The sequence below is a fragment of the Crotalus tigris genome, unplaced genomic scaffold (genome assembly GCF_016545835.1).
Source record: "Crotalus tigris isolate CLP2741 ecotype Arizona unplaced genomic scaffold, ASM1654583v1 scf7180000017576.4783729, whole genome shotgun sequence".
Lineage (NCBI taxonomy): Eukaryota > Metazoa > Chordata > Lepidosauria > Squamata > Viperidae > Crotalus > Crotalus tigris.
Genome location: NW_024096487.1, coordinates 3,162,386 through 3,234,474, shown reverse-complemented (window position 1 = coordinate 3,234,474; position 72,089 = coordinate 3,162,386). Strand labels below are relative to the sequence as shown.

Here is a 72,089-nt window from a genome sequence, read left to right as displayed (position 1 = left end):
TGGAGTGTTGCAGAAAAACTCTTGAGTTACCTCAGCTCTACAACATCTACCAGACTAAGAAACCAATACCATATAGGTCAGTACTATTTTTACCCTAACAGCTATTATAACAGAATCTTGCAAGTCTAAATAAGCTTCTCCCCACCTCTCTTTATTTTCATGTGAACTGTGGAAGGACTTGTCCAGGTCCCTTTCTCAAGTTACTTTCTTGCCCTGGATTCAGGTTCCTCTTATCTAATTGTTGCCCTGGCAGTGGCTCCTCCTCTTGTCCTTCAAGGCCATTTTCTTTTCCCTTTACAAGAGTATACAGAAACCCTTATGAGGAAATACAAAAGTGGTTTCATAAAAATCAACTGAAGCCTGAACAAGAGGAAGAACTGAGAAAGGAATTAAAGTTTTCCCCCTTCTGATTCTCTTTGGTACTGGGGAAGAGAGATCCCATCAGGCTTTCAAGTTCTTGTCATTATTATCTTATAATCATGTTTTGCGATTCCATACCATACAAAGCATAGAGGAGAAGATCAAAGAATATGAGGCAGACCCAGAAGAAGATTTAGATACAACATCAAAGATATACTACAACAGCATCAAATAACAATTGTTGAGGCCACCAGAAGAGCAAGAAGCAGATCTTTTTACTCCCTTGACGCCTGAAGCAGTAAAAGAGGAAGTAAAGAAGAAGAATCATGAAGTAAAGTTTCAGTGGTTCATGTGATGCTCCCTGACTTGGCCTACCGAGAAGATTATAGAGAGGTGAAGGGCTCTTTGGATATAAAAATATGGAAAAGCTCCAGAAGGTTCAAGACAAAGTGAATATCACTGTTCTGGACCCAGAACAAGGGGGAAAAGGCCAAAGAGGAAAGACCTGACACAGGTTCACCATTGCAGGTGCTGCTTCTGGGAAATAAAATGTTTAAAGCAGAAATTTCTGCTTTTGGGAATCTTATAGCTCAAATATCCAAGTATCCTCTATGTGTTTGAAGGTCTTTCCAAATAGGTCATTGGCATCTGCATTGCCACCGGCACTGCATTTTCATGAAATATTCATCTATGATAATTGTCAGTCATCTGTGTAAGGCTGAAGTCAGACATTAGGAATACAAGGATGGAGTGGCACATTCAAGAACAGGAAGACAGAATAAAGATTTGAGGCAGCAACTATGAAACTGCAATTGGAAGGGGAAGAATAAATCTACAGGTTGACAGCTGAGAGAGGAGGGAAATAATTAGGGCTGAAGCAGCTTGCTGTGCAGCAGAGAACTTCTGCTTTTGTGTCTTTGGAGGCTAACAGAGACAATCAATGCCAGAGTGCTGCAGATGAAGCAATTCTGCCTATTTAAAACATTTTGCTGACTGGCGTGGAACCAAATATGAGGGCAATTTGGAAATAAACCTCCATTTGGTTATCAATGACAGACACTCACAGATACAGAATTTTTATTATACACATTAGAAAACTACAACATTACATTACTTTTTGACATAATCGCCATTCAAATTGAGGCACTTGTCATAATGTCTTGCAAGGTTTGAAATTCCTTAGTAGTAGTCGCTTGGCGCCAAATCTGGGCTATAGGAGGGTGATAAAAAAACATCCCAACAGAACTGCTTCAAAAGTCCTTGGGTATGTCTAGTGGTGTGTGGGCAAGCATTATCATGAACCAACACCACATCGGAAATCAGCATGCCCCGATACTTGTTATGGATGGATCGTCTGAGTTTTCGTAGATTTCTGAATTGATGGTTGAACCACACTCCATGAACTTCACTAGCAGTACTTCTTTGACATCTTCACATTTGGTAGGATTTTCTATGGCACCACTTCTGGTGTGGTATTAGTTCACGATAATGCTCGTCCACACACCACTAAGAATTTTTGAAGCAGTTCCTTTGGGATGTTTTTGATCACCCCCCCCCCCACAGCCCAGATTTGGTGCCAAGCAACTACTACTAAGCAATTTCAAACCTTGTAAGACGTTATGACAAGTGCCTCAATTTGAATGGCAATTATGCTGAAAAGTAATGTAATGTTGTAGTTTTCTAATGTGTATAATAAAGTTTTGTATCTGCGAGTGTCTGTCATTGATAGCCAAACGGGGGTTTATTTCCAAATTGCCCTTATATATAACTTGCTGTATTTATAGAAACATTTATTTGCTACCTATTATGTTCCAAATGATCATTCATGCGGAAATGTGAGTGCTAATCCTTCCTTAGGTACAAGATCTGGTGACTTTGGAAAAGTCCTTCTCTCTCAGCCTTAGGAAAAAGCCACTACTGAAAATGTTGCCCCAAAAAACTTGCATCAACGTCTTTATTTAGTTGTCAAGGGTCAACACTGATTTGAAGACGTGCATACATACAAATGCACACACAAATGCACACACACACAAAGAGAGAGAGAGAGAGAGAGAGAGAGAGAGAGAGAGAGAGAGAGAGAGAGAGAGAGAGAGAGAGAGAGAGAGAGAGAGACCCACACCACATGCACAGCCAGGAACAGGAAAGGGAAAAGGAAAGAGAAAAGGAAAGGGAAGGAAAAGAGAAAGAGAAAGGGAAAGGGAGGAACATAAACATAAACACAGTCTTCCAGAAATGAGACAGAGTTTCTTTTCCTTTCCTGTAAATCCTTCATCCTTTGTTTCCATCAGTATTCCCCAGAAAGTTACCCATCTATCAGAATTACCCTTTTTTTACAGAGCATGCTTAAAATAATCGGAGAGCTTTTCTTTTCAATTCAGTTCCATTTTCCATCCCTATTTTCCATTATTTGCATTTTTTAAAAATGTCCAAATTCTACACACAAGATACCCAGAATTCAGGTTGAAGGTGTCCAGTGAGGTACTTTGGGTGCATGAGTCACAACAAGGAATCATGTTAGAATCTCTTGGGATCATTCCTTTCCTCACTCTTTAAGAAGAGTAAACTTTTTACCATTTAACTTTAGAACTATGGCAGAACTGTGAATCATGGAAACAGTGCAGAATCTTAATGCCCCAAAATGTTTTCTGCTAAAAATAGAGGAGAAGAAAAGCAGAAAAACCTCTTCTGAGCTTCCCAAGGTCAATGGGAAGAAGTCTGAATTCATCATACATCTTTGTTCTCTGCTTTCACATACCCATTACTGCCATCTGCCTGCTGTTCATCTACTTAATACTTGAAACCATGACAGATAATCACATCCCTCCTGTTGAGTCCCTCGCGGAAAGCAAGACACGAGAAGCAGTTGTAGTTCTCAGTTTTCTTTATTCTGTGTTCAGCTCACAAGTAGATGGCTTCAGCAGCTCCCAAAACCTCCCAGCTTCTTATATAGGCATTTCCTGGGTCAATGCGATACTTTTCCCGCGCCAGCACCCGCGCATGCGCACGGCGCTGGCGACAGCCTGTCTGGTCCCGGGCAGCTTTGCACCTGCCCGGGACTGCCTGCAAACGCCCGAGCCGTTTGCAAGGCTCGGGACATAACACCCCTTTCCCCCGGGCTAAAACTACTACCAACATATAATCATTTATTTTATGCAGTGTTCTGCTTCTCAGTGCTCCTATCGTTACCTGGCTTTTGTTTAGCCAGCAATGTTATGTAATCTTCTAAGTATTTAGGAGATTTCCTTGCTCTCTGTGACCTTCTCAGCTCTGGGTTTCTGACAGGTGTTCCCTGACTGAGGGGTGACAAGAGCCTGTTCCCCTTATCATGCCTTGGTGCCTTCCAAGGACTTTGCCCCGATGCCTGGCCTGCTTGCTCGCCCACCGGGCTCGTCAGGCCAGGGCTTCTGTCACTTTGTGACCTGGTTGACCTGCCTAGCTGTAGGCCCTCGGGCCCCTTGAAGTGATAGCCACTGCTGGGCGTCTCTATAGAACCTCCTAGGTCCGTCCAAGACCTGTCAGGAGGCTGTCCAATCCCTAAGCCCCGTTCTGTGTCCGGGCTCGTGTGGGTCTCTGTACCTTCCCAAAACTCAGTTACTCCCTGATTTGGGCTAGAGGTGTTGTGGTCGGGACTTGGTTCCTCGACCACCTCCCTGTAAGTTTGACCCCCTGTAGGATTAGGGGTAAGGTCAGGCCAACTCTGGGGATTGTGTGCCAGCTCTCTTGTGGGGAATGATTTGTTGGGATGCTCCCGGGTATCCTCCGTGACTGGAGTGCTGTGTGATGTGTGTGGAAAGTGAGTATGCCCCCGGGGCGACTCCCTGGCTGGAGTAGGCGTGAGTGCCTATTGTGTGGGTAAGCTCCATGAATTCCTTTTCGGAGCACTTGCGGAAGCTTGAAATGGGCCGTCAGTGGCTCCATCAGTGGAGATGGGCAGCAACTCGTGCCCTTCCCTTTGCTCCAAAGGGTCCCCCTCCCCCCCTGGAAAAGACCCAGGAGTCTCATCTGAAAGGTCCCGCCTAGGGCGGAGTTGGTCGATGTGCCGACGCAGGACACGACCGTTGTCCAGGGCTACCTCGTAGGAGAGAGGACCTGTGACCCTGGAAATAGAAGCGGGGACCCATGTATGACCAGGCCCGTAATTGCGAGTCCAAACCGGGGCACCCACAAGTAGTTGTCTAGGTGCCCTAGGTTGTGAGGTAGATGAAGGCAGTCTGTCCGGATGCAACCAGTCAAGTTTAGTAGTAAGTTGACGCCCCCAACAAAGTTCAGCTGGGCTTCTCCCTGTAGAAGTGGACGGTGTGGTGCGATAAGAAAGGAGAAAGTCAGCCAACCTGTGATGCCAGTCCCCGTAGGTGAGTCTTTTCAAGGCATCCTTTGTGATGTGCACCATACATTCAGCCATACCGTTGGTGGACGGGTGGAAGGGTGCAGACGTGGCATGATGAATCATGTTAGCCTGTAAGAAAGCTTGGAATTCGGAGGAAGTGAATTGAGGGCCGTTGTCAGACACAATGACATCTGGAAGCCCGTGTGCAGCAAAAATCCCCCTCAGTACCTGAATAGTCTTTGCAGTGGTGGTGGATGAGACAGGTACAACCTCAAGCCATTTTGAATGGCTGTCAACAAGGACCAAGAAGAACTGGCCCTGAAAGGGCCCAGCGTAGTCAATGTGCACCCTAGACCATGGGGACTGTGTTTCCTCCCATCTGTGCACGGGAGCTTGGGGCATCTCTGGGCGAGATCGTTGGCACAGGTGGCATGCATGCACCTTAGCCTCAATATTTTTATCTAAACCAGGCCACCATAAGTGGCTGCGTGCAAGAGCCTTCATACGAACAATGCCAGGATGACCCTCATGGAGGGATTCCAAGACCCTAGTCCTCATTGAGGTGGGAATGACAACTCTGTTTCCCCAAAGCAGACAACCCTGAGAAAGGGACAGCTCGTTCCTTTGGACCAGAAACTCTGAAACTCAGGACTAGGGCAGTGCTCAGGCCAACCAGACAAAACCCAGGAACGGACACGTGAAAGTGTGTGATCTGTACCTGTTTCAGCGGCAACATCCCTGGCACTAAGAGGGAGCTCAGGCAAGGCTTGGATTGATAGAATGTTGACAGCTGGTGCAGGGTCAGCTTCTACTACTGGCAGAGGCAATCTACTGAGGCCATCAGCATGGCCCATTTCTTTTCCAGGCTTGTGGAGTAAAGAAAAATCATATGCAGACAAAAAAATAGACCACCTAAGCATTCTAGGGAAAATGATTTGGGGAGTCTGCTTACGTGTGGTAAACAGTCCCAGCAGAGGCTTATGGTCAGTGAAGACCGTGAAATGCCTGCCATATAGAAAATCATGGAATTTTTTAATTCCAGCAACAAAAGCCAGAGCCTCCCTGTCTATCTGAGCGTAGTTGCGCTCAGCAGAAGACAATGTTCTGGAGTAATATGCAACAGGAACCTGAGTTCCATCAGACCTGAGGTGGCTCAGGACAGCTCCTACCCCATAAGGGGACGCATCACAAGCGATGCACACAGGAAGGGACTCGTTGAAATGTGCAAGTACACTGTTAGAAGTGAGCAAGGCCTTGACTTTGTTAAAACAAGCCTCATGTGTGTGTGACCAGTGCCACACTGCTTGCTTGTCTAGTAGCCTGTGAAGAGGCTCAGCCACACTGGCTTTATGTGGAAGGAAGGAATTGTAGAAATTCAGGAGGCCCAGGAAGGCCTGAAGTTCGGCCTTAGACTTTGGCCTAGTTGCTTCTAAAATAGCAGTTAGTTTGGATTCAGCAGGGTGAATCCCAGCAGCATCAATTTTGAACCCCAGAAAGTCAGTAGAAGGCACCCCAATTTTGCATTTGTCTCTTTTGAGCTTGAGGCCTGTTTTCCTGAATCTTAACAGAACAGCCCTTAGCCTTTCAGCTAGAATGTGTGTGGAGTCTCCTGCAATTAAGACATCATCAAAGTAGGGGCAAACCCCTGGTATACCCCGTAGTGTGTTTTCCATTACGCTTTGGAAAATCCCAGGAGCGACATTCACTCCAAACTGTAGCCTTTTTACCTTAAAGGCTCCCCTGTGGGTCACAATAGTCTGAGCTATAGCAGCATCATCAACAGGCAGCTGTTGATACGCTTGAGCTAGGTCAAGCTTTGCAAAAACGCGCCCCCCCCTTGAGGGAGGCCAGGATATGACTGACCACAGAACAGGATAGGCATGTTGCTGCAATGCCTTATTAAGAGTGCATTTGTAATCAGCACAAATGCGAATGTCCCCATTTGCCTTTAGAGGCGTGACAATGGGGGTCTCCCAAGGACTGGAATCAAAAGGTTCTAGAATTCCCTGTTGGATCAGTTTGTCTAACTCAGTGTCAATTTTACTCTTTAAAGCAAAAGGGACCCTTCTTGCTTTAATTCTAATGGGAGTGACAGTGGGGTCTAGCTTTAAGGACACAGGGGGGTCCTTTGAATGTGCCCAGCTGGGGGCTGAAAACATCTGCAAATTCTTTGCAGACTTCCTGTAGGTCGAGTGTTTGTAAGCTGTTGAGTCCTGTGACGTGTATCCCCAGGGCCTCAAACCAATCGAGTCCTATGAGACTCGTTCGTTCACCCCCTACTACTAATAAGTCTAGTGGACCTTCAAAATTCTTGTATTGCACGTTAAGGGTGGCCTCCCCCTTAACACACACTCTTGAATTTTGAAAATCTGTTAACACAATGTCAGAAGGCCTTAACTTGGCCTGAGTTCCACTACCGGAACAAATCTTCCTAAATGTATGCAAGGAGATGATTGAAAGGGCAGACCCTGTGTCTAGTTCCATAGTTAATGGAACCCCTTGTAGCTTCACCTTGAGTGACAGCTTTTTCTTGATGGGCTTGTGTGTGCCTGTCCTGAAGATGCTTCTTCGCGAAGCGCAAAACCCTACCCTATTCTGGCTGGGAACCCTGGTACCTTTCAGGCGCAGTTCTTCCTGAGGTTGTACCTTTCGTCGGCCCAGACACACAGCTGCAATGTGTCCTTGTTTGCCGCATGCCCGGCAGGTAGCGGAGCGGAACTTGCAGTCGGTTCTCCTGTGGCGACCTCCACAGCCGATGCACTTGAGTGGAGCTGAAGAGCTTCCCTTCTGATTTCCTTCCTTCGTGGGGTGGAGACGGTCGACTTCCTCGTCCGGATCCTCCTCGGAGTTTCCTTGGACGTCTTCCTGGTGCACGGATGCAACATCTGGACTGTTCCTGATCGGCCGCATGTTTTTGATGGCGCCGCCTGCTGCTTCTTCTGCGGTGACCTCTCTTAAGGCATCTTGGAAGGACAGTTCTTCTTTGGCGAAAAGCCTCTGTTGTAGATCTCGATGCCTTAAGCCGCACACGAATCGGTCCCTCAGTCGTTCTTCAAGGTCCTTGAACTCGCAGTGCTTGGCGGCCTTCCTCAATGCGGCGATGTATTCTTTGGCCGACTCTCTGGATCGTTGATCCCTCTGCTCGAAGGTGTGGCGCCATGCAATGACGGACATCTTGGGCTGGAAGTGCTCCTTCAATAGCTTCTTTAGATCTGTGTAGCTGACAGACTCTAATGGGACAGGTGCTGCAAGGTTTTCTGCGATTTCGAAGGCGTCTTGACCGCAGACACAAAGCAGGGTGGCAGCCTTCAAGCTCTCTTCCCTCACTTGGTTTGCCTTGAAGTAGTTCTCCACCCTGGCTACGTAGGACTCCCACCGCTCTGGATGTGAGACGTCGAACTCCGAAAGCCTTCCAACCTTTGCCATCTTCAGGAGACGTGTCTATCAGCCAGCCTACCCCCGAATGCGCACTGGATTGGCGAGTAGCTGCCGAGTCAACGCCGTTCCGCCGCTCAGGACTCACTTGGGTAAGCTTACACTTCTTCCTTTCCAGGTGATGTAAGGCATCCCACCTTCGTCGCCAGTGTTGAGTCCCTCGCGGAAAGCAAGACAAGAGAAGCAGTTGTAGTTCTCAGTTTTCTTTATTCTGTGTTCAGCTCACAAGTAGATGGCTTCAGCAGCTCCCAAAACCTCCCAGCTTCTTATATAGGCATTTCCCGGGTCAATGCGATACTTTTCCCGCGCCAGCACCCGCGCATGCGCACGGCGCTGGCGACAGCCTGTCTGGTCCTGGGCAGCTTTGCACCTGCCCGGGACTGCCTGCAAACGCCCCGAGCCGTTTGCAAGGCTCGGGACATAACACCTCCTATCACTTCATGGTTCATGAAAGGCTGAATTGCAACATGAATTAAATCCAAACGTGGTTTGAGTGGTTTGCTTCTTGCTGTGAACCTGGAATCTGAAGATGGCGGCCACAGACGAAGCATGGTTACATCGTGGGAAGAGAAGTTGCTATTAAACTAAGTTATCTTAAAGTAAGAGGTAGGAAAAGAGGTAAAGAGGAAAAGATAAGTCAGAAAAATAAAAAAGACTGGAGAAGAGAAAAGGAGAAGAAAGATCTCCAGAGCAAAGAGGAGAAACAGCTGTGGGGCAGAGAGGAAAGCCAAGAGAGGGCAGTGCAATGACCGGCAGAGAGGAGAAACAGGAGAGCCGATGAGATAGTGGAGAAGGAAGGAGAGCCAGCCAGGGACATAAGAGGAGAGCTTACTGTGAACCATCCAGGCAGCCCTGTTTGCTGAAGGAAGCAGAGCACTGGCGCGATAGACCAGCAAACAGAAGCCATGTGGCCATGGAGCTGTTGATGGGGGTGGTGGAACACTGCAGCACAGTAGATCAGGGCTACAGAGGGCAGCAGACCAAGTGCTATGGATATTGTAGACCAGGGCCTATAGATGGCAGCAAACCAGGTGGTATGACAGCAGTAGACCAGGGCTTACAGATGGCAGCAGACCAGGTCCTATGGGGACTTGACCAGGAGTCCTGCAGGCAGCAATGAGGCAGCATGACATAGGCAGTGGAGCAGCAGAGAACCCAACCAGCAGCTCGAGAGAACCTGGCTGAACATTGGAGATGGAGCAACAGCTGGAGATGGAGCGGTGGATGAAGGCAGTTGGTAGGAAGACCCAGCAAAGAAAACCCGGCTATTAAACCTGCTCAGCAGAGAAAAACCAACTAGCAAACCTGCCCAGCTCAGAAAGACCAGCTATTAGACCCGCTCAGCACAGAAAAATTAGCTGAACATAGAAGAGAGCTCAGAGGAGCAATGGCTGGAGGCAACTGGGGGCAATGAGAAAGACCAGCTGAGCACAGGAAGGCAGTCAAAAAAGCAAGGCAGAGAGGATAGAGATAAATAAGGAGCAAATTAAGAAAAGGAAAGATAGGGATGAATTTTTAGGCAGAGAGCAGAAAACAAAAAGCAAATTCCTTGTTGAGGAGAAAGCAGCCCTTCCCTTTGTTAAATAGCCCTATCCTAATATTAACTTTTAACTTCAATATAAACTGCATTTTTTCCCATTAAACCAAAGGGCATACTGCCACATACTTTTATCTATACCTAAATAACAAGGCAAAAAACAGGCACAAATAGGCAGAAAAAAGGATAGGAAAAAAATAATTATCTAGAACAGAGAAGCTAGAAACAAGGCTAAGAGCAAAGCACATCCACCAACCAAAAAGAAGGATTTTCAAACCACAAACTCATGGAACAGGTGATTGATACTATTGTGGTATGCAATACATGTTCCATGTATGTGCTTATGCCCAAAGAACACCCAAACTATACATGCATTAGATGTAAACTATATAAACTGCTGAGAAAAAAGTAAAGAGCTTAGAGGCAACTTTAACCAAACCCCAACATACGAAAGAAAGCTCCACCCAAACCAAACCAAATAATGAACAAATAACTCCCAGAGGATCTAACCCTACTGATAAGGAGGAAGACAAATGGAGGTATGTCACACATAGAAGGAAACACAATACTCAAAGAAAGTTAGCATAAAACTAACAAACACCTTCTGCCCAATCCAACCCATCCAGAAACAGTCCCACTAAAACTGAGCAATCAATTTCTCCCCTTTGATAGAAACACGCAGACCCACAACTTCCCCCTCAAAGAAAACATGCAGATACCTAGCAAAGAAACAAATTCAAATATCCCTAAAAAAGTCACTTCAAATATCCCTAAAAAGTCACATCAACAAAAATACCAGAGATAAATAGAAAAGCACCCCAGGCTGCAGCCCCCCCAAAAGAAAGGCAAATGTTGGTAATAAGAGATTCTATCCTCAAAGGAACAGAATCATCCATCTGCAGACCAGACACACAATCCAGGGAGGTATGTTGTCTCCCTGAAGTAAAAATCAAAGATGTGGCTGAGAACCTAACCAAAATAATTAGGCCTACTGATTGCTACCGTACTCTTTCCTCCTCCACCACATTGGGATGAATGACACAACAAAGAACCTGAGTACAATAGTAAAGATTACAAACAACTAGGCAATAAAGTTAAGACCCGAGGAGTATAAGTAGGGTTCTCATCCGTACTCCCAATGAAAGGCCAACACCCATTCAGGGAAAAAAGAATTATAGAAATAAACCATTGGCTAAAGAGTTGGTGTTACCAAGAAAACTTTGGTTTCCTGGATCATGGACTGCATTTCCTATACAAAGGACTCTTGACCTCAAGAAAACAGGGGAAAATGTACTTGGAAAAAGACTGGCCCAACTCATCAGGAGGGTTTTAAATTAAAATTGAAGGGAGAGGGTGACCAATCTTTAGAATCTCAAGAACTAAAAACCAATCATAATTCCCAAGAAAATAAATAAAACAATGAGGTAGGCAAAGAAGAGAAAAAAGAAAAACCCAAACAATAATCAGGAGATGCAGGAAACATACCCATGGATAGGCATAAAAGTCTTAAATGCTTATATACAAATGCTCAAAGCTTGGGAAACAAACAGGGCAATAGTACACAAGGGAAGTTATGACATAGTTGGCATTACAGTTGGTGGGACAAAACCCATGAATGGAATAGACTAATGGATGGATACAAATTGTTCAAAAGAAACAGATCTACCAAAAGAGAAGGGGGAGTTGCACTATATGTAAGATAACACTACATATCTATAGAAATCACATGATCCAAGATAAAATCTCTCAGAATGTATATGGATCAATATAAAAGAGAAAAAAATGACATTACCATAGGTGTGTATTACAGGCCATCCAACCAATCAGAAGAAATAGATGAACTCTTTGCCAACCACTTAACAAATATATGTAGGAAGCATACCACAGTAGTAATGGGAGACTTCAACTATCCAGATATCAACTGGGAGACAAACTCTGCAGCGAGCGGGAGATCAAGCAAATTCCTAACCAACTTAGCCAACAACTTTGTCATCCAAAAGTTGGAGGATGGAACTAGATAGCCATTCTGGACTTAATTCTAACTAATAGAGAAGAAGTGCTAGAAGGAGTTGAATGGGTGAAAGTGACCATGTCATACTGGAATTTAACATAACACAAACACTAGCAACAGAAAAAAAAAATCAAACCAGTGTCTTAAACTTCAAAAGAGCTGACTTTAACAAACTCAGAGAGAACCTAGGGAAGATCCCATGGATGAAAATCCTAAAGGGGAAAACAACCCAACTAGTGTGGGAAACTCTGAAAAATGAGACCATAAAAGCCCAGACCAGAACAATACTACTGAAAAAGAAAAACAAGAAATTCAAGAAGAAATTAGCATGGCTGCCCAAAGATCTCACTGACAAACTGAAAGACAAAAAGAACAAATACAAAAAATGGAAAGAGGGACACATAACTAAGGTCAATTATCAGCAGACAGCCAGAACATGCAAAGATGAAGTCAGGAAAGCAAAGGCTCAGAACAAACAAAGACTTGCAACAGAAGTCATGGATAATAAAAAAAAGTTTCTTGCAACATATTAACAACAAGAAAAAAGTCAAGGAAACTGTAGGTCCAATAAAGAGAGAAGATGGCACGGAAACAACAGGAAACAGGGAGAAACTCATATTTTGCATCAGTCTTCACACAAAAAGAAACTACAGCCCAACATACCAAAATTAAAATAAGCAAGAAAATGGTAAGAGAACACCTATCTGATCTTTTTTTTTTTTTATTAAAAGTTTTATAAATTTTACAAAAGAACAAAAACAATACAAAACAAAAGACAACATATACAAAAAAAGGAAACTAAACAATACATATATAAAGAAAACCCCATCCCCCACCCCTCCCAAAAACCCTCCCTTCCCCCCCCTGAGCTTCCCAGAGCAGAATATAGGCTTAAGAAATAAAAATAAAAATTAAATTAAAAACTTTATATTTATATATATAAAAAATATCTATAATATATATGAAAATAAAACTTATGAAAAAGCTATATAATATTTTTGTATACCCAATCTAAATTGTATAAATTTTATCCATTTGTCCCAAACAGCCAAAAACTTCTCTTGCGATTGTTGCTTTAAGAAAGCCGAAATCTTTGCCATTTCCGCCAGATAAGCTACTTTAAGAAACCATTCCTGCAATGTAGGCAAAGATTCCTTCTTCCAATATTGTCCTACTAACAGCCTAGCGGCTGTAATCAAATTTAACATCAATACAACCTCCTTTGTATCAACACCTATCTGATCTTGACAAATATAAATCACTGGGGCTTGACAGATTCCATCCCAAAGTTCTGAAGGAGCTGGCAGTTGTTATTTCAGAACCATTGCACCACATCTTTCAAAAATCTTGGAATACTGGGGAAGTGCCTGAGAATTGGAAAAGGGCTGATGTAGTTCCCATCTTCAAGAAAGAAAAAAACAAACCCAGGAAACTACAGGCCAATCAGTTTAACATCAATACCTGGGAAGATCCTAGAAAAGATAATCAAAAACCAGATCTGCGAACAACTATAAGCAAACAAAGTTATTACTAGTAGCCAGCATGGGCTTGTTAAAAACAGATCATGCCAAACAAATCTTATTTCATTCTTCGACAAAGTGACTAAACTAATAGACCAGTGAAATATTGTGGACGTAATATACTTAGATTTCAGTAAGGCATTTGATAAAGTAGACCACAACCTAATCCTTGGTAAGCTAGAAAAAGGTGGAATAGACAACATCACCACCAGATGGATCTGTAGCTACCTGTCAAACCATACTCAATGAGTAGTCCTCATTGGCACTACATCCACATGGAGAGAAGTAAGCAGCGGGATACCATAAGGTTCCGTCTTAGGTCCAGTACTCTTCAATACCTTCATCAATGATTTAGATGAGGGAATTGAAGGGGAACTCATCAAATTTACAGATGACACCAAACTGGCAGGAGTAGCCAACACCAAAGAAGACAAATTCAGGATCCAAAAAGATCTTGATAAACTTGAACAATGGGCCTTATCCAGCAAAATGAATTTCAATGTGGAGAAAAGCAAAGTTTTACATTTAGGCAGGAAAAATCAAAGATATAAGAACAGATTGGGCAAGACCTGGCTTAAAAACAGAAACTGGGAGAGGGACCTTGGTGTCCTAGTGGATGATCATTTAACCATGAACCAGCAGCGTGCAGCCACCACCAAAAAAGCTAATACAATCCTGAGTTGTATAAACAGAGGCATAAAATCAAGATCACATGAGGTATTAGTACCGCTTTATAAAACCCTAGTAAAACCACACCTGGAATACTGAGCCAATTTTGGTCACCATATCACAAAAAAGATGTTGAGAGTTTAGAAAAAATTCAGAGAAGAGCAACTAAGATGATCAAAGGCCTGGAGGCTAAAACATACGAAGAATGGCTGCAGGACTTGGGTTTGGCTAGTCTAAAGAAAATAAGAAATAGGGGATACATGATAGCAGTATTCCAATATCTGAGGGCTGCCACAAAGAAGAGGAGGTCTCGTTATTCACCAAAGCACCAGAGGGCAGGACAAGAATCAATGGTTGGAAACTGATCAAAGAGAGAAGCAATCTGGAATTAAGGAGAAACTTCCTGACAGTGAGGACAATTAACCAGTGGAATAGCTTGCCCCTCATAGGAGCTCCATCACTGGAGATTTTTAAAAAGAGGCTGGACAGTCACTTGTCTGGGATGGCACAGGTTCTCCTACTTGAGCAAGGGGCTGACTGGGGGACCTCCAAGGTCCCTTCCAGCTCTATTCTATTGTACTTCAACCCAGATAATGTTAGTTTAGTCAATAAATTGTGAATCAGCCAGTCTGTGAAGCCAACAGTGATAACATAGAGAAACTGGGCAGGGAAAGCATCTATATTCAATTGAAATAACTTAGTTATTTAAGCATCTAAAGTGGCTGCAACTCAATGATTCTCAAGTGGGATTGTGCAAAAGATTTCTTTGAACTATTAATCTTCTAGACATGGTGTTAGATTAAATCCCTCCCCAGTCCCCCTATGGGTCAGTTTGTAGCTCCCATCATTCACAGCCAGCATAGCTCTGTGGTGATGGGGGAATTGCAATCTGAAACATTTGTAGGATATATGGTTGGGGAAAGGCTGGACTGAGACATACTATGAGACATGACAAGGGATTCAACAAAGATGATTAGGGGACTGGAGACTAAAACATATAAAGAACAGTTGTTGGAATTAGGTATGCTAGTTTAATGAAGAGAAGGACGAGGGGGGACATGATAGCAGTGTTCCAATATCTCAGGGGTTGCCACAAAGAAGAGGGAGTCAAGCTATTCTCCAAAGCACCTGAAGGCAAGACAAGAAGCAATGGATGGAAACTAATCAAGGAGAGAAGCAACCTAGAACTAAGGGGAAATTTCCTGACAGAACGAATAATCAGTGGAACAACCTGTCCCCAGAAGTTGTGAATGTTTCAACACTGGAAATTTTTTAGAAGAGATTGGACAACCATTTGTCTGAAATAGTATAGGGTTTCCTGCCTGAGCAGGGGGTTGGACTAGAAGACCTCCAAGGTCCCTTCCAACTCTGTTATTCTATTCTATTCTGTTCTGTTCTGTTCTGTTTAGCTGATGGCAAAATTATACCCTCCCTATAAATGTATAGGTAGTTCTTGACTTATGACCACAACTGGGACCAGCTTCCACATTGACTTTGCTTATTAAAAGTTGGTTGGGAAGGTCACAAATGGTACTCACATGATACCAGGATGCTGCAAATGTTGTAAATACATGCCAGTTACCAGGTGCCCACATTTTGATCATGGATGCTACAATGGCTATAAATGCAAAGATTGGTTTTAAGTCATTGTTTTCAACACTGCTATAACAGCATCCCAAAACAGATGTAAGTCGAGGACTACCTGTATATGCTGTAAATGCCATTTTTGTAGTTACTATTTAGCATTTGCCCAGTGATTCACAGTCTTTCTCAGCTGGTCTGTTTTTTCCCCCCCAAACTCACATTTCTCCTTGAAGATCCTCCCAAATCTTAGCATCTGTGCAGGTTTACATTCAAGGAATACCTTGAGTTCAATATTTGAATTAAGCAAAATATATCCCAATTTCTGCTAAATGGGTGTTTAAAAAATCGGTTAAAAGAGAATATATCTAAACGATATTCAAGATAGTATGATTAAATAATTAGTTTAAAGGCTGTTGCTGCTCTGAGAATATTAACAAGTTATTGTGATGCCTCTAAAAAATGTTGGAGTTGCTTTGCCCTGAAAAGGACTTATTTCAATTTCAATCACAAGTCTGAGCAAAAGGGCTCATGCATATATATAACTCCAGGTGGTATTGGAATTTAAAATAGATGGGATAAATACAAATGCTCCTTTAGAATGACAACGCTAAATCAAAGCCACCATGAAGTTTTATTCCATAAACATGAAATTCTAAAGATTATGGTGAATGAACATAATAACTATAAATTCCATCATCTCTGGCATTCAAAATAATAATTTTGAAAAGTTCTAAATATGCATGTGGTGACTGAGCATTCTGTCATAGGGGAAATATCTGAAAAATCTTCTGACTATAATAATAATAACAGGCATCTCAGTCAATGAAGGCCGCAATTCAGAAGGTGGGGTGCAAGGAGAGAGGCTTTAGATTAAATCCTCTTGCGGGAGCTTCTCTTTTCAGTGACTCTTCTCCTTGCAATTTTTGCCCTATCCTATTTTAGGGTAGCCTCTTAAATAGAGGCCAAAATATGATAATGATATAAAGATTGGTTTCTGCAGTTCTATTGTGCAAATAGAACATCAATCATGCTAAATGTCTATGGAAGTTCTCAGTCATCCAGGTATGGTTGTCCCAAAGATGCTTTTTTTTTTTCTTTCAGGAGGCAACTGGACTTTCTTGTGTTTCTTTTGAAGACGTTTCGCTTCTCATCCAAGAAGCTTCTTCCTTCCACTACCTACCATCTAGTCAGAATTGAAGAAGCTTCTTTGATTAGAAGTGAAATGTCTTCAAAAGAAACACAAGAAAGTCCAGTTGCCTCGTGAAAAAAAAAGCACCTTTGGATCAGTCGTATTGTAGTCAGACTCCTGTCACTGCCCTGGTAGCTTTCACTAGGCAGGTAGAACAGCGATATAATACTGAGTTGGCAAATCTAACAGCAAAGAAAATTCCTATCCAGTTCCTTAAGATGTCAAGCTCATTACAAATAACCTTGTAAAAAGCTTCTTCTGCCATCTCTGCAAGCCAATATCCACCTCTGGGTGAATGTTGAACAATTTTAACCTTTAGATCAGTGGTGGTGAACCTATGGCATGTGTACCAGAGGTGGCACTCAGAGCCCTCTCTGTGGGCACGCGTGCTGTTGCCCCAGATAGAGGGACGTGGGGCCGGGCTGTTCCCCTCCTCCTCTCCACACGCACAGAGTCCGGGAACAGCTGCAAGAGCTGGGCGGGGAGAAGGGAACCTATAAAAGAAGCAGGTTTTGGCAGCAGAGTGAGTGAGCAGCTTTTGGAAGTGACGGTGAGCAGCGAGCAAGCGAGCCCATGGCCTTTGGAAGCGACCAGTGGTGGGTTTAAAATAATTTAACAATGGGTTCTCCTGGCTGCTCCACCTGCCAGAAACCCCCTGAAACTCCCCCAACCCTACCCGGCCCCCACCACGAGTAGCACTGCAGTGGCCACGCCCACACCCGCCCACACCCACCCAGTCTGCCATGAGCACCACAGCCATGTCCACCCAGTGGCCATGCCCACCCAGCCCCCGGCGATAAATAATTTGGGTTTTGGTTGCAGTTTGGGGACTTGGTCTCTAAAAGGTTCGCCATCACTTCTCTAGATGCTGTGGTTTGGTTTTCCTAATAGGATCCAAGTGACTTTAAACAATACTGCTGGATGACTGTTTGTAGATGTGATAAGGCTAAAACCTCTTTGCCATTCTTACTGCTATGGTAGCGGTTGTATAAATATTGTCAATTGTATTTGTTCTTCATTTTTCACCAGTGTCAATCCAGATGCTTTTATATCATTTCCTTTTCCAGGATACCCAAGTAAACAGCATAACACTGACACCCCCTAAACTCTGCTGAAGATCTTACCTCCACAAGCTCGGAGAAGTAAACCTTCACCCTCATATCCAAGTAAATCAAGAATTTCTTTTGGGAAGCTTGGCAATGAGAGAACAATCTCTGCAGAGTGTGGCAGCACACTTAAATTCCAATGCTTGATCAAGGACCAGGCATTCAAGAAAACTGCCTGCCAGGTCTTCTAGAAAATCCTCAAGGAAACTGTGGAAATCCAGAGAATCCATTAGGTACCTGGGGTAAACCATTCAAATAGGTCTGAACTACCTATGGAGGTCCATATGGTTAATCGCTTCCATGCGATCTAGAGAATAATAGGATGACAAAGACTTGAGAGAAATGTCCTCCATCTTCAGATCAAATCTCAGTGCTTTCAAACATGTAGCCCTCTATACTGTTCAGACCAATGATCACCCGCACAAAACTGTGATGGTCAGGAACTCATTAGCCATCTCCCCCCCCCCCACGTAAGCAAACAAATTGTTGTCTCCCAAACCCATCAGCCCAATATTAATCATGTAGTGAGGTCCAGCAGTTCAGGCAGGACTGAAGCTTAGCAGTATGATAACAAGCCCAGTGGCAATATCTCCAGCTGGTATTTTGAGCCCAGTCACACAAATAAAGTCTTACATCTGGTTACCTGTGGAAAGTGTCTCTGCTCATCTTCAGAGTTTTTCAAGCAATAACTTACATTCATTCTCCATTTCTGTACAATCAAAGGCATCACTGATTTAGATGCTGGGAAAGATTGAAGGCAAAAGGAGAAGGGAGAGGATGAGATAGTTAGACTGTGTCATTGATGTACTGGGCATAGTTTTAGTTGGAATCTGGGAAGACTTGGAGGACAGAGGGGCCTGCTGTGTGCAGTGGTCCATGGGGTCACGGGGAATCAGGCACAATTTAGCAACTGAACAACAACAACAACCACAACAATTTATTTGAAATCCAGATGGGCCTCTGATCTCTAATCTTTCTCTGTCTATCATTTCTCTCCTGTCCTCTCTTCAACCCTGCCCACCCTTCAGGGCAATTCATAGAGACACCAGTCTCATCCAACCTCTTTTATTATTCATCACCAACCTCTCATGCTAATAGTAAGGCCCAGTTTGCAACCAAAATTTTACGCTACTCTTTCTGTTACCAAAACATGGGAAAATTACATGCATCAGCATGTCTACAGAGAGATAAAAACAGATGATTTTAAGGAGAGGCTGGTTCTGACAACCCAATGTCAGAGGATTTGGTGTTTCCTGACTCCATGCAAATACCTATGTACTGCTATCTTTGGGACATGAGAATTTTTAGAAATAATTCTGTTTTTCATTTTCAAAATTTCTGCCTGTCCTCAGGCTAAAAGGCAAGCAATTTTAGTGATCTCCTCATTATTATATATTTGGACAGAAAACCCGTCTAAAACTGAATTGCAAAGATGTGCAGAAACAGGAAAAGTTCAAATACAACAATTGTTCCTGCTAAGAACATTTGCTTTTGGGTATCATTTGTCTTCTGCTGCCACCAAGAGGTAATAAATGGTTATAAACCATCTAGCATTTACTTATTAGTAAGCAAATACTGAGTGGCTAAAATGACACAAAATCTTGTGGCACTTTGAAAATTAATACATGTATCATAGCATAGTTTTGGGTTGTACTTCATCAGTACAACCTTGATCTCTTCTGGAGCTGAAGTGAGTTTATCCATCAAGAATGTGCCATTTAAAATCAAAGAAATATTACACACTAACACTATATAAAATTCCTGGTATAAAATTCCTCTAAAATCTATTGAGGCAAATGTGTGTGTGTGTGTGTGTGTGTGTGTGTGTGTGTGTGTGTGCAATACAAGTTTGGGTATAGATTTTAGATGGCTTACACTATAAAAAACACAATGACAAATGATTAAAAACATAATAAAGCTCACAATACCTGACTGAGGTTCTCCACTACAAAACCCAGTGGAAGAGCATTATTTTCATAGCTTCCCCTAATGCCAAGCTGTTTTACAGTGAGAAATTTCCACCAAAGAAGCTACTCTTAATCCCACGTTACCCCGAACTCCCAAATTTGGGCACCCACCTTGCTGTTCCCCACTAGCACACACTGAGTAAACAGATGCCATAAGAAAGAGATAGGCTAAAGATAGATGCAGATTAATAACTTTATAGATAACAATTGGAACTTGGAATTGGGCCAGGAAATCTTGGAACAATCATCCAAACTCCCCAAAGATAGGTGTTGTTCTGAGAAAGCTATTAGCATCAATCAGCAGATGTGCAGTTACATTTTGCTCCAGCTGTGGCTTCAAGAGCTGAACCATTTAATGGCAAATTGCTATGGTCATTTTACTTTGAATGATTCACAGACAACGCCAAATCTCCTTAAATGGCATGCTATTAATCAAAATCTTTCTAAACTGTATTGAACAGCTTGTAATCAAATTACTTCCATCTATACAAGTGTCCATTTGTATTGGACAGGTAAAAGTATTGGATATGAATATTTAAAATTGCTTATCTTTTGAATTACAGATGTATTTATAGGTAATCCCAAAGTTTGTGTTTGTGTGTGTGCTACGTGTGTGTTTGTGTGTGTGCTTGCTTTTGTGTGGTTTCTGTTTTTAGAGATTTTTCCTCTCCAGTTCTGTTAAACTTCGTAAATTTAAATGAAATTTAAAAATTAAAAAAGATGAAGGCACTTTTATATTATTGCAGTTAATGGGATTAATAATGCCCTGCTGATTATGAATATTGTTGAGCAATGAATAAATTTTTCTTTCTTAGCTGGAAATAAATATTCATAAATGTATTTCTGACTATGGTTAGTATTTAATTGGGTAGCTATTACATTCATTAGAATGCTAATAATTAAACCTTGCTGAAGAAACACCCATCAAACCATTCTAAAGACAAAACCAGAAAATAAAAATATCTGGCAAATGATTAAAAGACAATTTCTATTTCTACTGAAAAGATTCACATATTATTTGCAGCTACTTCCACTTGTAAATCATCTATTTCTCCATTTCCCTGGTGTTAATTTTCCAAGCTGAACTCATGCCACCAATAGTTAATGAGATTTAACTTCACGTGTTGCTTTAAAAAAATTGGATTTCTGTAATCCTCAGGGTTTTTTTTCTTTTTTTTTGGCCTTAGGTGCACCTTCCTCTTACCAACAAGCAATGTGCATATAATGAGGTCATGGGGCCATGACCCCTAAACACTTCAAGCCAACCAATAATAACACAAAAACACCACCCCAGCCACTTATCAAACCCCAAACCAACACAATAGATATCCTTTCTACAACACAATCCTTTTCATCAAACCTAACTAAAGAATATAATTCTAACACAACCATGACAACTCACACAACCAACACACCATGTTCTGATATTCTCACACACAGAAACAACAACCCCCCTGACCACAACATCCAGGACACAAACATCCAAAACATAAATCCTGCAACCTCACAAGATACTCACACACAACAAAACATACACACACAACACCTAAGTAACAACAGAATATTAAGACCAAGACCAAAACTCCCCCCTACAATGAAATATGACTTATCACATTCAATGGAACAAAATATTACAGCCCAATTCCCAAACACCACAAAACCACCCACAACTAATAAGCATAACAAACGAACACACACAAACATTCCAAATAACCGTAACCAACAAAACACACACACACAACAACCCTACACCAAACAAATTATACAATCCAAGAGGCTGGCTAAAAGGCATGCTGGATCTACGCGCCAAACAGCTGACAAGCGCGACTTTTAAAATGGTCTTGAGACTGACTGCTCTATGCCTTTAAGAGCTTCTTGGGCACAATGTGTGCACATGCCTTACTTCAACTGTTTTTTAACTGTTATGTAAATTTATGCACATGCTCCCCCTTCTCATTTAGCTCTTTGCTCTGATGATGTTAACAGGTTGTTAACGAAAGCTCAGCAGTTAATAAAAAAAGCCTTTTATCTTACATCCCAGAGCTCTTTATTTTTATCTGATTGACTTTATATATATATATATATATGTTTTCTGAGGTTTTTGCGGGTGTTTGTATGTAGGTCTTTGGTTGTTCGGGTTTTCTCCCGCATAAAATTGGAAGTGTCTTGGCGATGTTTCGACGAAGTCCCATTCGTCATCTTCAGGCTGGTGTTTTCAGCTTCGTGCTTCGAGCAGCAAACCCGAACAACCAAACCGAACAACCAAAGACCTACACACACACACACACACACACACACACCTATATATAAATCTTAGACTTGGAACTTGTTAATACATGATGAATTATGGATTTATTGAAAAGGGGAGAGGCATTTTAAAAAGATTACTCTTCAGTGTTGGAAAGAAAGTGCAACCCCAGATTTGCAACTTTACACTTCTGGTAATTCTGCAAAGGGGTCAAAACTTGGCTGTGTGGGAGTGGTGATGGGAAGTCCCTCTCTAATCCTATTTCTTTTCTGTCTCCTGTACTTCTTAGTGCCTAAAAATGACAGGAAACCACACCTAATATTCCTTTCTGAAGGACCTCACCTGGAACATCAGAGATCCACAGGAGCAATACTCCAAGATGAGACAAATACTTTCCAAGAGGAAATGTATGCCATGCTACAACAGATTCAAATGACAATGGTTTCAAACCACAATGAAATTAAAAACTATTTTGATGACATAAATAAGCATATCTTCAGTTTAAAATCACAAATAAAAAACTCTCAGAAAATGATGATAAAGAATGAACAAACAAACCAGAAAACAGAACACAAACTAGAAGAAAGTGACTTAAATAGGGAAGCTACGAATCAAGAGAACTATAACTTAATACAAACAGAAAAAAATCTACAAACTTTTGCCACAACAATGAAAATGGAAAAGCTATCTTATCTATCAGGACTTCAAAACAAACTTGAGGATAAGAAAAAAAGATTTAATAAAATGGATTATAGATCTACCAGGAGAATCATTAGAGCAGGCGGTCTGCAAACATGGCACTTTTGTGACTTGTGGTCTTCAACTCCCAGAATTCCTCAGCCAGCATGCCTGGCTGAGGAATTCTGGGAGTTGAAGTCCACAAGTCACAAAAGGGTCAAGTTTGAAGACCCCTGCATTAGAGTCTGGAAGACAAAAAGTATACATCATATACAATGTGTCTTTCTCACTCCCAACAATATTTATAAAAACACAGGAATCGCCTGGCAAGAGGAATATACTAACTTGGAAAGCTACTTGGCAAAAGAAGAAGGCTAGAGTTAGATTCAAGAGACCTGATTCGACTTACTGGATGGAGTACTACATGATTAAACACTTGTTTGAATATGGTCAAAAGAACAGATAATTTTTGATATAAAGGAGCTATGGTAAGAGGGATAAGAGACATAAGTAGAATAGTATTTTTTATAATATATGAAATGTAAAAATATTGGGATGGTATAAGCAAATGAAAAGTTTGCATATTTAAAGGTAATAAATTTTGAGAAAATTATGACTGATAACGGTCTGAATATTGAGGAGAAATTAAGTATTAATAAGAATTCTGAAAACAGAATGTATAGTGATTTAATAAGATGACTTTTACAAATACAATTGAAAAATACGTCAATCAGAAGAGATGTTATATATGGATGTCATTGTTACTTGAACAAATAAAAAAATGTCTATATCCACCTTTGTATGCATTGAAAATATTAAGAATTATATCTGTCTAATGCTGATAAAGGAGAATATTATTGGAAGAAGGGAAGATCAAGGAAACAAACTATTAATTAATATATTGATTATGGAATTATAGAAATTATTATTTATTGTTTTTAAATATATGAACCTAGACAATATGCTGTTTACTAAGCACTAAAGTTTGTCATTGTAAAAAAATCAATAAAATATATTTTTTAAAAAAGAATAGGGTTAGAGAGGGTAAGGAGAAAAGTTAGTTCTCTCTCTCTCTCTCTCTCTCTCTCTCTCTCTCTCTCTCTCTCTCTCTCTCTCTCGGCAATCTTTTCTATCCTTCTAGTGGTTGACAGCTTCTGCTTTTTAGGATCAACTGTCAACAGTAAAGGAATAGGCAATCTAGAAATGTGTCATAGATTATCACTTGGTACAGTAGCCATGGAGGTAGTCAAATGTCACCTTGGGTCTATACCTACAAACATCAGAACTGTGCAAGCCATAATATTTTTTGTGCCTTTCTATGGAAGTGAAAATTGGACTTTGAAGAAGGATAGGAAGAATGTTGATGCCTTGAACACTGGTGTTCAAGAAGACTCCTGAGAAAATCATTTTGTTTTCTACAGTGACCAACCAGATCACTCCAGGAGGCCTACCAGAATAAGATGAAGACATGCTCTCTTGCCACTTCCCGCCTGAAAATGGTTTTACAGACATGCAGTCTTCAGTCTAGGAGCAATACTGAATCTCAAGATAAATTGCACTTGAAAGATTTGTCCTCCATGACTTTATCCACTTACATTTTTAAGCTATTCAACTTAGGAGCTACTGTGTTAATCAGTTTTACAAGTTAAATATAATAAAATGTGTGGTCTTTCTTTTAATAAGCTTTGCATAAATAAACTCTTGAAATTCTTTTGAATTAATGTTATCTATCCAGCCATTTAATCTCTAATGTTTTGCGAGCACAGAATAGAATAAAACTTTTGATTACATAAGTAATTCAATTATTTATTAAGTTAACTACTGTACATTGCATATAGTGTTTGATAATTTTTCACAATACACCCCACAAACTGATGTTCAGAAATTCTAGAAGTTTTATTTAACTGATTGAGTAGTTCATCTTGAATCCAGAAAGTTGAAAAGCAAAGTCGGTGTAAAACTCTATACGAAGAAAGTTTCCAGTAGAAGTATAAGGAGGAACTTTCATTTTTCCACAGAAAGTGCCAATAAATGGAGAACTGCTTTGACTGCCATCATAAAACACAAGTCTGTCGTATCTGCATCCATCAATGTCTTCCAGTTCAAAAGAGGTCATGGTCAAAGATATCTGAGGAATCCATAAAAAAATAAACTTTTGTGTGTGTTGTGCATACTATAACATTTAATCTAAATTCAGCATCACAGTAAATATTTAAACAACGAGAATCAGGATTTGGATTCAATTTTTTATAAGTCACTTATGTGAAATGAGCTACCATATTTTTTAAAAAATATGGCTTATGATTTAGCATACTGTACAAACCTATAAATTGTTTATTTGGGAATGACCTGTTGCTTTACATTCTGTTCCTGGTTATGTGCACATGTGCATGCATGCTTGAGTGATATTTCCCCTGTGACTATCAAAGACACAAAGCATGTGCATGTACCAATATATACAGAAGCCCGGGTACATCAATGCTTCAAATAATTTATTTGTGCTAAGATACACTGCAAAGTGACTGTTTCAAATACTTTTCAAGTTTTCATACCCAGTGTATTTTGTTGATCTCCTTGTAATATTACTACTGACTGTTTGGAGAAGAAATGAGATTCAAGGTCTTGATATAAAAATAGAATATTATTTAATAACCTGCAGTTTATACGATACTGTCTTTTCAGAACCCTACTAGAGATGTAGGATTTCTCCGGTGGTGGGATTCAAATAATTTAACAATTTATTTGGTTCACTGCAGGGGAAAGGTGAAGGGCACTGTCATGAGGAAGGTGGGAGAAGAGGGGAGCTGCCCAATGTATCCTGCAACTGCTTACTGTGCTGAAAGTCCCCGCAGCCAGGCCTACCATGCCCCGACACCTGTCATGCCTCACCTGTTCAGTAGTGACTTCTCCCACATTCTCCTTCTTTCTCCTCCTTTGAATGGCCCTTTGCTCCCATTGCTGTTTTTTCAGTCCTGGAGTTCTTACCAGAGCCTGTGCAGAGGGTCTGGAAATGAAGCCCCACAGCGATAGGGTGGGATGGGAACCATTCCCTTCGCTTTTGGGCCAGCTGCAAAATGGGCTGGAAGGAGCAGCCTGAGGACTCCAATCTGGCTTTGCAGCAAGCAAGGGGTTTGGAGGCATGTGAATGCACACTAGTCTGGCGTCTCAAAAAACCAGGGTTTTTTTCCCCAGTGCTGGATTTTTGCTGCCATACTGTATAACTTTCTTTAAAATTTACTTGGTGCAGACTGAAAAAGCAGCAATGGAAGCGAAGGGCTGTTTAAAGGAGGAGGAAGTAGGAGAAAGTGGGAGAAGCCCAAGGGAGACCTCCTCCATCACCCTGCAAGTGGAGGCAAAGGGGGGGGGGAGGCAGGCAATCTGGACGTGCTGCATGGCGACAGCAAGCAGAGGAGGCTTGCTGCTGCTATGCAGCATGTCCGGATCATCTGCCTTCCCTCCCTGCCTCCGTTGCAGGTTGACAGAGGAGGTATCCCTTGGGCATGGAAAGGACGTCAGCTTCAGTCGGTGCTTTGGAGAACCTTGTCTGTCACCTGGAGGAGTGTGAGAGCAGCAAGACCCCAACGGCTGAAGGGAGGAGGCAAGAGAGAAAACGTCAGCATCGGATTGATAAAACTTGGAAAAACCGGAGACGGGAAGGCCAGGAGTGGAGACTCAGATTTATCATAACCAGTTTGTCGAACTCAACAAAAGAATTAGATATCGGTTCTGTTGAACCGGTGTGAACTGGCTGAATCCCACCATTGGATTTCTCTAATGGGAATATAATAAAGGTCATGCAACAGCAAGACTAAGATCGATTTTGACAAATCATTGGCTATTTTTATCACTATTAGTAAATAATCACAAAAACGCTATCAAGAATCTTCTGGCTTTACACTAGAATGATAGAGTTAGATAGTTAAGAGCAAAAGACTGGCATCAATTAAAAATGCAATTATGATTCTCTTTCAAAACATTAAGACAGAATTGAAGTCATGACAACATGATTTCTTATCTGTGCTTGGCAGAATAGCTGCAATTAAAATGACAGCTTTTCCTAATTTTTATATCTGCTTCAAATGCTTCAAATCCCCTTATCTCTTACTTGGGTGTACATATTGGAAAAATGCTTTTTAATGTATAATTATGGTGACTGAGATTACACAAACTATATAAGAAAATGTATGATGTCAGTTAATCTGAAATGTTATTTTGATGTTTTTCAATTTAAACAGTTAATTCACACTATTTGGAGCTTAAAATATGGTCAGATGCTACAAACTGAGTTAATATTGCACTCTCAATATCTCAGAGTAAAAGTGCTATTTACTATCATAAATCCATATTTACAAAGATTTATAAAAATGAACTCAGATTCTGGCCTTTAATCCTTCCCATTTTCTCTCATAATTTATCTTTTGTCATGGTTAAATAGGATCAGTTACAAGAAATGGCAAGATCAAGTGCTTTCTACTATTATTGACTTGAGTATTAATAAAAAACCTTATTTATGTTGAGTATATACTGGAAAAGAATTGATTGAAAATTCTAACTTGTTTTTAAATGAAATAATTATAATACATTCTTCTTAAATTCATGATAACTTACCACTGAAGAATATCAACAGTGTTTAAAAAATGCTTCAAATCTACTTCATTTAATGTAAAAGGAATATATATTGAACATTATTCAGTATTTCTAAATCAAATACAATAGGCTCTTTTGAAAGACTAAAAAATATTGAAGAGGTCTTAAAATGGGAACATGATTGTAATATGGAAAATTTTATGATATTTTTTTCTTTTCATTAAACTAGACATACCTAATTCCAGCAACTGTTCTTTAAATGTTTTAGCCTCCAGTCCCCTAATCATTCCTGTTGCTCTTCTCTGTACTCTTTCCAGAATCTCAATATCTTTTCTACATTGTGGGGACCAAAAATGGATGCAGGTATGGTCTTATACCAAGGCATTGTAAAGTGGTATTAACGCTTCACATGATCTTGATTCTATCCCTCTGTTAATGCACAGTGTTGGCTTTTTTCGCAGCTGCAGCACACTGCTGGCTCATATTTAAGTGATTGTCCACTAGGACTCCGAGATCCCTCTCACAGTTACCACTATTGAGCAAGGTACCCCCTATACTATATCTGTACATTTTGTTTTTCTTGCCTAAATGTAGAACCTTACTTTTTGAATTTCATTTTGTTAAATAGGGCCCAGTGTTCAAGTCTGTCAAGATCCTTCTATATCTTAAGCCTGTCCTCTGAAATGTTGGGTATTCCTGCCAGCTTGGTGTTGTCTGCAAATTTGATGAGTTTCCCATCTATCCCCTCATCCAAATCATTGATGAAGATGTTGAAGAGTATTGGGCCTAAAACAGAGTCTTGGGGTACTCCACTGCATACTTCCCTCCATATAGATGCAGTTCCATTGAGGACTACACATTGAGTGCAATTATTATCATCTTAATACCATACTTATTACCATCTCTAATGGCAATACCACTCAATTTTCCACCCACCCATTTATGATTCCTTTTTTAAAAAAAACCCTTCATAGTCCAAACCCACTTAATGGTCTCTCTTGCATGTAAGTAATATTCTTTTGGCCTCAAGAGCCCAACTTGCCCAGGTAGACTACCTGCAGCCTTTCAGATAGTGTCCTACTGCAACTGCTATCAACCTTACACTGGGAAGTGATGGTGGAAGTGATGGAGAATGACTGTTGCTTTCAAGGATATGTTGAGCAAATTATGAATCATTCCCTTGTTATTGCTGTGCTTTGAATCAGGGGGTCATTTCACAAATTCATAACACTACATATTTCTGAAAAAAGTTGCAAGCTGCACCCAATTCACTTTCTCTAAATGTAATCTCTGTTCAGGGGCTCATGCAGGAGGGCCCCCCCAAAAAGTCAAAATAGGGGTAACAACCACATAATTGAAGACCTGGGGTTTTTTGGGGGGGCATACATTTAAACACATATAAAACAGGGTAGGGTTTCAATCACACTGTATAATGGTATGTGGGAATCACCTTGGGAGACGGAAGGAAAACCCACAGACTGGGCAACCAGCCGTACTGATTGTGCTTCTTGTCTGTAATATTTCACAGGGCTAACCTACAGTCACAGTTAGAGCCACCATCTTCACATTTTTGACCTTCCATCGTCTTTTGTACCACTGCGTCTTACCTTATTTTCTGGAGGAGCACTGATAATCCATAGGCAAGCTTGATTTGGAGGGTATTTTTTAGGAAAGTTTGGAGTAGTAATGACTCCCGAAGTATTAGTGAATGTTCCTCCACACTTTACTATGGTTAAGAAAAAGAAAACTTCATGTAAATAATAAGTAAAATAAAATAAATAAAATAATGAAATAAAATAAAACATAGAATGTAAAATAAAGTAAAATAATAAAATAAAATAATAAACATAAAATAAAATATAAAATAAAGTAAAGTAAAATAAAATAATAATGTAAAATAAAATGGGTTACTTCATTACGTACACATTTTAAAAAGGGTTTCTTTTTGTTTTTAGTTGTGTGGTTGTTGAGACTCTAAGCAGGAGTGCAAGACTTTGCAAAATAATCATTGTACAGCAGGCATGTCAAACTGCCGGCCCACGGGCTGAATGTGTCATGCCGAAACCGTGCCCACCCCATTGCTGGCAACGGGGAAAAAGTTCCGATACGTCGCACGACGTCATGTGACATCACGAGTTTGACATGCCTGTTGTAGAGCATTGGAAATTGTTATCCCCTTTTCATTTTTTTTCTTGTTAGCATAGAAATATAAACTCAAAGAAGCCAAGAGCCAAAGAGAAGGTGGCCGGTGACCTGTGAAATATCTGCCAATTATTGATCTTTAACATACTTTAGAATTGGCAGACAATGACAAAGTCTGAAATCCTATGACAATTCATAGCTCAGAAAGACATGACAAAGGACAAAGCAGATAGTTTCATCCTAAGACTATCCTCCTCCTACTGATGATAGTGTTGAAGTTATTGGGCTACTCTGAACCCAATGGAAACAATATTTACTGGAATTGCATAAACTGGAATTGAAACTGATTCTCAGATAAGCACCAAATTAGAAATCATAGAGTTTGATGAATCAGAAGTCATAAAGTTTTGCATTTAGAGAATTCAATGAGATTCTTCGAAGGAAGGTGTAAAATTAAGTGAAGTTACAGATACATTTAACCATTGTAAATGATTTATTTTGTGTGTATCTGATTTGTCATTTCACAAGTAACTAGTAATGAATACCCAGGGCTTTTTTTCTCATAGAATGCCCAGAACGGAGTTCCGGCACCTTTTTTGGATGGAACCTTGTAGGGAAGGCAAGGTGGGTTGTATGACGTGTGTGAGTTCCAGCACCTTTTTTTTTTTTTTTACAAAAAAAGCACTGTGAATACTATTCATACCATGTGTGTAAGAGGCCATAAATCCTGTTGCAGTCTCATCTTCATCACTTACAAACTCTATAAGCATTGTGTTCCCAGAAGCTACCACGGCAGGTAATTGCCCTGCCCCGCAACATTTGTCAATGAGAATCCGACCTTTTCTACTGCTTCCATCATAAATTCGGATGTAATCAGAGGAACAGTTTGGAGAACTCTGGAGATCAAGAACATGAAAACTCAGGAAGATCTAAAGCAGAATAAGAAAAATAAGCAGCTTTAAGTAATTTAAAACGACTTCTTATTAAGTCTATCTTGATTTTGGTATCTTCTGATATTCACTATACCTTAACTGATACAGCACATGTTACATAACACAAGGAAGCTGGGGAAAAAACACCTGTCATGTATAGCTGATTGTCACCCCATCATACTATAGGGTATTTTTTGCTATGTATTTAATATGTTTTATTCTGCACCAGAATTAAGAACTGATTGAGACAGAGATGCTGAACATGATGGAACTAATATGTTTAAAATTAATTCTACAGTCCATTTATCTAACTCTTCTATAGAGAAATTTCATTTTTGTTTTCTAAAAGGTCTTCCATTTTTAACTTAAGTTCCCTGTTTCATTTTATATTCTGGGCATAAAAGTATATATTTTTTTATTTCTAATTACAACGTAGTCTTTCAAATGTTGCTCTGCTGTCTACTATCTTCCATTATATTAGTGTCTGGTTATACATAGGACTGAAATAGAAATATTGTAACTAAAGCTGCCCATTTCTTTTCTACAGTTCATTTAAAAAGATGCTTCATATTAGATATTTTTCACTCAAAAATTACAGCAAAATCAGCAATAAAGTTAATGAATATGTTCTGTAGACAGAATAACAGAGTTGGAAGGGTCCTTGGAGGTCATCTAGTCCAACTCCCTGCTCAAGCAGGAAACCTATACCATTTCAGACAAATGGTTGTCCAATCTCGTCTTAAAAATTTCTAGTATTGGAGTACCCACAACTTCTGGAGGCAAGTTGATTAATTGTTCTCATGGTCGGGAAATTTCTCCTTAGTTCTAAATTGCTTCTCTCCTTGATTAATTTTCATCCATTACTTCTTGTCTTAACTTTTTTTTTAATATTGTGGCAACCAAAACTGGGTGCAATATTCCAAGTGTGGTCTTACCAAGGCGTTATAAAGTAGTATTAAGAATTTGTAGAGCACAGCACTGTGCCAATAACTATGGTTTTCACTGAATTCTGATATATCAGGAAATTCAACATGGAGAAAACAAATAGGAGAATAAACAAACAAGACCGCTGAGCAATACATTTTATCTTCAAGTGATTTTTTAAAATAGAAATCCATGTTCTTTGTTTGACCTTTTCCACCAGTTGTTCTGATTATGGGAATGGTTGGAATTAGTCAAGTGCTATACTAAGAGCTTTGAACATATTCTCAAACATTCCATGCCAGCAGTAGAGTTTGGGTTAGCTCCGATTCACTAATTTCTCAAGCAGCTCTTGTTAAATCTGAGAAATGGTGAATGGTTCACAGTACTGACACATGAAACACAATGAAGATTTATTAACTTCATATGTAAAACTGTATAAGCAAAAGGCACCAACCCATGGATAGAAATGAAAATTGGGTAAATGCAACATACTTCTTAATTTAGAATATATTAGCCTTTCCCAACCCATTACCCCAAAATTTTTGGAAATTATAGTTGTTTGGTGAGCTTGTCAAGTTGGAGAAAGATGATTCAAGATATTTGTTTTCTGTCTTAACTGTCACAGTTTCTTTCTTTAGTAGGCATTTTCAGTTAAGAACATCTGAAGAGGATTTAAAGTAAATTTAAAAAATCCCCTTTTTCATTGTATTGTTACTCACGCCAGCTAAAGAAATCAACACCTGAGAAAGTAGGTGTGAACACAACATTCAAATGTATGCTTGCGTGGATATATATGAATGTATGTGTTTTTGTGTAACTGTTTAATCCAGGGGTAGGCAATCTTGGCTCTTTTATGACTCATGGACTTCAACTCCCAGAATTCCTAAGCCAGAATGGCTCAGCTTGGAAACCTCTCCCTTTCCCCTCAGCATGGCTGGCTCAGGGATTCTGGGAGTTGAAATCCACGAGTCATAAAATAACCAAGGTTGCCTACCCCTGGTCTAGTCCCTGTGATGCATATATGTGTAAATGAGTGAAAATGTGTTGTGGACTTGTTTGCTTTTACTTTAACTCTGCCTACATTTTATCTGATTCCCACTCACTCTGATCAGAGAACCCATGGAATGGCAATCATGAAAAAATGTGGTGCTCAGACCAAAAAAATATTTCTATTCTGACATGGAAAATAAATGATATGAAATATGATATGAAATATGATATGAAATATGATATGAGATATGATATATTATTTCTGATTTGAACACCTTACCTTTCCTTGTAGAGTTTGAATGAGCCACAAGCAGGTGATGTTTCTGGGATATGAATGGGGGTAGTTATAAGAGCAAAAATGGCCACCTGGATTATGTAGCACAGTGCTACAATCATCTAAAGGACAGAATAACACATTGGCAAGGAAGAGGAGAGATTTAAACAGAAAATTCATCTAAATGATCTAGGTTCACAAAGGAAAAATCACATTTATTAAATATCTTTCAATGTAGTTTAGTAAAGGTCATTCTTTTGTAGAAGATAATGTAGTAATGAAATTCCATGTCAGAGAAATACCTGTCAATGGCCCACTGGTCTCACAACTCTACAATGAACAATGTATTCAGAATTTTTAACTCAGTCAAGATCAAAATACATGTTATTACTATAAGGGAGGAAGAAAAGGATGCAAAAGACTAGCTTTTATATTATTGGAAACATTAGTACGTGCATTGCAATGATCTCTACTCTGTCTTCTGCAGGCCTTTTGTTGGTAAGGACAAAGCTTCTGGAATTTGGCTGATGGATAGATTTTGCTTTCATGGAAGCAGCAGTAGCGGTTCCAGTATGGTGGGTGAATGGATGAGAATATGTAAATGAGAACAATATGGCCTCATCCATTACAGTAAGGGAGCACAGTAGCTCACGTGGTTAGACCACTGGATTTCCAATTTGCAAGCCTGCATTCGAAGCCAAAGTGCTGCTGTATAGCGGGGTGAGCGCCTGCCTTTTGGTCCAGCTTCTGCCAACCTAACACTCTGAAAGCATGCAAACATGAGCAGATAAATAGGTACCACTTTGATGGCTCATTAATGGGGACATGAAAGGAGGCCCCAACTGGGCATCCCCCAGGCAATGGTGATATTGCTGGCTAATTCTTTCATCACAGAAGTGCCTTGGTGCTCAGCATGGAAGTAGAATCCAGAATACAGCTGCATTGGAAGCGTCATATGAGTTTCTTCTATCTGGAGCTTCCATAATTAGAGACTAATAGAGGAAAATGATGGCATCTTTGTGATGATTTCATTATATAAAGGAGAATTAAATTACAGATTACATATTTTCATCAGCCACAATCCTTCAATGCCAGAAAACCCACATCCTTGTCTGAGAAATATGATTGGAATCCAAGCAAAGCTATCATCTTATTGGTTCGGTATGAAGTATATAGTACATCTCCCTGAAATCAGATGATGTTCCAACAGTGGCATTCCTGTCCTGGCCATTCCATTTCTGAAATAGCTCCATTATTCAATACATTTTATGGAGCTATTGTTTGTCCATCTCATTTCTAATTCATAGCACCTTTTTGGCATGCTTTATTTGGATGATTGGATTGGATATCCTTTGCTCATTTTTCTTTCATGACACCAAAGCTAAAACTCACATTGGGTACAAATGCATCCTAGCTTTCTTCCATCCCAGAGAGCCCTTGTTTTTTCCAGTTACTTCAAGCCACTGAATGCCTCCCAAAGAATCAGTTGGATTACACCACCCTCCTATAGTTATTTTTAGAATGGAAATCTATATCAACCTATGTAGTGCAATAATAATTGCAATAAGCATCTAAGTGTTTGGAAAGATCCATAAAGAGATTTCATAAATAGACATATATAAATACATGCATATCTATAATGTTATTCTCTTTTACAAATAAACAGAGTTATGTAATACATAGAAAACATTATGTAAATAAGCAAATCTTGCTTCCACCATCACCATACATCATTTCATACAAGGCCCATTATTCCTTAAAATTTCTCACTCTTCTTTTTCTCACCATCCTTTCAACTTCATTAAATTATCACTTCCTCCATGTTCCCCTCTTTTCAATTTGTTCATTCTTATCTTATATATTTGTTTTAAGATTTGATCTTTATTCAATTTATGTGAAAAAACCGGTGAGTCAGTTTTGTATTCCATTCACATTCACTTATTACCCATTCATTTTTCTTATTTATCATGTGCTTTTCTTAAATAACCCATTAGATTTAATTTTACATGTCTTCTAACACAGCCAATGCTCATTTCCATATATCAAAGTAGATAGAAGCAGGTTTTATACCAAGCCATTTTTGCTTTTTCAGTAAGCATTAATTATAATGAATCACTGTTTTCCCAGCATCATTTGCATATTGTAACATTTCTCCTTTCATTTCTCCATCTTTGGTAAACATTCTCCCTAGGTACACCAGTCCATCTACTTGCTCTAATTTTTCACCTATTTTATCTTTAATGCATACATTTTTAGATCCATAAAGTACATAAGCTTTCATGTCCCTAACTAAGTCATAGTATAGTGTATATTCACTATACATTTCTTTAATCATAAATACATTAAATAATCAAGATGACATCGTACATCCTTATTTTACTTCCAGAATCACTCACTAAGATCTGATGCATTCTTTCCATCACATATTGCTCTTATTACATTCAGCAGCTATTTTTGAACATTATATTTATACAAAACACTCCATACTTTGAGCCAATTCACACTGTCTTAAACTTTCTCTTAATTAACAGATGTACAGTAAATTATTCCCTAAGTTTAAAGCACTTTGTTGAATAATGTCATGTAATGTCCAATTATTTTATTAAATTTGGCTGCCTTATAATTCAATGTTATAAAAATTCACAATATTAAGATGAAAAGTGTGTTGTTATGCAACAACATATTTTATTACTCACTGCAGTTGTAGAGCTTATTGATTTTTTTCACATCTAAGTTGCTCAGTCCTACTCTTTGACCAATTGGTACAGATCCATTAGGAATGGGTATAATGGTTGGTTTTCCAGCAGTATTAGAAAAATCATACCTGCCAAAACAAATTACAAAGTCTAATTTGGCAAATTTATTAATAGCCCATATTTTATATAAAATATGAATGACAATCCTGGAAAATCAGGATCAGGATCAAAGCCAAGAAAACTATCCCATTAATTTCTAGGATAACATCTGAAAACATTTGTCACATATCAGCATGAGAACTGAATTTGGCAACAATGTGGTACTGAGAGTTTTTCCCATCCATTGGAAGCAAAACCAAAACCAAAACCAAACCCACCTATTTTAATAAGAATTATTAACAACAATAAAGGAGAATATTTGTAGCTCTGGGATGAAATGAGGGATCCTTAGTGCTTTCTGAGCTTGGCTGTTTTCTTGCAGTTATTTCATTAGCTAAACTAGGTAATCAATGCTATCACTAGCATTACAACATCAATATCACAACATCACTACCACTGATGATGTTACCTAATTTGGGTAATGAAATATCTGCAAGAAAACAACCAAACTCAGAGAATTCCAAAGACCCAAAATTATATAACAAAAAACTTCTTATAGCCAATGGGATTAGTCTAGTTCTTTTTTTCTTCCTTTTTTATGGGGGGGGGAGTTTGTTGAATTAGATGAGCTACTACTGGTTTCAGGTAGAAGATTCAGATTGAATCTTTCCTTAACTTGGAGCAAATTATTCCTAAAGCCAAACACATTGAATAACAATCAAAGAACTATCACTTAGCCATGCTTTTCAGCCAAAAGTTCTATGAAGCCTTTATAGTTTTGGCTCTCCCTCCCCCCCCCCCCCAAGTGACAATTGTGTTATTGGTTCTCATACACTGCTAACCCCATACCAAGAGTGGTAATAAATCACAGATGTCCAGACACTTAGTTCTTGGAATAACTTGGCATAAGACCCTCAGTCATGACTCTGCTGTGTTAGAGTTGTGTTACAGAAAAGAACTAAGTACCGAACACTAATTACATAACTACATTTCAGATTTAAACATCTATCTTTTCCCCTGCTTCCTTACTCTTTAGAAATTAAACACTGTTCTCAAAAGAAAATAACAGAAATATTTTTTTTCTGATATTAAAAGAAGGATCCTTATTTGAAAACAGTGCAGATTCCTTCTTCTATAAACACAAGAAATTATGTCAGAAAAAAGAAAATACCCTAAAATGAAGCTTGGATTTTAACTGAAACTGTTCATTCTGTTTTGTTTAATATCTATTGTGTGTGCCAGTAGTTATGGTGCTGAAGTTGGGTGACTATATAAATTCAGTCAACTACTCCGTTAATAAACTTACGCGCCATAATGCATAACTGAATCATAGTCGTATGGAAGACCTAGATTGGTGGTATTCTCTTTCTCAAAATTCCCCCGTTCTCCTGAAATATATTAAAGTAAATAATAAACAGATTTGCCACCAATGCAAAACACAAAGAGAAAAGAGGAGGAAGGCAGGTTTTCATTCACATATTTCAGATTTAAGGATTTGTGAATTTCTGATTGCTTTTAAACTTTATCCTGTAAGAAGATTTTATTAATAGAATCTAATTCAATCTTATCGTATTAGCACAGCAGAGTCACATCAGACAATGAGCCATTAAAACTGTTAACAAAACATAGAATTCAAATTAATTAATTCAAAACATAGAATTCAATTAATAGTACACACACACACACACACACACACACTCACACATACATACACATACAGCTAACTAAGGTATGTAGGAAGCACACCACAATAGTAATGGGGGACTTTAACTACCCTGACATCAACTGGGAGACAAACTCCGCACCAAGTGGAAGATCAAACAGGTTCCTGGCAAACCTAGCAGACAACTTTGTCTCCCAAAAAGTAGAGAAGGGAACTAGGGGATTAGCCATTTTGGATCTAATTCTCACTAACAGAGATGAAATGATAGACGGTGTTGAAGCCATAGGAACCCTGGGAGGAAGTGATCATGCAATATTAGAATTCAACATTATAGAAGCACAACCAATAGAACACAGTCAAACTAGAGTCTTGGACTTCAAGAGAGCTAATTTCAATAAACTTAGAGAGGGCTTGGGAAGGATTCCATGGATGAGAATCCTCAAGGGGAAAACAACTCAAGAAGCTTGGGAAATTTTGAAAAATGAGATAATAAAAGCACAGTCTAGCACAATACCAACAAAGAGGAAAAATAACAGCTCTCAAAAGAAACCAGCATGGCTGCATAAAGAACTCTCTGACAAATTGAAAGATAAAAAGGACAAGTACAGAAAGTGGAAAGAGGGGAACATAACTAAGTCAGAATATCAGCAAATAGCCCGAGTCTGCAAAGATGAAGTGAAGAAAGCCAAGGCTCAAAATGAACTAAGGCTTGCGACCAAAGTCAAAAATAACAAAAAAAGCTTCTTTCAACATGTAAAAAACAAGAAAAAATTGAAGGAAACGATTGGTCCATTAGTGGGTGGAAGTGGCAAGAAGGTGACAAGCAACAGGGAGAAAGCAGAACTATTTAACTCATTTTTTGCATCTGTCTTTACACAAAGGGAAAAAACAGACCAACCTATTAAAAATACTGCCATAAAAAACAAAACAGAAACACAAGTTAAGATAGGCAAGAAAATGGTTAGGGAGCACCTGTCCAGCCTAGATGAGTTCAAATCGCCAGGACCAGATGGATCACACCCCAGAGTTCTCAAGGAACTGGCAGATGTGATATCGGAGCCACTGAACTATATTTTTCAAAGATTCTGGAACACAGGGGAACTACCAGAGGACTGGAAAAGAGCTGATGTAGTTCCCATCCTCAAAAAAGGAAAAAAAATGGATCCAGGAAATTACAGACCTATCAGCCTGACCTCAATAGTTTTTAAGAAGAGACTGGACAGCCATTTGTCCGAAATGGTGTAGGGTTTCCTGCCCGAGCAGGGGGTTGGACTAGATGACCTCCAAGGTCCCTTCCAACTTTACTATTATTATTATTATTATACACATATACATTATATATATATAATAGATGAGAGAATTCAGCCATTGTGATAAAGATAATACAGATGGTCTTTAAGTTATGCCATAGAATCATAGGGATGGAAAGGATCTCAGAGATCTTCTACACCAGGGGTAGGCAACCTTGGCTCTTTTATGACTCATGGACTTCAACTCCCAGAATTCCTAAGCCGGCATAGTATAGCTGGGTCAGAAATTCTGGGAATTGAAGTCCATGAGTCATAAAAGAGCCAAGGTTGCCTATTCCTGTTCTAGTACAACCCCTGCTTAAGACAGGAGCCTCATGCCATTTCTATGCCATAAGCCATTGATGGCGCAGTGGTTAGAATGCAACACTGCAGGCTACTTCTGCTGACAACCAGCTGCCTGCAGTTCCGCAGTTTGATTCTCAAGGGCTCAAGGTTGACTCAGCCTTTCATCCTTTCGAGGTTGGTAAAATGAGGACCCAGATTGTTGTAGAAAATATGCTGACTCTGTAAACCACTTAGAAAGGGTTGTAAAGCACCATGAAGTGGCATATAAGTCTAAGTGCTATTGCTATTGCCATCTCAGTCAAATGATTATCCTGTCACTCAGTGATTATTTGAAGTTACCCCCCCCCCACCCAGGACTACTTACAACCCAGATTTGAAGTTCCAAAAGCCCCCCAAATGGTCATGTGATCATATTTTGGGTATGGTCAATTGATTCACATTTATGGTTGTTTGCAGCATCTGGTAGTCACATAACCCCATTGTACAGTACAACATATTTTCTCTGAAACCAGTGTTAACTTTTGGTTTCCAGCAAAAAAAAAAAAAAGTCATTGCAGACAACGGATTTGCTTAATGACTGCCACGTTCGCTTTATCACTGCTGGGCTTGCTTCTGAATCACTGCTAAAAAGAATCATAAAATTGGGTGTGGTCATCCGTGATTTGCAAGACTAAGTAAACTTTATTACATGGCCACTAATCCTTTAATAATAAAATAAAAAGAAAGCAGGAATATCTAAGCTCTGGAGTCATGATTTTTCAGGGTGGAACTGAATACTTAGATTCAAACATCTGAGTAAAGCTTTTACTTTATAAAAATGGAAAAAAGATCAGGAAAACTTTCATCCATGCTTTAAGGAGCTTATCTCTGAAGACATCTGAAAGCATCTTTGTGCTTTCTGGAAATCAGAAATAGTATTGATTTGCACTGTATTTTCTCATCACAACTGAAGGTCCAAGTTTAACATATATTTTGGATGTTATATAATATTAGTTACTGACCAATAGACGCACCCATGACCAATTTTGACCTTATTGGACCTCTTCAAGATAGGTATCCTCCATATTAGGTTCAAATCTCATTAAAGAATTGAACATAGAGCTTCGAGTTTGAAGGATACCTACCATGTTTCTCTGAAAATAAGACTGATCTTACTTTTTTTTTTGCCTCCAAAAGAGGCACCAGGACTTATTTTCAGGGTAGGCCTTACCTCACCTCCAGCACTGACAGCCCCACCCAGCTGGTCCACTTCTTCTGGGGCCAAAGTTCTGCAGCTGCATTCAGGCCTGCATTTTGCAGTCAGGCCTTTCCAGAAGGCCTAAGCAGCTGACTGCTGAGCTATGGATTGAATCCATAGCTTGGTGCTTGGCTGCTGAGTTCTTGCAGAATTGAACTATGGATTGAATCCATAGCTCGGTTCTTGGCTGCACAGACCTTCTGGAAAGCCCTGTGACTGAGAAATGCAGGCCTGGTTGCAGAAGAGGCCTCAGAAGAAGAAGTGGGCTGGCAAGGAGAGGCCTGGCTGCAAGGTAAGTGGGTGTGGGGTACATGGGGCACTCCACCTTTCCACCCCACCCTAGCTTGATTTTTAGGTATGTGCCTCACCCCAAAACTAGCGCTTATTTTTGGGATAGGGCTTATATTAGCTAGGGCTTATTGTCCATGTATGTATTACTTTCGGGAAACACAGTAACTCAGGAGACTCCCTATAAAGGCAAAACAGGTTATGCAGTGCCTTTTACTGATCCATAGCTAATGTAAAATCTAAAGCTATCTATGCCTCCTCATTGAAGGCAAAGCCATCTTGAAACCTCTAGGACAGGGGTCCCCAACCTCCAATCCATGGACTGGTACTGGGCCACACAAACAAACAAAGCCCCATCCATGGTATGTAGGCAGCACACGAAACCATGCCCTCTTCAGTCTGTGGAAAAACCTTTCTTCATGGAACCAGTCCCTGGTGTTCAAAAGGTTAGGGACCTCTGTTCTAGACCAATACAAATAAGGGCACTTCTAGTATAAGACCATATATGAACAAAGAAAAGTCTAGTTACATAGCTTTTACAATACATTCTAACACATATTATTAACTGTATTTATTGTTAACAGATACCCGGAAAAACTACAGGTAGTCCTCTATTTATGATTATTTGTTATGACTGTTTAAAGTTATACCAGTTGAAAAAAAAGTAATCTATAACCAGTTCTCATACGTATGATTCAGGCACTTGGCAACTGGCATATGCTTTTAGGACAATTGCAGCATCCCAAGGGCTATGTGATCACCCTTTCTGACCATTCCAGGGGACTTTCAATAAGTAAAACCAATAGGAAAGTTGGATTTGTTTAATGACTATGTGATTCACTTAAAGACCATGGTAAAAACAGTTGCAAAATCAGGCATGACTCACTTAATAACAGCATCATTTAGCAACAGAAGTTCTCATCTCAATGAAAGTCCTAAGTTGAGAACTACCTTACAGAGAAAGATTTGTTTTGAAGTCACACTCTGGCTGCTTTGAAAGCTTTAGAATCTCAAAGAAGTCTGAAATTTCACAGATACTTACTGTAGGCCTAATTAAATCTTCACCGTAAACCAGGACTCCTCAAACTTGGCCACTTTAACACTTGTGGACTTCAACTCCCAGCCATGACTGTACTTCTAAATGGATTTAATGCCCATTACATCCAGAATGCTTTGATGGACAGACAGTTGTGAGAAATAGAAATGCCAAAGTGACCACTCACTTCAGGCAACAAAATGCTGTTTGAGTGCTAACATGCCTACCTTTGGCAACATATTCCAAGTTAATTTTAACATAATTATCTCGGTCACTGCGGGTTTGTTCATGTAGAAAGCCTAGTGCGTGGTTGAGCTCATGCTGAATCAATCCTTTATATATGCAGCCATTTTTCAACAAACTGAGTTGCTGTCTGCCTCCAATCTTTCCAAAATAGGACCAGCATCTGATAATACAGAATGGAAAAGAGGCCATTATGTAAATTATACTCTAAGGAATATAAAATCATTGTCTATAAAAGGACAGGTAAGTCTATGCTGTGTTGTGTTTAAGGCATCAGGTTCGAAATTCAATATCATTGTATTGCAGTTTTAACAAGCAGGGTTCTGTGGTTGAAAAAAAAATAATTCCCCTGTGCTCTAGGAATTGAGTTGATAAATTATTATCTTTGTTAAGAAAGATATTGAGCTTAATCCACATAATATGTGCTCACATCTTACACCACGAATCTTTGCTGTAATGTAGAAATACAACAGCAGAAATAATGCAAGGAATATGTTGTTAATTCTTGAAGGATAAATGTTCCTTACCGATCTCCAGGGACAATGTTTATGTAGTCATATTCTACTGTGTGTTTGATAAACCGGATGCATGTCAGGGTAACAAATTCTTCCATTGCTTTAATTATCACATCTTTGTGCTCCACGGCTGAAACAAAATCATTTTTGCTGATATGAGAAAACTGCTCACTTCTGGGGATTACTCTAACAGTAAATACATTTGCTTCTGAAAAATAAAATTTATGCTTGATGAAAGATTGCTTTAATGTTCTTGTTGCTGCTGCTGCTGCTGCTGTTATTTAAATGGCTTCCACTCAAATGACAAGGTTTCTCTTGCCCTTATTTATCCTATGGCTAGGAAATAGTTACAATTTGGCTAAGGGTTCCAATTTCAGGGAAGTTTAGAAAATTGGAAACTAGTATTCTTTTGAGGCCTTTCTATTGGGATACCTAATAGAGGGGGAAGTTACAACACACTTGAAATGTATGTTGATCTCACATCTGCATGAGGTTGTTTGTGTATTTGGAATGATGAAAGTCCATAATTTGAAATAACTCTATCAGAATGCCACCAAGTGAATAAGACTCTGGACTAGATAAAGAAAGCCCCACAAGACTTAATTCTTTTTAAAGGCTACCCTGAAGGAATTCAGTCTGGAGGAGAAGGAAGGGGAGGTTCCATTTGCATAAGCCATGTGAACAATTTAATAACTGTGTTAAGTTTATGTTTATTCTATAGTATTTGTCATGAAAACTTTTTGCAAATAAATCTTAATCTGGCCATGTTACAAACAACCCAGTATTTTGCTATCACTCCAAGCATCCAATAAAGATTGAAATCCCTTGCATATAAATATTTGTCAAGCAATTCTTTTTTTAAGCATTTCAAACCACGAGATCCTATCAAAATGAGCCTTCTGGTTAAGGATCTGCAATTTTTTTTTAAGCCAAAACAATATTAACCAGTGAATGGTACGCCAGGAATCACACTGCAAAAGCATTTCAGTGTGTCAGACAAGGGAAGAGATCAGGCATGCTGAAAGCTGAATTTCCTTTAATTGAATTAATTTAATTTAACAGTATTCAAATGATTATTTCCCATGTATTTAATCATTATATCCTTCGGTTGCAATGAAATTATAAACTAAGAACCTGGTAGGGCAGGAGTTTTATGGTGAACAGTTATCATATTTGTCTCCTACAAATCAGTGGTGGGATTCAGCTGATTCACACCAGTTTGGCAGAACTGGTAGCTAATTTTTTGTTGCCCAGGCCCAGAAGGGACTTCCAGAAGCGGCACAAAGAACTGGTTATTCACATATTTGAATTCCACTGCTGCTACAAATGCATCCAAAGTGGAAGAGTTTTGCAGAGAACTCTTTGAGTTGTAGGCATCAAGAATTATTTTATAAGTGACCCAACCCTCAAGAGCTGTTGCCTTGTAGTTTTAACAGTACTGAGCTAGCTAAACCATTGGTTTGACTCTGTATAAAGGTGGGTTCTTATGTGAAAATATTTTATTATTGATTCCAGGACAATCTGAATCCCTTGCAATCTTAGCTATATCATCAAAACCCATTTGGAAATAAAAGAATTCCAGTTGTCTTTAATATCACTCGAACCTAACTTGGACTGTATATAATATACTTTAGTACTACAGCTAATATTATTGATGCTTGCAGTTTTTAGGTAGTGATGATGTTACTTAGTTCAGTAATGAAACATCTGCAAGGAAACAGCCAGAGCAGAGCACCAAGAACTCCACAGTTCAATCTTGTACTACAGATATTTTCTTCATTTGTAATTATTCTTAGAATGTGAATACAGTTCTACTAATAGAATTCACTAATAGAATTTAAATAGGAAAATTAAAAACAATACTATAAAATTCTGCTATTATTGATTGAATGAGAATCCTATCTATTAGCAATGACTCGCATTGTGATCAGGCCTGCTGTAATCTTGGTCAGCAGGAATAGGAAAATAACCTGAATAAATTGTAGAAAGTATCAGTAATAGCTTCTATTTGTTGCTATCTATTGAAAATGGTTCTTTAATTCTGTTTGTATGAAAGGATGCTCATTGGAGAGACTGAGACATACAAAAATCGGGAGAGATATTAACTGGGATCTTGACCAGGCCATCTTCTGATCTGGGCCAGAAACAATTTCCACTACAGCTCATGGCACTTCTCTGTGTTCTTCTTTTATAAACAATATCATCTTGATGAAATTCAGTTTCCCCTGCAAAGAAAAATGAGGTAGGCAGAGTCAAGAAACAAGCATGGCAGAGATTCCAAAGATATTCTTTATTATAGTCAGATAGAATAATGAAATCTTCAAAGCCTGAACCAAGTTTTTGTCTGCCCCATGCTGTGCTACAAAAGTGCAAGGAGTTATTTTTATTTTATTTTTCTCATCTTTCCTCTTTCTCAGCACTGAATAACCTTTTCTAGAAGTCCCCCCCCCCTTAATGGCTTTTTCAACCCCTAATCACAAGGTCAAATCTACATTATTTTATATCTCCTCCCCAGTCAGAATCCCTGGCCTTTCCCATCTAGGAAAATGGGAATCCATGAATGGCAATGGATGCATAATAATACCGGTATCTCTTTTCTGACCAGCAGATAGGTCTATCAGCTTGCTAGAGTCAGCAAGTAAGTCCAGAAGTGAAAAGTAGATAGAACAAGAAAGTGCCTATTCCCCCCTCTTGTCCAGCACTGACAACTGAAAGATCTAATGTGGCAGGAAACAAAAACTCCCCTTTGTCTTGGGGATCATCACAGGGTGATTATGAAGGCAGTTTGTGGGACAGAACTTGTGTAAGAATTTCAGAGGGTACTGGCAGACAATGTGGGCATCTTTCACCCCTTCTCACAACCTCTCTAATTCAGACTAGCCCTTCCAATAAATACAATATTCTAAGAATACCATTCTGTGTTTACAATCTAGAATACATTCCACTTTGCATTCCTCTTCCTCATCTGCCAGAAACATTGGGGGTCAGGTGGGGAGACAGGTACAAAATGCAAGGGACAGGGAAACTCCCCATGAACAAGGAAAGACTTGAATCTTGAGTGAGGATTATAGACAACTATAGGCACAAGGCCACTGAGCTAATTTGATACATAACAAGGACACAGCCAATAAATTTTGAGTCTGGGTTCTTAGGCAAGAAGAATGTAAAAACGTAGAAGGAGGTAATCCAAATCCCCCATCGCAATCTCGCTGCAGTCTTGTCTTTGAACTTTTGTTACATTTGTTTACACACCCTTGGTCAAATCTAGCTTTTCCTTTAATAAAAGTTGAGCAGCTTGTCTCTCTAGAAAAAGCTGCTCAAGGAACAATGGAGGCTGGAACTCTGAACATCAATATGTGGAGATTGTAGCCATAACTTGCTTGAAAGGGAGACATGATGAGAGAGGATGAGTGCAGCAAGATGTTATAGGAAAATTCTGCAAGAATCTGTAATTCAATCCAATTTTCCTCCTGGTAAGAAATATAACAATGCTAACACTAATCAAGTGTTTCTTTTCTCTAATTGTTCAATAAATGAGGATAAATGAATACAAATGAGGATAAACGAATACAAATGTCCAGGAAGTGGAGAAGAGCCTTCCAAAACCTGGGTATAAATTGAGTGTTGAGGTCTGAGGTTACACAATTGGCTCAGCTTCTGTAAAAACATGGCCTAGAAAAAGTTATGCATATTAGTAACTCCTTGCAGGGATTAAAATAAGCCACCATGGTAAACAAATCTATCACCAAAATAGTGTTATACCCTTATACAGCTGAAAGATTAATAATAACATCCAGAGAGACAGGAATCCATAGTCCAAGCAACTGAACTAATTTGGTGTATTTAGTCATGACAGTCTTTAGCCCTGTGACAGATGTGACAGGATGAAGCATAGCCCTTGACATCAGCCCTCGCTCTTGGCCCTGGTGTTTGGATCTTGTTCTTGTTGCAAACAAATCTAATTAACGAATCTATTATTTCCCCATTCCTAGCTTTTATGGGTGCCCTTTTAGGCAGTAGTGATGTTAGTTGTATTATTCTGCTTTAAGAATGTGGTGCTGCTCCGGACGCCTTTGTTCCGAGGTTTAGGAGCAAAGCAAGATGCCGCACCCACATCTGCACTTGAAAGGGACTTGTGAGTAATTTAAAAGCAGACGGAGCTGACCAGGAGAAGTTAAAATTGTGAATGCTTGAAACTTTAACTCGGGGAGAAATAATCTTCTCCATACTTTAATTTGACTTAAAGGAAAAAATGGTGGAATGTTATTTCTTTGCTTGAAAGGACAGTGTTAAGAAAGAGCTACATTTGGAAAAAAAGTTTAAATAGTGTATTAGACTTTGGCTATTTACTTAAAAAGCAAGAATTTTTACAGAATATTAGATAAAGTTTACTCCACAATTATTTTTATTGGGTGTTATTGTAGATTGTGATGCTAAAGAAACTAATTTGATGTTGAATTTGATAACAGCTGCAAGGTTATTGGTAGGGCAATATTGGAAGAAGGATTGTTTGCTTACTATAGAAGAATGGACGCTTAAAGTCTCAAATTTAGCAGAAAGGGCTAAGATTTCTGCTTATTTGAAGGATCATTCACAAGAAAGATACATTTCGGTTTGGAGAAGATGGATAGATTATATTCAGAATAAATATGGGACTAAAAAGTTCCATTTACTTTATGAGTAAATTTTAGAGTATTATTATTATTAATAGTTTACTATAGTGGAATTTTTATTAGTTTTATTATTATTTTTAGTATTAATATTGTTTAACAATTTGGATATTGTATTGTTCAAGAATTAGGATATTAACTTGTTTATAGATTATGTTTATTTTTAATTTGTTTATTTTTATGTTAAAGGGGAGTTAAAGTGCATTACGGACTTGGTTATTTACATAGTTGGTTAGTGTTAGTTAGAGTATGATTATTATATTTGTTACCCTGTACTCAGCTCTGGGAAGTGGGGGAGGGGGAGGAGGGGTTAAGGGTGGGTGGGTTTTGGGGCGTATATTGTAACTTTTATAAAACTTTTCAATAATATAAAAAAAAAGAATGTGGTGCTGAGTATTACCAAGAAATATCATATTCAGGCTTGCATGGCAGTGCATCCAACAATTCTAGTGTAATACAGATAGTATAAAAATTAACATAAGAGAAAAATTGTGCCTATCTGAACTAATGTAGAGTGAGAATATATGTGCCAGTTGAAGGAATGTGGGTACTTGTAGGGGGTAAATTGTTCCCTCTGAGAAATATTTCCATAGTTGAAATCAGCTGAGATGGTTGGGTGCAAAGGGGGAGCAGCCAAGGGTCAGTGACTAAACATCCTAGACCCCTTATCCATGTAGCAGACAGCTTGTGTTGACAAAGGTGTTATAGGACATTTTTAATATGATATAAGCACAGATATAAGGACATATGATATAAGGTCTGGTATAAGGACAGATCTTCTCTAAAAAATCAGTGTGTCACGTAAAACACTTCATATTCACCTAAAATAGCAGAAAATATTCCATCCATTAATCAGTAGAAGACTATGAAGCAATTAATCATTCCAAAGTGCATTACTCAAATTTTCCAGATTGAGTGCTACAAGTTGTCTAATATTAATGGCCCTCTTTCATAGGGATCAAATTGTAAGTTCTTCTCAGGTCCGGTTTAGTAAAGATGTTTGCTTTCTGAAGGCTATCCAGTAGATCTGGAATAAGTGGCAGAGAGTAGTGGTTCCCAATTGTCACATGGTTAAGCAACTTATAATCATGAATAGGCTTCAAAGAAGAATTCTCTTTTAATAAAAAAAATAATGATCCAGATGTGGTTGAAGACAAAGGGCAGATGAATCTTTTCTCCAGACTGTCACCCAGAGGGTCTTTTTAAATAGCTAACTCTTGAATAAATATGGAGTAGTGTCTTTTAGCTGGTTCTAGTCTTTTGGTTTCACATTGAACAGTAAATTCACACGCTCATTGTATGGGAGGCAAGATAGCTTTTCCCTTTTCTGCAAAAATATCAGCGAAATCTTGGTACTTTTCTTGCAAGGAAAAGAATTCAAGCAGGAGTGCAGGAGTGAGAGAAAGAAAAGAATGGGATGCCTGCAAATGGCACTGCAGATATTTTTGAGATAAAAAAAAATAGTCTCTTACTTCCAGAAGCTATTAGGCTTATAATTTTATAGCCAGTTTATGCCCAGCACTATGGAGACATGGAAAGAACTTGTGGACTGGAGTGGCAAGAATTACTTCGGCCTTTTTTTTTTCTTGTAGAGGAGTTACAAAAGAGGACAAGCTTGAAGCAATTATTTTTGTCAGTTACTGTATTTCAGCTAGTAGGATTATCTGATAACCCAAATGCATCATAATGTCATTATGAAATTAGCTGTTGCACCAGAGTTTAAAACAGCTGTATTTTTGTGCTTGAGGGTCTATGAAAAATAACAGCAATAATAACATGTACTTGCCTGCTGTCAGCTGTCTAAGCTCTTTTTAATTGTCTGAAGACTTTCCTGCAGAGCTCTTGAGAAGGAGCTTGTGAAATTTTTCGAAATGTGGCTTTGGAGTGATTTGTGCTTTTACTAATGATGTAACACACAGTCCTATGGGGCTATACTTTCTAGCCACCATACTGACTTATTTAATTTGAAGAAGGAGAAAGAAAGCCTCCCATGTGACAGGAATTCTATTTCCATATGTCAGATTAAGGAAAGGTGTTATAAACTCAAAGATCTGACAATTTTCCTCTTATCTGGATAAACCAGAAATAATCTGCTATAATTCGGGACATTAGCACAAAATTGAAAACTTAACTGATAGCCAAAATGACAACCTTGATTGGAGAAAAGACATTGTCTAAGTTTAATGTTGACTGGAATCTCTTATTGATTTTTGTGTACAAAACAGAAAAGATGAAAATGATATGAAATGTAGCCTTGGTAATTAGAAAAAAATAGATTACAGAAAATGTTAGTAATGTAGTAAACATGAAGTAAGATGATAATTTACTTAGAACTGTTATAAAAGAAAATCAGAAGTCACTTCTTTATATTGATTTTCTTTCTCCTTTTTTCTACATTTTTGCCTCTTTCTCTTACCTCAGTGACATAATACCTAATACTCTTTGCTCCTCCTATTTTCTCCTGTGAGCTTAGCTGGGCTGAGAGAGAGTCACCCAGCCTACACCTTTCTTGCATAAGGCATGAGTAAAATTCAGTCTCCTGGTTTCTAGCCTAGTGACTTCACCACTATACCAAACTGGTTCTGTGGAATGTGGGTAGTAAAGGCCAAAGTGGTTCCATTGGTTCCAGTGAGCCGACAGAGTGCATCGTAAAAAAACACTTAAGACATATCTCCTCCCCTGGTCTCTTCCCTCCCTGATACAGCTGGCAAAGTAAGAAAAAGCCTGTGGCCTAGAGGTCAACACAGCTGCCTAACATGCAAGCAGCCCAGCTTCGAATCTCAGAAGGTTATGCTGGCTGAGGAGAGCTAAGTAGCTCAAAATAGCTATACCCGTCTCCCTTTAACTCTTTGTTAGCAATCCAAATTTAACATATACAATGATTTATAAAAGAGTTATAAATATAAATCAAACTTACCTGAGTCCTTGTTTTCCCGAATTCCCTGCAAAAGAGAGAATATCTTTTTAATGTGTATAATGTATTACTATGGCAGAGATGCAAAAAGTGAGTTCTTCAAAGCAGAAGTCAAGATAGTTGTCTTCAGCTGATTGAGGACACACCTGGACAGATTTACTTCTTGTAAGCCTATGGAAGGATAACAATAAGGGGCTCAATAGTGCTAGAAGATTCATCTTTGAATTTTTTTTCACAGGTTTTTGTAAGTTACAAGGAGCTCTGCTTCTTCAGATCTAGTGATTGTATTTGCTCATTGGATTACAATTTTCAGTGAAGACTGCTGGCTTTAATCACTGTAGAACAGTTAGATGGCAAGATGTATTTTCTCAGAAAGAAACAAGCTGTGAGAATTCCCAGTAGAGTTGGCTAGGGATCATTTTGTGCTATTTTATCTTAAAAAAAAAAAAACAAAACAAAACAAGGAATGTTGCAATATGAGCAAGACTAACTGTTGGGTAACTAATAATGAGATGTGTGAGTAATCGGTACATAAGTAAGAAGGAAAAAAGTGTTAGGAACATGAGCCCATTCTTCAGCCATGCACCTGGAGCATTGGGCTTTTCTCCTGGAAGCTGGCAGTATTCCAACTTGTAGGTCCACAACCCAAACAAAGTTAGTCATGAGGATGAAAATGTGCAGATTTCCACATTTCAATATATAAACACTATATGACAATGGCCCCCAAACTTTTGGGTACCAGAGATAGCTCCATAGAGGGTGTTTTTTCTGCAGACTGGGGGGAGGGGTATGGTTTCATGTGCTGCCTGGATCCCATGTGTGTGTGGATGGGGCTTTGCTTGCTTACATAGCCTGTTTTCTGGCAGGCCCCAGACCAGTGCCAGTCTGTGGCCTGGGTGTTGGAGACCCCTAATATATGACAAGTATTTGTCATATACTGTTCTTGTATAACAATAGCTGCACATATTACTGCAGTTGTCAAGAGCTAGATATGATAAATGTGAGGGTCTCTTAAGTCAAAGTGCAGTTTCAGAATTAGGTATTCACTTCTTTTAATTTCTTTTGGGCAATAGTTGATGGTTAGAGGAATGAATTTCATTTTGCCTGTTGCACCAAAAAAAAGACAACTTTGCTAGCTTTTCTTTTTTGTGTGGAATCTTTAAAGGAGAAACTTCCTGACAGTGAGAACAATTAATCAGTGGAACAGCTTGCCTCCAGAAGCAGTAAATGCTCCAACACTGGAAGTTTTTAAGAAGAGACTGGACAGCCATTTGTCCGAAATGGTGTAGGGTTTCCTGCCCGAGCAGGGGGTTGGACTAGATGACCTCCAAGGTCCCTTCCAACTTTACTACTATTACTAATTTCTTCTAATGTCTAATTTCCAAAATTATAAAGTCTCAAATTTATGTTTTGACTTTAATTTAAAAAGCCAAAGAATGCCACAAAGAAGTCAATGTGTGCTTCAGTGATTACAAGAAAAAAACTCAGGTTTTTTTTTTATTATGTCAAGCTATGGAATATCCTTAGAAAAACTGAAATTGCTGAACATCTCATTGTCCTAATGCAAAATCTATTCTGTTCATAGAACCAGAAGGCACAGTCTGGATAAAACATGGTGAAATGGATTGGCTCCAGTCTGCAATGGAGTAAGACAAAGCTATATATGTCTATGGAGATTCTCAGTCATCCAAGTCATGGTTGTTCCAAAGGTGCTTTTCCAAAGGGCAACTGGACTTTCTTGTTTTTTTTTTCCTTGAAAACATTTCAATTCTCATCCAAGCTGAAGCCAGAACTGAAGAAGCTTCTAGGATGAGAAGTAAAATGTTTTCAAGGAAAAACCAAGAAAGTCCAGTTGCCTTTTGGATAAGTGCTTTTGGGACAAAGCTATACACTTTCTCCTTAATTAATCAACCTATAAGTTGAATGTGTACTAAGGAAGGCTAGATTGGAAGAAGATGTGCATATTTTTAAATCAGAGAATGATACATCAATAACTTTTGTTAGTTAGAAATGCAAATCATCTTAAAACTCTAGTGATGAAAGTCAAAGAGTGCATGAAAAAGGTGTGACTACAACTGAATAAAAAGAAAACCAAACTGATAACAAAAGACATTGAAATAATAGCAATAGCAATAACACTTAGATTTATATACCATTCATAGTGTTTTACAGCCCTCTCTAAGCAGTTTACAGAGCCAGCATATTGCCCCTAACAATCTGGGTCCTCATTTTACTGACCTCGGAAGGATGGAAGGCTGAGTCATCCTTGAGCTGGTGAAAATCGAACTGCCAAACTGCAGGCAGCTGGCCATCAGCAGAAGTAGCCCGCAGTAGTGCATTCTAACCACTGTGCCACCACAACTCAATAATGGATAGCTTCTACCTTTTCGGTTCAATTTTTACCAATAAAGGAACACCAAAGAAGAAATATATTATAAACTAACTCTTGATAGGGTAGCAATAAAGGCCTTAGGGCAAAAAAATGTTCAGATGCTGTGATTTGTCTATACCTACAAAGTTTAGAATCATGTTGGCAATGCTTTTCCTGCTGGGTCTCTATGCAGGATGGATAGACTTTTGAAGCTTTTGAATGCTGGTGTTGAAGAAGGGTCTTGAGAATACCATGGATAGTCAAGAAAATTAATAAATAGATCCTCAAACAAATTAAACAAATTAAACCAGAAGGAACAAATGGCCATATTTTAGCATATTCTATGAAGGTCATTCTGTTTTGAGCAGTCCATAGTGCTGGGTAAAGATAAAGGAAAGAAAACTAGAGGACAACCAGCAACAAGGTGAATGGATTTAATTACAGCTATGATAAGTGCATCATTAGATGATTTGAAGGACAATTTTGGGGACACATTCTTTTAGAGAAAATCTACCTATACAAATGATAAAAAATAAGGGATTAATTGGCCGAATATTGAGGATTTAGATGTATAAGGGAAATGAAAATTAATTATTAAGAAATAGCTTTGAATTATTGTTTAGCCCAGATAACATAGACGATGGATTTGAGACAATAAACATACTCCGTTAGTAAGTGTGATGTACTAGGATGAGAAATAGAAAATGTCTATGAAATAAAATAAGAATATATTTAAGTAAGTAATAGGTGTATTTTAGGTATTATAATTTTTATGTAATGAAATAAAGGAAATTTGGGTTACCCGAAATTTAAATACTATGGATATTAAAGGTTAAATTGAAATATTGTAATTAAAAATTAGGTAAAATTTAAATACAGGACATGGATATGTATAAGCATAAATATATTGATAAATGTTTTAACTGAGCTTGTTATAATTACAAATTTACTAGCTTAAATATGATATAGCAAATGTTGAGGGAAATAAAGAAGGAATTTTTTGATGATGTAACTAACCTGAGACATGTACTAAAGATTTTGTTATTGTACTATTGACTACCCAATCACCACGCTGCTTTCTAAATACTTAAATGGAAAATTGGAAAACTTGTTATATATATAAAAAAAGAATGACAGGGAGCACTCATTTACTTTCCTTGTACTCCTGCTATCCAGTTCAATTCCATATGTAAATGTAAGTTCAAAGCGATGACCATAGAACTAAGACCCTGGTTATTTTGATAGTTGTAAGATTGTCCAGCTCAATATGCCATTCTGAATCACATTAAAAGGAAACAGGGAATCTTATTTCTACAGCTGCAGGTTATAAAATAGAAGGCCAGCCAATTGCAAATGTATCTGGCAAGGAAAAGACAAGAAGCAAAAAGGAGGTCGCTGCACTGAACCCAGCCTGGATGACTCTTTCCAGCTGGGGGATTGAGGGGAAACGAATTTCAGACTTCTGCCTTGGAGGAATCTGTGAATCTTGGAGACTTCTATTGACTCCATTTGACTGGGGAGGAGGTGGTGGAATGGAATCTGAACAAACAATTGGAATTACATAAGCAATTTAATCAATGCATGAAATAACTTCAAAACAATGGAGTTATCTAACTGAATGACAGCAACTCTAGGCATCTGTTAACCAGAGTCTTTTCCCCAAACAATCTTTTTTTTCTTTGCTTTATCATAGTGGTTCTCAGGAATGGATCTAATTAGTTGTTAAAACAGGAAATAATAGTACGGATTCAGTGTTCAATTTATCTCAAATCTAACTCAGGCTAATGGCCATCAGTAATTTCATTCTCCATGTAGTTATATTCTCTCTTCTAAATATGCCCATGTTGATGGCTATTGTTATGTCTCTAACATAACAATTCTTTTTTTTTAATCTCTCATCAGGCACAATCTGTCCATTTTCTCCACAGCAATCATAAATGCACATGACCTTTTTTGAAGCAAAAATCCAAGCATTAGGGAGTTGTTCTCAGGATTTCTTTTAGGGTTTTATAATATCCATTTTGAGACATAAGGAACCCAGTTTCACAGAACATTCCAGTTGCAATTGCAGCATTGACTTGTACAGCACTATACATGTTTTATTCTTTATACTACTTGTATAGTTTTCATTCTTTTCATTGTGATGCACAGCCTGTCATTTATCAATAGTGTCTGTCACTGGGACAACATTTCTATCAAGCTCCCTTTTCCTTAATAGGCATTTGCTTCCTTAAATCCTATAAGCATATATGAAATTGGAATCTTTCACCCAATTCTGCACCATTATATATTTACTTACAATTGCATTTAAGTTTGATACCTCCTCATATTTGCCAAACTGCGGATCTCTGGAGTTTGGGTCCGTTTCTACAGTGGGGAAAATTGTAGTTTACAGCTGTTCAGCAGGCTTGTTTTGTCAGCAGTTTAGTATACAAGATGCAAACAACACAGACTCATCCCCAAAGTGCCTGTCTTCAACAGTGAAGGGACACAGGATAGAAAACATCCTGCAGCCAAGAAGGCTTCACACACATTTGCACTACTCAGGTGACCCTGAGGACATAAGTACACCTCCAAATGCCTAAAGAACTCTGTAAAAGAATGCAAATGATCAGCTGTCTGCAAGGAGTATAAATCCTTCCATTCCCCACCATCCAGTCAGAGCTGAAGAAGTTTCTTGGATGAGAAGTGAAATGTCTTCAAAGAAAAAACAAGAGAGTCCTGTTTATCCCTGTCTTCAGATCACTGGCATAGAAAGCTTAGAACCCAATTCAGTTTTTGTGCATGTTTATTTCACACACGCAAACAGATAGAGACAATAGTTGTAATGATCCAAAAATATCATGCCAGCAGATATTTTGAAAGAGAGGCTAAGACTAGCAATGCCAAACATATTCAGCATCCAATTTAATTCCATTTGTTGCCAGCCAGTAAATTACATTTTGTCATGGCAATAGTCAGTAAGAAAAGAGAGATTTATTTATAATGGGATATCTTGATATTGTAATTCAGTCAAATGCCAGAGAAGTTTAGAGTCAGAAACAATAAACAATTAAAATAATACTTACCAGTAAAAACAAACAAGCCTTAAACAGACTGCTCCTTTCTTGTGAAAGTATGGGTAAAATAAAGTACCTGGTCATCTAGGGAATCCCAGATCCAAGTTACAAAGATCCAGATGATGTTAGAGGACAGCAATGAGATATGGAACTATCTGATATCTAATAAATATCATCAGATTATCTAATGAAGCCTGCATGCTTAGAAGTTTCTGCCTGCAGATCTCCCTGTATTAGACCTGCCAGCTCATTGGTGGCAGGAATGAGAAGAGTCTCACAGCTTTGGGAACAAGGTCAAGGAATATTCCCATGGCCTCTAACAAGTCATGTCTCTTTGTATCCATAAAAGAGGTTACTATATATCTCCAGAGGCTTCTGCTAAGTTTCCAAGCTCAATTCAGATTGATGGTTTACCCTTGTAAAGTTCTAAATGGCTTAAGGGTCAGGTGAATTATTTCACATTGACCCCTCCAATTATGATTTGAAGTCTTTCTCCATATGTCTCTGCAAGTACTAGGTACCATCATAATGCTTTGATGTGTCTAATACAAATTAGATAACTGCATCATTGCACAATGGCATCATGAAGCTTAAGTCATTTTGACAACACTTTGGTTTGTTCATTGTTGCATTCATGGATAAATGTATAAGGCATGCTTGTAGGGATGTTAAAGGTTTGTCTATTGGTGTCATGAATGTGTCCCTTTTTTATTCAGAGAATGCTTTGTTGTTGACTAAGAACCTGAGTGATGTGCAGTGAAGGTTAGACAGAATGTATGACACAGCCGAGAGACAAGGATTTGCAAATGAATACATCAATGACCAAGAAAGTTGTCTCTTGACAGGGGGAAATGGAAGGAACAATAGCAAGTAGCACATCATAGGGAGGAAAGCTTGAAGAAGTAGATGACATTGTGTACTATGATAAAATATGTACTAAAGATGCAAAAATATAGAAATTTTAAGATGGGCAAATACTGGAATAATGGTTATGTGTTGCAAGGAATATATGTTTGTTGAAATAAGTGAAAATAGCTCTATAAAAAATTTATTATATGCTATTTATATACTACTCATTTCGCTGATGCAACGACTCTCGGCAGCATATAAATTTAAATATTTATACCAATTTAGGTGGAAATGACAGAGGGATATATCAAAAATTGAATATCATGGGAATGATTATTTATGAAGGGTGAGGCATACAATAAAAAGTTACGGATTCAAATTCTGTATGGATATTAAATGAGTGTGGACTGGATACAAATGTTACTGACCAGTATGAACAAAGAATGCTAAGACTGATTTTATAGAAAGAACAAATAGAAGAAGAAACTGCCAATGGTTTAAGAGTAAATGGAATAAATGAAAAATGAAATAAATTGTAGGATCCAGTCTGGGTCGGTCACCAGGACCAAAGGTTTTGTTTTCTGAGCTTTTGGACTCATGCTGGAGCCCATCTTCAGGGAACTTCTCTCTAGCAGACTGTGTGCTGTTTTGTGTGTGGTATTTGTAGTTCCTGTTGTATGTGGTTTTTTAGATGTTGATTAGGATGTATTGATGGCTGGCTTTTATATTGTTAGCTGTCATTTGCTAACATTGCCCAGCCCTCGTCTTCTAAATACTTGATAGGCTGGTGATAAATCAGCATTCCGGTTTCCCAGGCTTCAATCACTTCCCTGTCTGTTATTGTGCTTGCTCGTCCAACAATCTTAGTAGCTGCAAAACTGAATGTGTTCTGGTATCCTGGGACACGTATATTTACCTTCATTCAACAAAGCAAATTATAATTGGGGTTGATGGTTGATGATATCTCTGAAAAGGAAGATGAAAAATTTGAAGAAAATGCCTTGCTGAAGTGATTCTGGACTTGGGGGAAAGGATGGCTTGATGGTAGAAGGTACAGGAATGTGTCATATCAAAGGAGAGATCAGGGAAACTGGGCCTCCTGGATGCATCTGTATCTCTCTGTCCCTACAAGTGAGGGCTTTGGTGTTGTCCCTACATCTGATTTTATATTCCCCGACCCTTGTTTATATATTGGCGTACTTGTTATGTAGTACTTCTGACCCTATCATATATTTTGGGGGAGTGCCTTAATCTGAACTCTTCCCCCTGTAATACTCAGAGAGATTCATATGCCATACAGTGATTCTTGCCAGTGATTCTTGGACAAGAAGAGGAAGATGATAACAGCAGCAGGAGCAGCAGGAGCAGCAATAGAAATATGTAATCCTTATCGCCACCTGATGGTTGCTGTGACCAGAGAAACCAGCTTCCCCGTCTATTTTGGGGAGCTGGAACAGAAGGTATAATTTAAAAATCATTTTTATTGATAATAAAACAAGGAGAAATTAGATTTCCTTTGAAAGAGGTAGACCTAAGGATAACAGAAACCATAGCACTGATGAAATCACAGAATCTTAAACATTAATCTCTCTTAAATTTCAACTGAGAGACTGGGTAAAGATCTATGGGCTCTCTGGCTCAAGAGCACTCGCAATGGAAAAATCAGACAACAACTCAGTTTACTGTGCACAAATACAATAAACGTCATATATAACAGCAAAGGCAATTATCAAGGCTATCAGACAGACCCACCCACAGAAAATTTAACATGTTTAAACGGAACTTATGCAAGATGGGAGCTTCAGAGGCCCTAATCTAAAACTCTGTTCTTCACCTTTGCTCCCCAAGAAATCAGCTTGTCTCTGCAGCTTCAAGCAGTTCTCCACTCCACAATCCTTGGAGACCTGCCAATAGTCTCTCTTGAGCATTAGTTTTATATATTGCTTTTCCAAGAACAGCTTTCTCTGGGGCTTGTGCAGTCCTCACCCCAAGACTGTATCTGCACCGTGCCTCTGCACTTATTGCCATTTCCATGCCATTTCTCTCCTTTCTGTCTCAGGGCCAAGACCTTCCACAAGAAAAAATGTGGCTGGACTTTTGGACTTTACCAGGGAAGAATCCCCTTTTGACCTTTCCCTTCTTTCTGCCAGAATTCCAGAAAGAGTTGAGCGGAAAGAGAGTTGATGGTGACTTGAGTAATCATCCCATCTATTAGTTATCACACATTTTTTAAGCAAAAAGGGGCTGGGAAAAATCGGTTCCTTCTCTTTACTTTTTAATTGGTCTGTGAGTTGATACTGCTTAAATATTATGTAAATAGAACATATAAAAGAAAAGCAAGTTCAGGCAAGCTTTTGATCATTGAAGTTGTTTCTGTGGGGGATAAAAACACCTCTATTTTTCTTCATTGTTTTATATAACTGGATTCCTATAACAGCAATTCAAAGCACGGTTAGTTGTTGCACTCTTGTGGCAGATTGTGCATATTGCACCATAAACTTGTTCAATTTTTAAGAGTGCCAGGGATCTGATTAATGCTAAAGTCTGACCAGATATGCATGGATGCTCTGAAAGAGGTCAGTCACAATCTATACAGTTTTCTTTTCATATATTCACGTAATTCTACCAACTCTTTCATTTCTTTTTTTTAAAAAGCACACATGCTTAAGCACAATGTATGTTTCCTTGTATATTTCATACACACACACACACACACACATATTGCAAATTGTATGGCAGTTTTTGGATTTCTCTATTGTATATCTTAACGGATTTGAAGAAAATTTTATTTATTTATTTTGGAGTGTGATTTTCTTTGTAACACTTATTCGAGGAAAATAAATGAAACTGAATCTTTTCATACAGAACTTCTATGATAGAGGCAGAAGTATTCCTGTATATTCCTCTGCTTTCTGTTTTCCATATAATTCTGGAGTCTGATTTAGGGGTTATTTTTGAGTTTCAAAGTGCCCTGACTTCATAATGCAGTTTGTTGAAAATACAGTATATGGTCAATTCTACAAAAATTGGAGCATTTCCACATTTCATGGACAAAGATCATGAGATGCTTTATGTGTTATCATTGGCTCCAATGGAACAAAAGAGAGAGAGAGAGCAACAAGCATGCAATGTTTTTCAGTGAATGACCAGTATCTGTTATGACAGTTGTCAAGGACTGTCATTATGCCGTCTCTTATAGGACAGCTTCATTTTGCTGTTTGTTGCTGTTTCCATGAAAAATATCATGTTTTAAAATCTTATTAGGAATCGCATGGTGGTCAGCAGCAGTTAAGCTATAGCTGTATGAAAGCGTCTGCGTGTCTTTTCCCTGTATGCAGCCATTAAGGGATTTTGTTGGCTCAAAGGAACAGCAGGAATTTTTTCTCATATATCTTTGGGTGTTACCTGGGGGCTCCTAGCCAGGACCATGTCTCACTTTCTTGCCCTGAATGCCACATTGATAAACTGGCTCTCACAGCCAGAGGTGCAAATTCTAGAGTCATTGTTGTGAGATTGGCATCCATATAAATGACTTAAACAAACAAATAGTCCTTGACTTACAACAATTCATTTAGTGACCTTTCAAAGTTACAATGTCACTGGAAAGAGTGACTTATGACTGTTTTTCACACTTATTGCCGTCTCCCTGTGGTCACATGATCAAAATTCAGATGCTTGGCAACTGACTCTTATTTATGACGGTTGCCGTGTCCAGGGGTCATGTGACCACCTTTTGCGACTTTTTGTCAAGCAAAGCCAATGGGGAAACCAGTTTCACTTAACAACGGTGTTACTTACCAATTGCAGTGATTCACTTAACAATTGTGGCAAGAAAAGTCATAAAATGGGACAAAACTCACTTAACACATGTTTCACTTAGCAACAGAAATTTTGGATTCAACTGTAGTCATAAGCTGAGGACTACCTGTAAGCATTGGCCCTCAATTACATTTATTTATATAATTTTCACTAATTTAATGGCTATGATATCTTACTTTGAAGATTATAGCATATCTCTAATTAGGAAATGTGTAATGCTTTTCCGTCATGCTAATAAAGCACTTTTTATTAAAACTGAAGTATTTTCCATTGAACTCTGTTTTGTTTGTCTGGCATGTGAGACGTTCTAACACTAATACTCGCATTCCCACAGGACTAAAATATAGCCAGCAAAGCTTTCATTAAAAGACTGGGTTGTGCAAAATTAAGAACAAAAGCCCTCCTAAGGGATTTGTAAATTTGGCTTGCTAAGTGAGGTTTTAGGTCATTTATCTGGAACATCAAATTGTCCTCAAGATGGAAATGTGTGATTAAACAAAAATAATTATGGAATTACTTAACAGATTCAGCCTTCTGGTTCTGATATAGTATTTATTTATTTTTCTTTATATAAGCTGCTTGCATACTGTACTTCAAATAACTATTTCCTTGATCTCCAGATTCAGTTATGAATTTGAAACATACTACTAAACAGAATTTAAATGCAAAATATTTGTTTCTCCTTCTTCAGATTGTTCTTGTATAAGAAGATAGAAGCTGACATACTATATTTTAAGACTTTCATGTTTCTGTTTTATAAGGGATCTTTATATATATAGTTATATATAGTTATGGAATTTTATATATATATAACTTTTTATATTCCTACACATATACGAGGGAAAACAAACACATTTTTCTTGTTCACTTGCATTTCCCTGTTTAATTTTTTCTCTTTTTCCTTCCTATTTCTTCAAACCAAACACATAATATACATGATAATGTATAGGTTCTTCATATAAAAGGACACTCCTGGCTATTACAATGTGTTGTTATTCCAAGAAATAGATTGGCTCTGCAGGCAGTATGGTAGGCTTTGATTTCAACATATTTTTATATGAAATGACCTCTTTTTGATGGATTATGACAATTGCTTAGAATCCTTTTGCTTAATAAAAATGCTTTTCAAAAATTGTAAATTATGTTTTTTGGGGAAAAATAGTATTCATGAACCTAAAGCAATTTATACTGATCTTTTAAAAAAATGCAAATAAGCCTCATTATAGCTGAAGGAAGTAATGTGTTTGAATTCTAGTCACACAAATTTTGTGTAAACTGAGCATCTAATAACAGAAAATGTCCTTCACTGAATATGCACTAGAAATGCAATGTTATTATATTATATTGGAAATATGATTGTGTTTCTTTATCCTGTGATAAATAACTACTTCAAAAAAAAAGCTCTCTATGATGGATGCATTCTTTGTCTTTGGTTTGAAATAACTTGGTGATTCTATCAAAACAAATATTTCAAAAAAAATACTTTCTCAAAGTTTTTTCTTAGCTTGTGACATTGCTAGAGTACTGTAGATACATATTGAAAGATGAATATCTGTACTCTGTCGTACTGATTTACTCAGAATTATAGTCACTATGTCATCAAGGATGAAGAATGTACAAATTATTTTTCATAGTGGACACAATTACACTACAGAAAGATTTAAATATGGAAAATGGTTGCTATACAAAATGAGCAGATGAAAATCAAGGAAAATAATAAAGATTAAGGAATGCTGTGGGTTTCTAAGCATTTATATAATCTTTGTGGTTTTTTAGGTGGTACAGTATGTGTAACTCTAACATCTAATATTGTGACATCCTTCAAGGTGCTTCTCACTAAAAGAGTAGGTTTTCTTCTACAAAGCAGCCCCAATGAATTCAAGTGTGCATTATTATTGAACTATCTCAAAGTCTGCTATATATATATATATATATTTTTTTATTGAAAGTTTTATAAATTTTACAAAAAAACAAAAACAATACAAAACAAAAGACAACATATACAAAAAAGAAACTAAACATTACATATATATAAAAAAAAAAACCCCATCCCCCACCCCTCACAAAAACCCTCCCTTCACCCCCCTGAGCTTCCCAGAGCAGAATATAGGCTTAATTAAAAATTAAGAAATAAAAATAAAAAATTAAATTAAAAAATTTATATTTATATATATATATATAAAATATCTATATATATATATAAAAATAAAACTTATAAAAAAGCTATGTGATATTTTTGTATACCCAATCTAAATTGTATAAATTTTATCCATTTGTCCCAAACAGCAAGGAACTTCTCTTGCGTTTGTTGCTTTAAGAAAGCCGAAATCTTTGCCATTTCCGCCAGATAAGCTACTTTAAGAAACCATTCCTGCAATGTAGGCAAAGATTCCTTCTTCCAATATTGTCCTACTAACAGCCTAGCGGCTGTAATCAAATTTAACATCAATACAACCTCCTTTGTATCACAATCTGTAACAATGCCTAACAAAAATAATTGCGGAGTAAATTTTACCCTCCTTCTAAAAATTCTCTGGATATTCCACCATATTTTGATCCAAAATGCTTTTATCTCTCTGCATGACCACCAAATATGATAATAGGAAGCATCCTTATAACCACATCTCCAACATTTGGGTTGCACGTCAGGGTACATAAGAGACATTTTTTGTGGATCAAGGTGCCATCTATAAAACATTTTATAAAAATTCTCCCTAAGGTTCTGTGCTTGTGTAAATTTGACATTTCTCACCCAAATGGTTTCCCAAATGTCCAATGAGACTGGGACACCAAAATTCTGCGCCCATCTAATCATACAATCTTTAATTAATTCCGTTTCTGAGTCCATTTCAACTAATACCCCATAAATTCTCTTGATATGGGTTTGTCTTTGATCCTTGACTTGCTTAATAAGATTTCCATCTTCTCTAAGAAAACCCAATTTACAATCCACCTTCCATTTATCTACTAGTTGCCTATATTGAAACCAAGAATAAATAATATTTTCTTGCGCTAAATCTTCCCGTAATCTTAACTGCCAGTTTTGCCCATCCCATCTAAGTAACTGACTATAAGACACCATGTCCATTTTTACTCCTCTTTTTATTCCTTCTATGGCATGCCAAAGTCTGCTATATATTTGAACACACATATTGTCTACTTTCTTTTCTTCCAGCTTGTTCTCATTATTTTCCCCTAAACATCATTACAGCCTATAAAAATTAAGTATTCTTTCTCTTTTTTCATATATCTGGGTGGAAAAAAGATAATCTAGTTGTTTCACAGTGGATGCACTAGTTCAGCTTTCTGGCTTGAAATAAACTGTCTGGATTTCAGTTTCTATTCATGTTTTCTTTCTTCCCTTTGTCTGTTTTGCTATTTCATGCAAAAATGGTCTCGTGATAGGCTCATAAGTCAAGTCAATAGTTATAAAAGTAAACCCATATATTTATGTTAGAGAAAATTTAGTGGCATACCTAAACCTGTGACCCATCCCTTTTGCATATATTTGACTGGGTAGCTGTTTATATACAGTATTTGCCCATCCATACAAAACAAATACATCAGGGAAGAACCGTTTCTTGTTATTTTTATGTGACTTCCGCTATCTGGGCAGACCACTTGTGACATTTATCTTGCATTGCCAAATCACATCTATTAAGCCTGCAATCTTTCTGCCAGGAGATAGAGAAGGAGAAAGAAGTGAAAAAAAGCTACTTATTGATTGGTGAAGGTCCTAAATCAGGATTGTTGGTTGCCAGATCCTAAATCAGGGATGAAAATCTCTCATAAGCCTCTCACAATTTTTGAAGCTTTTCCCAATCTTATTGCCCTATTGTAATATTTAATGCAATAAGCTGATAAAATATTTATTCTATTTAATTAGTTATATTTATGTTTAATTAAATTGAAGTGAATCAAATATGCTTTTTTTATCTACTCCTCCTTTCTTTGTCTTGGCCATATCAGGTTTGGAAGAGAGAGAGAGAGAGACTCCCTGATATTCTACATGAAGGCCAAAAACAGATTCCTAACCAAAAAAGTGAAAACCTCTGCCTAAAATAATTAGCCAAGAAGTTTGCTAGACAATACCATGATGTTTCTGTTTTGTTTTTCCCCATCATCTGCAGTCATCTTTTGGATATTACAGGTTCCAACTCAGAAGAACAAAAGATGGGAAACAAAGCAGAAACAACAGCTAAAGAATTTTTCTCTTTCCCAGATGGGGAGGAACTTGGAAAGTAGATGAACTAGCACCATAAATATCATGTCGATTTCCAAGGAAAACCTGGCTTGAGCAACTGACAAGATTCTTTCATAAGGGCTACCATTTCATTTAACTGCCCTATAGGATGTTGAGGGAAAAATCTTCATCAGGGTCCAGTCCAAGCTCTGAATAAACAAAATGGACACTGCTTTAGAAAAAAAGATTGTAGTTTATTCAAGAGCAAAGCTAAACAGAAGCATAGCTCTGGGAAAGCTGATCACATGTTGCTGGGAGTCATGGGTTTTTATACCTTCTTGGGCTTTTGAGGTTGTTTCCTGTTCCTGTTTGAGGCTTTGTATTTCCTGTGTCATGTACTTTGACCTGAGTCTGAGTATGCCCTTTTGGTACTGGTGGGTTAATCCTATTATGTCCCCAAAGATCATGTCTTTTAGAGTTTAGGTGCGGTATGTAGATTTTAGGGGTCTATGCCTTCCTAATCTCATCCGCTTCTAGCTTCCTGGCTCCAGCCTTTCTGAAAGGATTATCACATCTGCATTTCTAAAAGCTGGCCTTTGCCTAGTTTCTGCTTGGGGCTAAGAAAAACTGGGCTTGCTTTTCTGCCTTTAAGATCCTTTGGGGAAATATATTCTGCATTTTTAATATTCTCCAAAATATTTCTTTCTCTGGATTCTTCCCACAAGGAATTCAAGTAACTTCAAAGCTTTCCAGCTGAGTGAAGGAAATATGCTTCACAGTAACATTAAGTATGCTTTAATAAGATTTCTATTGAACAATCTCAGTTTAACCTTTTGACTTCTCAACCAGCCATAACATAGGCTTGAAATAGTCAATTCCACTTTATTAATAATAGAGTTCCAGTATTAAGCAACTTAGTTAAAGCTTCTCTACCTTTCCTTTAAACTTTATAGTTATGTCAAATAACTTACTCTTTCTAAATTGGATTACATTTTGCTGTTGAAAATAGTCCTTTGGATCATGTATATCAAGTCAAAAACAGTCTTCAGAAATCCCAACATCTTTTCTTCCCTACTTCTTGCTTGGACCTGATATTTCCTAGGTACTCTCAACTCGTTTTATCTCTACCTGGCTTCATGGAAATATCACAATAGAGACAGACTTGTCTATTCATATGTAAATGTTTTGTGGCTGTTCTGATTCATGACATGGATTATAACTGACCAAACAGAGGTTTGATTTTGGATTAATAATATAAAGGAATGTTTGTGTGGTCTATAGAAGAGGGATGAAGATAAATGTCTATTTGAATTATTTAAGACTCACCTTGATACCTGAATTCAATTTTTACTTTTGTGCATGAGGCAAGGTAGTCTTTCAGTCTAGATTCTAACCTGAAGAAATAAAAATATTTTTCCAGGTTTATAACCCAAATTATGTGAAGAAAGCTTTTTTTTCTCTATGACATTGTACTGAACAAGCAAGGGTAGTATCTTCAAGGATTAAGAACAAAGATGTGAATGATATTGTTCCACTCTAGCCTCATATCAGTATCTGAACTTTCTAGTTCACATATATATCAGTGATAAATTAATACTTGTTAGGCTGAGATGATTAGATTTGGTGAAATAAAATGCTTAGCTTATATTTTTCAGACACAAATTGTATCAAGTTAGATATAATGTGTAAATTTTGGGTACTTTATTTAAAATTATCACAAGAAGCATTGTGATGTAATCTTTTTGATTAATTTGATACTTTAAAATATACGTAACTTGTGAATTGCTTATAAAACAGGTTATACTCTAGTTAACTGAACAGTACATTGAATAATAATCATGTTGGATGAGTTTTGCTCACATTTCTATGAATAAACAAAAGCAAGTCACAGTTTAAGGAGTTCAGCATTATTTAGAGAGAGAACTCTGCATCTTAATCCTTGATGTGTTTAGTGTTATGCCTAACGAAGAATTTTAGAGAACTCAGAAATTTATTTACAACTTTGAAATATGGTGGTTAGTCTAAAACAAAGATAATACTGTGGGAGGGATTGTTGTTTGTTGCTAATTCATGATAGATAGTGTGTTCTAGTGGTTAAAATGATGGACTAGGAGTGGGAATTGTTATCTTGCCTTATGCATGGAAGCCAGTTAAATGATTTGGGCAACCATCAGAAGAAGACAGATGGTTCAGTTCCAAAAAATGTTGTCAAAAATGTGCAGGGACTCATCAAATGCAATTCAAAGATTGTTTGGGAAGGGAAAAGGAAAGGGAAAGGGACATATTGAATGGGATTATTCCCAGAAAGATAGCTTTAAGCCTCTTTCATGTAGCATAATTCATCAGTTCAAGCACAAACTCACCTCTCCATCAAGCATTCAATAATCAAGGAAATAGAATCTCTCTGTTCTTCTCTCATACTTTCTTTTCATTGGTCAAGGTTCATATTAAAAAATTGAATATCATTTTGACCCTAGTTTTCCTAATCTTTCTTTTTTCCAGCTCTTTTTGTTATTACTGATATAAGAGGGGTGTGTGAGAGACAAAGACAAAGAGAAATAGAGAGTAAGGAAAGGTTAGTGCTTGAATTAGCATTAACCATTTTCATCTTGACTAGCTATAATAAATAAATCTTTATTTTAGGTTAAATGCAAGAACATCCATGGAGGGGTACCATAGATTTATACAGATATGACATCTCTGACAGGATGAAGAGACTGATTGCTATGCACATGTCTGCCAAAGAACATTATAAAATTCAATAGCTGATAGGCTGCATTTTCTTTTTATACAAAACAATATGATCTACAGCACAGATTCTAAACTATGACACCAAAATCATTAAAACAGAGTGGTTTACAATGAGAATGGATCTCTAAAGTTCTTCTAATAGAACATACCATTAAATATATTTCTTTTCTGTCTTCGCTTTTTATTATGGCTTCCTCCTTTAATAGGCCTTCCCCTATAAAATCAAACGCTTTGCAGATAAAGCCCATGTAAACAATGTGACTGCAATTGTGTTGTCATCTCGTTTTCTGTGATCTATCAATTGGAAACCCTGTTCTCTTACCTTCCTGTAATGAGGAGTCAAGGGACAGCTGGGTCTCCAGAGGACCAGCTATTCTAGCTTCTTCCTGTAAATGGTGAAATGGCATCACTTTTCCCTTCTGCAGTACACAGGCCATCAGCTCCTTGGGAGAGAGGAACTGGCAGCATATGACACCTTATCTGCTATAAAATGAAAGACCACTCTCTACAGGGGGTTACTTTTTTGTTCCAAAGTAATAAAACTGTAGTCTGCTCTTCTATACACGAAAGCCTTGAACTTCATTTATATTTTACTCTGGTGCCTTTAGGTGTTATCATTCATTAGCATGGAGCTGCCTGGTTATATGTCTTTTCCCTATGCACATGAGCATCATTAATTTAAATGAGTTCATCATGAGTAGATGATAGCGGGAACTGAAACTTTTAGACAACTTCGGATAGGTTTTTTTTTTTTTTTGTCTCTAGAAGCCTATATGTTCCAGTGTGCTGCTGATAGCCCCCCCGGGATAGTTGTTTCTTGTAGGATTAGCAACAGACAAAAGTAAAGAACAGGAACAAAGCTGGACCTTTGTCTAGCTTTGTAATTTAGAATGGATTACCCCTTTCCACTTCTTGTCTCCCTTTGTATATTTCCTGGGAAGAGTTAATATTACAGCACATTACACAGTCTGGAGTTCTTTGTTTTTAATTTGCCTTGAATCATATTGTGATAGGTGACTCTTAGTTGCTCTGTGTTGGCTCATGGTGACAAATGACTCTATTACCTGCTGTCTTAACACATACAACCCCCGTTGATTCTTAATATATCCTGGAGAATGGAGAAAGAAAACCTTAGCAGGAAGAGCACAGGGGCTGAAATGAGATCAGGCCCATTGGCAGAATATTGTAGTAGATTAGTTCCACAAATGAAACTCATTGAAAGGCAGAGCACACTTTTCCCCATTGATAGTAGTCTTTAAAGCAGGCCCTTTGAGACATGGTTGTAGAGCCAGGGGAAGACAGTACTTACTCACTCATGTAGTCTGAGCAAATTCTCTACTTGCTACCAGAGACCCTGGTGCATTAGAAGACCGTGCTGTAGAAAGCTTCACTTACCCTTAACAGTGTCCATTGTTAGACTGTATGGATCATGTATAACCAAACATTCAGCCAGATATATCATATTAGTTAAAATCTGATGGCTCTGTTATTCAAGGGGTATTTCCATAAAAATTGAATCTGAGAAAGTTGTACAGAAACTTGCCTATAGAAAGTTCTTCTTATGAGTAACTTGATCCTAAATCATGGGTGCTTTATTCATTGGCCTTTACCTCTTAGAAAATTCAGTTGCTGAAAATCATTAGATTTAAGAAACCCTAGACTAACATTTCCCACAACTCTACACAGGTGAAATTCTGCAGTGCAAATAAATTACATGAGTAGTCATTTTAAAATGTATCGCTGGCATATATTAGTTTATATAATTCAAAATCAATATGGGTTCATTGCGATAATAGCTTTTATTTCTTTCTATAAGCCTACAAGTGAAGACAAACAGGTTTAGGAAATTTCCTTTAAATGGAAATATTTGCTTAAATTGGTGTTTTTCAAACTTGGCAACTTGAAAATTTGTGGACTTTGACTCCCAAAATTCTCCAGCCAGCATCTTAAACTACATATCTTAAAGTTGCCAAGTTTGAAAAACACTCTTTTACATTTATTTGTAAGTACCTTTACTCTTTTGGTGACTTTCCTATCCTGTCACTAGTAGATCAGAATCATCATTTCAACCTCCAGATTTGATACTTACATATCACCTTAAAGGGTCCATTGAGGTATCTATTTTTGGATATATTTTTATTAAATCTGAAGTGAACCATATTCACTGTACCTCTTATGCCTGCCTAAGTGGAAGTCTCAGAATTACAACTTGGATTTCTGACAGTAATGTAGAATCCCTTCCTTGATGGCTTGCAGTGCATATGAGACTATTTCCAAGCACCTGCTATTAGAAATCTGAGGGGAGGGGAAAATGATTTGCCAGAAATAGGACCGAGGGATTATCTGAACAGATGTGTGAGTATGATTTCTGTATCATTTACCCCTGAAAAAGGTGAATATGTAAAAAAAAACCTATCTTCTCTGCCTATCTTTTAAAAACATTTTCTGTAGCATAATGGAGTTCTTTCTTCCTAAGCAGAAGAGGTCATATTTATAAATCTCTGATACTGGATATTAACTGAGTAGTTACATGTAAAAGAGATAGAAAACTAAGTCAGATTACACATCATTTTTCAGTGAGCCAAATAAATAATTTTTAAAGTTGAGTTTGGTTCTTGGTGATGTTTTTATTTCAACAATATGAAAGTTGCCCATTGTCTTTACCCAAAATGCTTTTTTGACTTTCCAGTTTGACTTGCCATCTGTGTGGATGCCACTTCCAGAAGTCCATTCTGGGCCTAGGCAACAAAAAATTAGCTATCGGTTCTGCTGAAGTGGTGCGAACCGGCTGAATCCCACCACTGTCTACAGCTCAAGTGTAAGTAATATTTTGGAAAGGATCTCTGATCTGGATCGTGTTTTATGGGCCAATCTTTCATTCTTTTAAATGTTAGTTAGTTGTTGAGCACTTTTAAAATGATGCTTCATCTAATTTTGTTTTTCCTATCCATAAGATAATGCAGCTGTCTGGAGAGTCATAAAGTACATCCAGGCTTGAGCATATATACCAGAAGATATCTGGATTAAGGTCCAGAAACAGCCCTATGTAATTGCTCACTACCCTACAAAAGGTTGTATCATTTGTAATGATATTTGATGTATGAAAGTTTGAATAAAAGGGGAAACTACTGATCTATAGTTAGACTTCTAATTAATAATGTAATATTTTGTAGTTCTGAATTGCTTGTAATCTTGCTCTAGTCAAGGATTAAATTTATATTGTTCCAATTTCTAGAGATGGTTGAGAAGAAAGGAGAGGAAGCATACTTCTTTTGTGAGAGAATTTGCTCTGCTTTCTCTCCAGATTCAGAAGAGTGAGGATGAAGCTCTTGGAACCAGAAGGTCCCAAAGCAAAAAATGAATAATAATACAGTACAAGTTTACATTGAGACAAATAAATTTCAGATGAAAAGATTGATTTACACCAGCCAACCCTCTTTCCAAGGATTGTCACATTATGTTTTGTCTGTAATCCTCACTGTTTGCATGATTCTGAGAAGTAGCATTCACAACAGTCCTTAAGAAAGGCAGATTGGATCTCAAACTTACTGTATTTTATCTCTATATTGTCAAGTTTTCTTCTTCTGGCATATAGCTCTAAAAGGCTCTGGACTCTAGTTTGATTCTGCTTGAAAAGCTTTTCACACTCCATTTTTTTCCCTGCATAAAAAAGACCTCCTTCACTCAAGCTGAACTTGTAGTAATGACAGATTGATGTTTTTCGAACCTGGCAAGTTTAAGATGCATGGAGTTCAACTCCCAAAAGTCTTCAGCCAGCACTGGATTAGATGGATGTTTCCATCTGTTCTGAGGCTGACAACATGGAGGTCACTACTCATGACTTCTTTTAGGAAGTTTAATTCAACTTCCAAGCCCAAATGTAACCAGATCTAAATCTTGATGACTTTGTCAAGAGTGGTAGGTGGTGCAATGTGTTTTAGCTACCTAAGACTACATCTTTTACCTTAATAAATAAATGCAAATCACTGCCAAAATTTGATACTTAAAATGCACCTTTAGCCACATATCTAAAACATACTCTGGTATGTTGGAATGTTGAACATTCACACATTTCACAGGAGAACAGAGAGTATCAAAGATGTTGAATAGTTGTTCCTGGGTAGAATTGGGATGATTTGTTTTTGAAATTGAGGTAATTTGGTGTCCAAACATGGTCACAGATGCCTAACATTAAACATACAATTATAAGATCTATATGTGCTTTGTAGACAGAAAGATGCCGTGTTTGTCCCAGTTTCTATTTGAAATGCAGTCACATTTCCTATAAATTAGTGCAGCTGTTTAACAGCTGAAGCAGTAACACCCCACTGCGTTTAATTCTTCATATTTCCATTTTACATAATGTAATCACTTGATTTTGAATGCTGCCTGGACACTAGAAATAATCCTTCTGCTTGTTGTGAGATGCTAATGAGCACAAATGTACAGTACCTCTGTGTATGTGTGTATCACTCACACACAAACAAATATGCACATAGTGTGTGTGCATGCACATATTTTTTCACCCCTTGCTGTAGTGACTAAAATAAATAATCTTTAGAGCAAATTGGGGAAATATGTTAAAAAGAAATATGATTTTTAAATCTGTTTCACAGAAAATTCCTGGAAGGTTTGTTCTGTTGCACAGTGGCAAGTATGAATCTAGAAGCTGGATGCACTCAACATTTATAGCTAATAAATGTATGTAACGTTCCTTTAAATACTACAAAATTCTATGACTGATCTTCATCTTATTCAAACTGGTACCCTGAACCTGCATGCAGAAAAGAGAGGCCTTCTTAGTGCTTTTCTGTCTCAGGAAAATAGCACAAGATGAAAGGGTACTTCCCCATTAACAAGGCAAATTGCGTCTGCTGAGGTAAAAAGGCTATGGGACAGTGGAGACATTTCTGGGAGAAAAGCAACTGGTGGATTATTGAATTATTCTCTGTACTTGCTGATCTTCTCACTTTAGGGCTCTTCAGTCATTCCTGTTCTAGTTTTCAGAAGCCAACTTTGAAAAACTGCACTCAAAAGCTCTGCAGGAGAAGAATCAATGAGAATGAAAAGCATCCAGCATTTTTCTCCCTAGATAGTTTTCTGCAACAATATTTCCAACTTCAGTTAAGGAATCGCTGACTTGCTAGTGTGGAAGCTATTTTACTACTGATCATATTTATGCCAGTTTATTGCTTGCTCTCTTTTATTGTTTGTTTGTTTTAATTCATTGAAGTTGTGCTGTCCTAAAAGTGGGATATAAATAATATAAATGTCAAAAAACAACATTTGGAAGTTTGGAATATAGAGTTCCTGTTCTCTACTAATATAAATTCAAACTTCATGGGCTTTGATGAAAGCATCTAGATATTCTGCAACACAGTCAAGAAACAGAGATCTTCTTTCAGTTATACAGACTATAAAAATAAACATGACCAAACTAATTTATGAGTAAATAATATGGCATGGATATCTTTCCTTTCTTGAATAGGACACAGCAACCTTCATTCGTTCCAGCAAAAACTCTCTTCAAAAGCTTTTCCAAGACTTACATTCCCTATGATTTTCCTATTGATTTTATATACTTCTTTCTAAGAAATGGGTATTGAATAATAGGAGACAGC

At 38.1% G+C, this 72,089-nt stretch overlaps 1 protein-coding gene across 9 annotated transcripts; it reads right to left on the bottom strand.

The window, feature by feature from the left end:
• Nucleotides 1–23,963: 23,963 nt before the first annotated feature.
• LOC120315083 (astacin-like metalloendopeptidase) lies at nucleotides 23,964–66,710 on the bottom strand. 9 transcript variants are annotated; one of them, XM_039358825.1, is made up of 13 exons: nucleotides 66,618–66,710; nucleotides 54,107–54,174; nucleotides 49,583–49,607; nucleotides 49,440–49,464; nucleotides 43,937–44,077; nucleotides 41,865–41,982; nucleotides 41,322–41,500; nucleotides 36,582–36,663; nucleotides 35,177–35,304; nucleotides 32,487–32,602; nucleotides 30,064–30,289; nucleotides 28,826–28,944; nucleotides 23,964–24,759 (listed from the first exon to the last, which is right to left on the bottom strand). In XM_039358825.1, exons 2-13 carry the CDS (start codon nucleotides 54,112–54,114, stop codon nucleotides 24,532–24,534), a joined length of 1,395 nt encoding a protein of 464 aa, XP_039214759.1. In that variant the 5' UTR covers nucleotides 54,115–54,174; nucleotides 66,618–66,710; the 3' UTR covers nucleotides 23,964–24,531. The 9 variants fall into 9 exon arrangements, with proteins under 9 accessions (XP_039214759.1, XP_039214787.1, XP_039214806.1 ...); XM_039358853.1 differs by lacking the exon at nucleotides 49,583–49,607 and adding an exon at nucleotides 65,044–65,111 and having other exon boundaries at nucleotides 66,618–66,696; XM_039358872.1 differs by lacking the exons at nucleotides 49,583–49,607; nucleotides 54,107–54,174 and adding an exon at nucleotides 65,044–65,111 and having other exon boundaries at nucleotides 66,618–66,696.
• Between the last annotated feature and the right edge of the window lie 5,379 nt (nucleotides 66,711–72,089).

Bases quoted from the DNA above. Each gene is read 5' to 3' on its own strand.
- LOC120315083 (XM_039358809.1), bottom strand. From the start codon at position 49,654: ATGAATCTTCTAGCACTATTGAGCCCCTTATTGTTATCCTTCCATAGG. The intron at 44,078-49,439 runs GTAAGTTTGATT...TTTTCTTTGCAG, and splicing joins TCGGGAAAACAAGGACTCAG to GGGAAACTGAATTTCATCAA. The intron at 24,760-28,825 runs GTAAGACGCAGT...TGGATTCCTCAG, and splicing joins GTGCTCCTCCAGAAAATAAG to ATATCTTTGACCATGACCTC.